We start from the raw sequence: 72,089 nt of genomic DNA on the forward strand, positions 1-72,089 counted from the left end.
GTTCATTGGTGGGTTGGAACCTACCTTCTCTAATTTTTATAGCTTCTAGGTGGGGATCCTTAATTGGTATGGACTAACACTGCAGGCCTCTGGTAATGGGATCCTAGCGGTAGAAGGAGTTGGAAAGGTAATGTCAACATGTCCATTCAAAAAATCATTCATTAAGTGACTTAGGTGCTGGAATCTACAATATTTATGCTCCTCCTTGAGCTCAAACTATAATTCTAAAGGCATCTTGGGGTAAGAATCATGATTTTTGGGTCTATTGGCCTCTAAAACTTGATGAAAATCATGCTATACATCATTGAAAGGCTCTTGAAGAAGAGAATCTTTATGTATAATCTCTAAAAGATTCTAATTTTATTTGCAAGAATTTTACTACATGCCCATTTTTAATGTTAGCACTACTAAAAGCATTACTAAAAATCTAAAAAAGCATAGCACATTAACATGTTTCCACTCACATGCACTCCTATGAAACTAATCCTTTGATAAGAGAAAAACATTCATCGTATATCTCTTTCATAACCAACATACATAATCTACATGTCCATATCAAATATCACAAGTAAAACATTCATTATCTCTCTTTTTATAAAATACATAATCCATATATATGTCCATATAAAATATCATAAGCAACATATTAGTCACATCATCATAAATTTCCTTGCACCATGACCATGATACTTAGACTAGTATGATATGCACCAATGATCCTAAACACTCTTGGACCACCATCATGATTGGAGGAGACTTGCATGTCTCACATTTACCTCAACACTAGAGGGCCCTTATGCCATGAGGAAGGCACAGGGAACAACCAAATATTTTGAAGCTTTGCTTAATTGCAATAATCGGGAGCACAAACAGCTCTACCGAGATGCCAATTTACCATGGCCTAACGCACAAAATGCATAGGGGTATGTCACTCACCTCGTTGAATGCTGGTTGCTGGGATTCTCGTGGTTGCAGGAGCATATGAGAGCTTCACTCCACTACGCTATTTCACTACAATGGAAGCTCAACCCTCCTCTCACTCGATCTCTCTCACATATACACTCACACATACACAATGAACATATAATAGCTCTAATTTGATTAGGTAAGAGATTAGGCAAGAAGTAAGAGAATGGAGAAGAAGAGCACTCTATTAGTTGCATAAGAGAATGAATGGGGAGAATTACAAATTGACTCTTATTTTGGCTCCAAACATTCACACCGTGTGGCCGGCCATACTTAAAATATAGGTCCTTGGCTATCCAAGGCCACTTAGGCTTGTGTGAACACCTGATCTAAGCATGTAATCTCAACAATTAATCCGTGGCACGCATTTCATAGAAAAGTAGTGATCATATACGTAAAATATACAATATTAGCATTTCTAATGGTAATGGCCAAATGAAGTGACGGTTGCCAATGGATAGCATCCATGCTAGAGAGGTGTCCAATATTGAGGGTTAACATGTTCCCCTTCTTGATATACAGATATCGTCTCCTCCAAGCACATGCCATCACCACTTAAGGGGCATATGATTAGACAGAGCATTAGACAGAGCAGTGCTAGAATCAATGGTCATTTTAAAAGTATGAGGTACCCATGTAGCTTGTTAGTTGAAGAAAACCCTGTGTATCCTAGAAGAGGAACCAAATTATTTCAAGCTAAAGTAAGTATGTCCCAAGTCTGAGTTCCAATCTCCCATCTCCCAGCCATCCCTTAGACCAACCTTACCTCTCAATGATTCCCACTTCATCTTTTCATGTCCCATTAGCACAGTGCTCCCCCCACATCTATCCATTTATTTCTCTACCATATTGAAGTTCTCCATGAGAATACAGTGCCCATGACAATTTAAGTTATCAATCCATTCCCATATCCCACTCCTTACCTTATGGTTGTGAGCTCCATAAAGGTTAATTACCAAAATCTTCTCTCCTTCCAAAACAATCTCAACTACCAAAATCCTCCCATTGTGATGGCTAGCTATAATATTAGGGCATAAGCTACTCTTAATAACAATAGTCATGACACCACTAAACCCACCATTCATCCCCCCATACAAAATAGTCCAATCCTTGTCTTTTCTCAAAACTTTGGACCCAAAAAGATTATGTTCCTAAATGGCTATAATAGACAAATCCCAATTCTTAATTAGACTCTAAAAAATAGCACTCTTCTTTTTATCTTTAATTCCCTTAATATTCCATGAGCACCCACTGATTTTAATGGTATAACTCATGAGGGGGAAGTCTCGAGAACCATCTCTACCTCTTCCCCACTACCCCCTTGATCCCCTTCTTTTTTGAATCCCCTTCCAAGCTTCCTCAACCTACCAATTAAATTTTTGAACAAATGAAGTCCCACTATCATCTTCCCCTAGTGGAGTAAAAGGATTAGAGTAAATTAGAGGGCTTAAGATGCCAGATTGTTTACTCCCTGTTATTCCCAACACCACCCCCACTTGACTTTTCTATGGCTTCATCTTTAGCCTATCTTATACTCATTTTCCCCTTTACTGTTTTCTAGCCTCCTAGGCTCCAATAGAGTCCCCCATGTTCTCTTTAATATTTTTACCTTTATCCTCTAGCCCGTTACCCTTATCAGCTTCCTTTTCCCCACTTTTCATCTCTCCCCCTAGCTTATCCTTGCTTTCAGCCTCTTCTCTCTCACCAGACTTCCTTTAACACAGTTTCTAGTAGTGATATGCCTGAACCCCATGCATTTGAAGCATGCACTGGGAAAGGGATAAAATTTCAACATCAATCCAACCTGCCTAAGTCACCTAAGTCCACCTCTATAGATTTAGGAGTTTCTATTGATCTATTCCATGCAATACAAACATTGTTACCTTGTCAATTGCTTGCTTTGTCCTTATTAGGAAAATATAGCACTGGGCCAATCACATAGGCAATCTCCCTTAAAGTAGGACAAAGACAAGGGGGTATCCCTATGACTTTAACCCACATAGGGCAGGACTCAGCCAGACTTCTATTAACATCAAAGAAGGGATCAAAAGGAATCACATGCATCAACTTATGATCCATGAAAAGGGGGGCTCTGGCAACAATTCTAGGACAGCTTGTGCTTTAGTAAACAAAATGTTAAAGAAGCCTTTGCCTAAATAAAAGACGTGAGAAATCACACTACCATGAAAAATGTCATCCTACAGCCATCTCCCTGCATCGGCTTTTGATGGGATCCTACCTACGAAAAAGACAATCACACTGCACAGAGAAAAAAAATCAATCTGGTTCCTCACCAGATCAGGGGACACTTGTAAACATACCTTCTCTCCTTTGGTAAGCGATTTTTGAGCATGCGTAATGAGCCTCTCGGCTACTCTCTCAGGCAAGGACTTCTTGGCGGTCGCTTCCCTCATCCTTCGTCACCCACAACCTCTTAATCTCATCAGACCCTTCATTCCCCTAGTCCCCCGAGCCACAATCTCCTTCAACCGGGCGTGCTCCCAAAGGCAATCCATGCATGCGACCCATCACCCTTCATTAGGTACAGTGGCATGCACAAGCATGTGTGAAAGTGCCCCCCACTCCCCCATGATCGCCGCCACCTAGTACCAGATTTAAAATTTACCTACTCGATCTCCCATTATAGACCTACAAAATTTTCAAGAGTAACTCAAGTCTTTTTAGTTCTATGAATGCATGTAATGATGTGCAAGAATAGTTTCAAAGTTGAGAGTTAATTAGGCTACATCTGAGCAAGGGTAAACATCCAATCCATATTGAGGTTACATGTCCACTACAAGTTGTAAATCTAGATGTGGTATGCATGAGTAAGAGCATTTCATGAAGTGGTGGGGTGAGCGCAAGGTAATGCTCTCGCCTAGATTGCTCCATTGCCTCCTCTTCGGTTGTTCTTACTTGGTTAGGTCCACTGATCGCTTAATTACCACTAAGGTCATCATGCCTTTATGGTGTTCCTCCTACCACGAAATGGAGTAATGCGGTCCCCATAATGTCAAAAAAATGTTCTACATTGCCAAAAAAGGTGGGACGTGGCAAGAAGCAGACGCCCTTTACATGTATGGCATGGATCCAAGGGATGGAATTGTAGTAAAAATAAATTGATAAAATTACCTCCATAACAAGTCACTCTTAAGGGTGCATATTTGGAAAGGTGGTATGCTAGAAACTCCCTGATATAATACCATTCTTGAGAATCTGGATCCAAAATTGGTGCATTGGTGTTGCGCGGCCAAGTGAAATCCATTGCATGAGGCATGTACATTAGCCAAAGGAGTCATGAAAACCTTTTGCTTTTAAGCATTCTCTTTGTATTATTGTGTGCTCAACTTTGTCGTTTTTAGGTAACTTTTTTTTGTGTGAAATATGTGGTATGTGTTGTATGTTTTAGTATGGTTTTAGTATTTACTATACTTATGGGAGTTATGTTTTCCCAATAGAAGCATTTATCCATAATCATGTTTCTAACTTTAGAAAATATCTATGCAAATCATTTTTTCTTTTAGCATGTTCTATCTATATATATGACCCCCTCAATATATCTATATATTTTTTCTTTTAGCATGTTCTATCTATATATTTGACCCCCTCAATCGTCTAATCCTCACTCCCATATCTAAGTGCCTCTCTCTCTCTCTCTCTCTCTCTCTCTCTCTCTCTCACTATCATTCTCTCTCTTATGATCATTATCTCCCTCCCTATTTCTCCTTCTTCTCTTCTCTCTCTGTCACCATCATTCTCTACCTCACCTACCATCATCCTCACCCTCTCCCCCATTCTCTATCTTTCTTAGACTCATCATGTCTTCATCCAATTCTCCAAACTCTACTCTCAAGGATACCCTTGAAGTTGTTTGCAAGGATTTATGCAAGAAGTCGAGTAGAGATGTGCAAGAACATCTCAAAATTTCAATAGAGGCCTGTAATCTCTGGGGCAAGCTTTTGGTGGATGAGCCCATTGACTTAGAAGATCTATATATGTGGAACATGAAGATTGGAACCACCTTAATCACTTAGTGGAGTTACTACATCGATATGAAAGGCATTGACCCTTAGTTCTATCAGCATCGCATCAATCTGAAGGAGTATTCAATTCCTATCCATCAACACAGAGGTATTGCGAATGAATTCAAATTATGCCAAGCATGTCAAGGAAGAGATTGAAAAATTATTTCAAGTTGGGTTTATTTACCCTTTGGGACAAAGCTCGTTGGTGGATGTTACCAATTGTAATTGTAACCACAGATCTCTACAAGACTCATTCGATTAGCATTCGCAATAATGCTGATAATGGTATTTGTGGATTTGTTTGCAAAGTCAAGAATACGGGTTACAAAAACAATGTTTGTCTGTGAAAGCATGTAAAACATGGATATGCGTAAAATCCTTGACAAATGATGGGATACAAAAGAAGAGAGAAATCTAATTTGCTCTGTGGTAATGAAGACAATGTGTTGCAAGTATGTCGTTCATAGTCAGAACTTCATGTCTTTCTACTATAGACGTATACACAGGGTACATAACAAATTAGTGCCAATGGATCAAGACATGGATGGGAATTCTCTTATTGAAATTTCAATTAAGCTCAATGATAGAGTGATTTCAACGATAACTATTGGTGAAAACTGCAGTCTACAATAATTACGACAAGATATCATGGACGAGAGCCAAACAGAACTACATTCCGACTTCCATTTCAGAGTAGGCAACAAGCAGGTAAAAAATCCAATACTCTCAAAATCCATAATGTGAGGACTCCTAAAATAATTTTCTTTACTGTATAGGTGTCATTGAGATGTGAGCAATGCATATATTGTAAAGGCCTATAGGACAAACAAGTGACATTAACATGTAAGTGACCTTGGTTATTATTATTTTGTAGTGTTTTGACTTTGAGTGCATTTCAAAACAATTACTAAAAGGCCGAGGAGGGCAACGAGGCAAAATTGCAAGATACACTTTAAACAAAGAAGAAAACAACAATGCCATATTGGTCGTTAGGAGTTGGGTTCTATGTCATATCGCGTTGTTGTGGTCATTTGTTGAATTACATTCAAACAAATTGGAACATACATTTCAAGAGCTAAATGACCACACCGTGATACTAGGTTATTCTACCGGCAAGCATGCCTGTATCGCATTGTTGTGGTCATTTTAGGGGTCAAGGAAAATGCACTTTATAGCGCCTTGTCACACCATTAAAACTATGTTTGCCCTATCTCAAGTTTGAATGCAAAATCTTATGTTTTGGTAAACGACCACGACAACGCGATATGGGACATTCTACATGGACTTTTGACCCACATCACGTTGTTTTGTGTCTATTTTGTGTCCATAATTGTTTTATCATTTGAACTATATTCAACGGAGATTTTGTCAGAAATTAACCATACTTTTTTTATGTAGGAAGAGATATGGACTAAGGTGCCATGTTTGAGCTACCTGGAGATAGTGATGGAAAATAAGTTTTAGAACCTCCTCGTCCATCTGGGAAGTTACTAGCATACGCTTTTTTTGGAAAATTATCTTAGAGGTCGTTCACGTGTGTATACCGCATAAGATAATTAGGGCGAACAGATACCCGTTTAAGCCAACGAAGATAACACCAAGCCTCTTGATGCTATAACAGGCTGTGAGAGAATATATAAAGCAAAAAAAAAATGGTGTGCTCATTAAGGAGAATTTACGCACTCCGACATGGCAACGATAGCGGGAGGATCACACAAGGACTGAACCCAATGTGGCTGAAATCTTCGAGCCATTGAGATCTATGCTGCGAATGCACCTCCCAATATCTTTGGCAATGCCTATAACAAGCATGTCATCGGGTTTTACACCTCTTGTCACTTCGATCCCACCGAGATTTGGTCCCTTACCTAACATTCCCACAAATCCTATAGGTACCAACCCTTTCCTGGATGCCCACACCTTGGACATACTGACTAGTCTAGGAAGCGGGGTAGCCCAAGAACTTTGTGAGTCTCTCCCAACAAGAGCACTCACATACGGCCTCAGTGACTCATACAGAAATACGATCGTATAGATTTTCAAAATGATGAGCAAATACGACGGAACAACAGATCATCCTGTTCAATTCATTCAAAAGAGAGATGTGAAGCCTTTGGAAATCCCAACTGTCCCACCATGTACATGCTTTGAACCTATGCTTAGAGGGAAAGGCTAGTCGATGGTTCATCACATTGATGCCGATGATCAAGACCAACTTCAGAACCTTGAAAATATCCTTTATCCACGAATTTTCAAGACAAGGTGATCGATGGAGTGTAGCAAAAGAACTCTATTCAATTGAGTGTTAACCAAATGAATCCATTAGAGGTTTTATCCTTCAGATAAAACTCTTGGACTCACGATGTGAGTCATGGGAAAAATTAAACGATATTCAATTGAAGAGATGTTTCATGATGGGCTTAAAGAATAACAGCTTACACAACCTGATCATTGTATCAAATCCAAAAACATTCGATCAATGTTGTAAAGAAGCAATATGTTTAGATGACAACATGCTGGAAGATGATCATGCTACGAGGTGTTCCTCATCTAAACCAAGTGAAGCAATGGTAAAAGAAAGATCAATCTTGGAATTGACATTCCTCAAATTCTATGTAGCCTTGCTTAAAACCTTTCAATCGATATCTCTAAGAGAGGATGAGATCCTTCAAAACCAAACATCCTTAATGCCTCTACAAGTGATCAATGAAATGCCTTGTATATTGAGTGCAATCACTACGACCATCCCAATTCCCATTGTGCATACAAGGCACCTGTTTTTCTATACTGCATATATTGTAAAACCTTCAACCATGATACTAAAAAGTGTCCCAATTAATCCACAATTTGACTTAAAACCTCCATCTCCCATGCACCAAACAGAAACAATCCAAAGGGCAGAAACTGTTTCGGAAGCAATTAATCGAACACTTCAGTGTTTCTATCGTCGTGGATCTCACAAGGTGGTAGAGTGCACAGTTTGGAATACTTTCATGCCCATAATCATTGACACCTTGCAACCCATGTGTGAACGATGTGGCATTGATCACATGTTCCAAGATTGCCCAAGACGAGTTGCTGCAATGCAAATTGTCTCATAAAATACAACTCTTAACATCTTAAGTGTGCAAAACGGGCAATTGTCCATGGTACCCTTGAATGTGCTTACACGTTTACAAGCTAAGGCATGAGAAAGAATAAAAAAGAACACAAAAGACAATACCTCAACATGGGTAGAAGAACATGCTTTAAAGCAGAACCCAAAATAGAAAACAAAACCTTCTAAACCCAAGAAAGAAAAGGGACTATAAACTATCAAAACCAAGGTTGAGTTAAAAGACAAGGAAAAGAAGCTTGTAGAGGGACATAAACCCAAAAGAGCTAAAAGCTATACATGATGCAGAAGCATCCACCTCAAAGACCACCACACAAACCTCAAAACCCATATGTGCAACACATGGTACAAAATTCCAAAAGAAAATTCGATCTCGTTGCATGGGCAAACATAATGAAAAACTGACAATCCAAAGAAAGTCAGAAAATGAAACAAGTTCTAGTACATCACTATACTGGAGGATGAAACAAGTTCCAACTCTTCGTTCAGTGCACCACATAGACCAATCAAGAAACTAGAACCCACCCAACCACCCGAAATGGATAATAATGATCACATGACATATGCGAAACGCAAAAAGCAAGCTCAGGGGACAACATGCTTAGCTTGGTTGAGTGTCTTACAGAATCACCGATTGTGATTGAGCCTAATAATGCCAATCCTAAAACAACAACCAAAATACAAAGCCCAGAGGAGTACCGCTTCTCCTTTCAAGAGGACGACATACTCTCTATAGAAGAGTCATTCAATTAATTCCCTTACAAGATTAAAACAGTCTCTCAAAACCTCATTTGGAAGAATGCTCTTATCTCATGGTGGTGAAGCCAACATAACATCAGCACTTGCATCTTTAAGGGCTCAACATGAGTTATACCAAGACATAAAGAACTCCATAGAACAGGACTATGAGGATTCACAAGTTTCCAAATAGACCTCATTAAGAATTGTCAGAGGGTCAAGTGTGCCGTGTACACACATTCGGTACTCTTGAAAAAGCTAAGAGCCAAAACGAGGATGAAAGTGAATGGGAATATGAAACAAAAATGGGATATGAAGTTGAAACAAAAACTAAAACATCCATGGTTCCTTTGGAAGATTCTATCATGGTATGGTTCGATTACCCTATAGGCAATGATGTTAACCGCAAACACGCATTTATTAGCCCTCGAGCTAGTCATAACATTATGGACCAACATTGAACATTGAGCTGAAAGAAGGATGGAGACAACTTCTCTCCCGGCTTTGTATTTATTTGTGTTTCAGGAATTCGGTGCTTGTTCTTTCAGTGTAAACTAGTCTGTAGCATCCATCTAGGAAGCTTGATCGGGGTAGTGCGCATCGCCGGTACGTCGTATCCGCTTCGCTTGTCTTGTCTAGGGCATCGGATTCATAAACCCCATGGCATTGATTCCGTCGAGCCATATAACCCAAAACCTCTTCCGGAGTTATTGAATCAACCGTCCGTTGGAATGACAATAGAAACTTGGATGTCATTGGGATAGCCTAAACTCATCCCTACAGACAATAGTCTTGCAAGAGGAGACAATGGACAAAACATTGAAGTTCTAGGTTCGTTAGCTACACTACTCAAACAATTGGTGGAGATATGGAATTTACATTCCATGTTACCCTAGATTCTGATGTCATCCTCGGTGGAACTTGGATAGGTGAATCATTGTATTCAATAAATGAATCCATGCAAACAGTCACCTTGAACACTCCTGCAGACATTGTACAATTGCTTTTATGGGGGAGAGAGAGACCTTGGAGGAGCTGGAACTTCCAACATATCTTACTGATTGAAAAGATCCATAGGATTCTGGTTGGATTGGAAATTTCAAATAAAATCACCACAGCTCAAGCACAACTTTATCCAACACAGGAACATAATATTATGACCCTCGAGTTATGGGATTTGTGAGGTCAACCAACACTCACGACATATCCTGAAAGAATTCCCTCTACAGCAGACTTGAACATGCCATGTGTGGGGTACTTTGAACATACAATGTATATTGAAACTAACCCCCTTTCTTGCAAGTTTTTTGTGGTTGAGTATGTGTTAGAAGCAGATTTGATCTTGGGACATAAATGGACTATTGCTACCCAAGCACCACTGTGCTTTGCTAGCGATAGAGTCATCACATGATGGTCAACAACAAAAAGTTGACAAGACCATACTGCAAGGAAGAGGATCCAACTTTAATGGATTTCTGTGATGCTGAACACAAAAAGTTACAAGCCTCTTCCATAGAATCTCCTCTACATAATGACTACCATCTACGTCAACAACCGACTCCGTTTAGAGCATCTACTCCTTCAACGCCATCCTCACCTACAAAGTTTGATGCCAAAACCTCACAATCAACAGCTATTCTTGAAGAAGTTCCCATAGCTCAACCATTTATCTCCAACAAGGAACTCAAAGGAAAAGCCCCGGAGCCTATGCATCTTCATCGAGGACAAACCTCACTAAAGGAGACAACCACATGCTCGAAGGCCTCGTCATTGACAACCACTCCACAAGAGACTCTAGCCTCATCATCGTCAATAATGCCCATGAGTCTCAAACCTGTAGCCTCCAACCAAAGTCAAGAAGGGCCCCAAACCTTCCACATCAACCCAAAAGAAAACTCCACCAAGACAACCACAAGCAAGGTATCTTAATACTATCAAAACATCCAGCCATTTAAAAGTACAACTAAACTATCAAAAATACAACCCATTTTTGAAAATGCTAAAATATCTCAAAAAACACTATTTTTTAAACTAAAAAGAGCACGAGCTCCTAAAAAGCTCAAAAAACTGTTAAAAAGTGCAAGTTTTACACTTCAATACTTTGAAAGATGATAGAGTTGCTCATAAAATCACACATTTTTTGAGAAAAAAAATACTCAATTTGCAATAAAATAATAATGTCCACAAAATTGGTTACAATGAGAGGTCTTATGCCTCTCGTGTTAAATCTTTGACTTTCTCCCCAACAGCAGCAGAAGAATTTTTTTGGTTTGTTCTCGTAGATGACTCGACTTTTTCAAGGTAAGACCATAAACAAGAACTTCCACATCCTCCATGCTTAGGCTATCCACGTGACGTTGACTACGATTTGCCTTCTTTCCCTTTTTATTTACTTGAATCATCTCTAGATAATATTTTCCTGATAATGCATCATCTCCATTGACCTTGTACCAGTGGACCTCAATTGAGCTTACTTTTTCATTTTCCTCAAGGACTTTAAGTACCTTTGCTAACTAAAAAGGACATCCGCTTTCATCATCTGTTGCTAACACTGCAATCATTGCACCTACAGTGAGCTTCTCAATATTTCCTTCCCACCTTGTACCAGTGGACCTCAATTGAGCTTACTTTTCCATTTTCCTCAAGGACTTTAAGTACCTCTGTCATCATCTGTTGCTAACACTGCAATCATTGCACCTAAAGTGAGCTCCTCAATATTTCCTTCCCACATTTCCTTCTCTTTCAGCCGTCGTTGACTAGTCCTTCTAGCACCAACATACGCTTCGTGAGTCTCCCCATGCACCGATGTTTGCAATTCTTCAGGCAATTCTGTTTGTTGATTTGGCATTTGAATATTATCATCACGGTCTTCAAGTTCTTGTACCCTCCAAAGAAAGGGCTCCAGATTCATCAGTGATCTTGAATTGCTTTGAACTTCCTCAATCAAGATTTCTTGCTCATGAAAAAATGTATTCCACCATCCAAGTGAGCAAGCTGGAAAATACACATGTGCTGATTGTATGGTCTCTTTAATTTCTATCAAACATTGCTGGTAATTGGTGGCTCGCTTTTCTTTTTAAGCTTTTGCTGCTTCAATGCTTGATGCCAAAAGCATTTTTGCTGCCTGAAGAATTTGTTGTTCTGGGACACTGAGTAAAAACTTCAAACCGTCCTGAGGATGCCATGCCTCTGAGTTAGAGTACTTCTTACACCACAAACGTGTTTCAGCTTCTTTTTCTTTTATTTTGATTTGATGTTGGAAACTATGGTCATTAAGCTGAGCGAATGGACGGCTTGCAAAATCTCCACTTGTTGCAAACTCTCTAAATTCATAGGTGCCTTTCAAAACACATGAATTTCTGGCGCAGGGGATCATAAGCTTCTTTAAGAATTGTGCACACCTCTGGAAGGTCAAATGCACTTTTCTTAGCAAGTTTGACTGAAAACCTGCCTAACATCTGATCAATTTGATCATGAGTGTGACCCACCAACAAAAATCCAAGTTTGACCTTTTTGTTGCACCAACATACTCAAATAAGCAAGCACTATTTGATTTTTGTTTTCCCTTGCCGTATTATCTAGCTACACATAAAGTGTGCCAGGTAATTCTCCTTGCCATTCACTTACTATTTTTTCTGAATTATGGTGATGGTCAACAAGTTAGGGTCGTTGTGTAAATTTGGAAAGTTTATAAAAACTTTCGACGTCATGATGCCGTTAAAGATGAGGGCTTGCAAAATCTCCACCTGTTGGCAAACTCTCTAAAATCATAGGTGCCTTTCAAAACATGAATTTCTGGCACAGGATCATAAGCTTCTTTAAGAATTGTGCACACCTCTGGAAGGTCTTTCTTAGCAAGTTTGACTGAAAACCTGCTAAACATCTGATCAATTTGATCATGAGTGTGACCCACCAACAAAAATCCAAGTTTGACCTTTTTGAAAACTTTCTACTGCACCAACATACTCAAATAAGCAAGCACTATTTGATTTTTGTTTTCCCTTGCCGTATTATCTAGTTGCACATAAAGTGTGCCAGGTAATTCTCCTTGCCATTCACTTACTATTTTCTGAATTATGGTGATGGTCAACAAGTTAGGGTCGTTGTGTAAATTTGGAAAGTTTATAAAAACTTTTGACGTCATGATGCCATTAAAGATAAGGGCTCCAACAACGTGTAGTTGTATGAAATTCTCTTCCTTCAAATTCTTTGGAGCATGCATAAATGGGGTATCAACGTCTTCTTTTGATCCATTCCATCTATGATTAATCCCAAATACATTTCTTTCTGCTCAAGGCACTTCTTTCGATGCTTTGCTAGCTTTTGATGCTCTGTAATTTGTTCTTCTTGATGAGCTTTGAGTGCTTGTAGAATAGGACCTGAAAACTCAAAACAATGTAAAGCTAGTTTAAATTATACCACTTGGAATTCTCATTCATAAATTAGAACGTACAAAAAACACAAATCAAACATACCTTTTTCTTCAAATGTCTTTGCAACATCTCTTTTGGCTTTGAGCTCTGCACAAATTTGACAAACCCCCATTCTAGTTTTCTTGGGAATTTTCACATTAGTAAAATATTGTCTCCAAACTCTAAGAAATGAAGTTAATGAAAGAAATGACATGTTCCTTCCTTTCAACGTTTCCACGTAGAGGTTGTAAACTTCTCCCTTTGTAAAAGCAGAAGATAGATTTTGGGGGTAAATTTTTCTCAAATTGTGGTCAAGAAAGAGGTTCTGTAAGTACTTTGGTGATAAAAAGGGTCCTAATTGTTTTGGGTTTGATCTATTCATCTCTTAGTACTTTCTCCTCTCTTTTATATCTTTGTATTGTGTTTTGAAGCTTCTTGTGAGTTGTATTCTGGAATACACAGCTCTACAAAACACATCTTTGGAGGAAAACAACCTGTTGTATTCTAGAATACATCTCTCCCTCTTTATAGAATACATCTCTCTCTCCCTCTTTATAGAATACAACCTGTTGTATTTTGTTGTATTCTAGAATACATCTCTCTCTCCCTCTTTATATCTAGTGTGCTAAGGAGCTCTCTCTCTTACATTCCTATCTCATGTTTGTTTACACATCTAGGTCCGTTCCTGCATGGAGGTTAACACACACACTCTCTCTCTCTTTCTCTCTATGTCTATTTGTTCTCTTTCACTTTTTGTCTTTCTCATTTGTTTGCCCTACATACACGTTTGCTAATCTTAAATGTTGTTTCACTTAACAAACCATATTTTTTCATGAGAAATATGATTTTGTCTTTGTTTGTTTATCTTAGCACAATGAGATAATGATTTTTTATTGTCTTGTTTAGGATTAAGATAGTCTCACCCAATACGTGATGCTCGAACTTCTAAGAAGCAAAAGAAAAGTAATCAAGCAACTGCATCTGTCCCTGTGGGTGGCTCAGGACGTGTGGCTTAGGACGTTCAAGAGTCTTGACACCTTCCGGATCTCAACTTGCTCCAATTAGTCCTCACTTTCAGGCACCTCGAGTGACTGTGACTCTTCCAAACCCTGATAGGCATCAAAGTGAGCCAAGAAGATAACTTTTAGCAGCTCACCAGTTTCCAGAGTTATAAGATCAACCACCATCAAGCAAATGGTTTTAGCTACTCATGGACTTTCTCCATCATCTCAAGGAAGCACACCTTTAACTCAACATCAGCAGAAAAAGTCTTCAAGCATCGAAGCTACAATCTTTGGAGTAGTGCAAGAGGTAAAGCACGAGAAGGATTTTCTTGGACAATTCACTTTGGCATGGTAGGTAAGCACAAGACAATCGTTGAGTCAAACACACCTTTCCTTTCTATTGCTAAAGAAAAAGGAGACTACTCTGAAAATACAAAGTATTTAACTTATGGTCGCATTGAAGTCAAAGAAAGTATATCTTGTGGGATCATTCATCATCTGGTAGACAACAACAAAGGGAAGTTTCTTGCAGTTAGAGTTTTCTCTGCAGATTTTCGGCTTGAAGAGATGAATCATGTTTCTACCTAGCAAGAGTTTAAAGATGCAATGATTACTCACAAATGGGTATGGATGTCTTTCTCTTGAACTTTTTTTCATTATTGTTAAAAAAATTTCTTATCTTTGTGTATTCTGGAATATGTAGAGAACTGTTATTCTTTTTCAAGTTTGTTTGAGTCATGTCTTTCCAGCTCATATATTGGAATACATAGAGGTTTAGTCAACTCTAGTTTGCATGTATTCTAATATACATGAAGTTTGTCTAGTCTGGTTTGTATGTATTCTAGTGTACGCGTAGTTCATAAAACTTCTTATCTTTGTGTATTCTAGAATACGTTGAGAACTATTCTTTGTTTTTTAGTCTATTTAATTCTTTTCTTTCTAGCTCATATCTTGAAACACTTAGAGGTCTAGTCAAGTCTAGTTTGCATGTATTCTAGTATAAAAGAAGTTTTTCTGCTCTAGCATATGCTAGAATGCATTCTAGTATACAAGAAGTTTGTCTTGTTTACTTTGAATGAATTTTAGCAAGAAGGAAGTTTGGCTTACTTTTTATGTCTGGTTCAATGAGTTTACCATGTATTCTAGTATACAGAGAGATGGTTATAGTGTTCTTACTTTTGCATAAGTTACGCTTTGGTTCTTACTTTTAAGTTCACTCTATTAATAAGTCTTCAAATCCTCTTCTACTTAGAATGATTTTTTCTTTTTTTTTAAATGTGGTCTTTTTCTGAAGCATTTCAAGAGCATCATGACAATTTGTACAATACCAAAACCACTCCACTGATGATTCTGATTATGAAGAGAATGAAGGTATAGACATAGATGACTCAGAGGAATATGTTGAAGTTCTTGAAGAGACTTCTAGGTCAAAGTCTCAAGATGTGGGTGATACTTTGCTTTCTGGACCTGGAGCTCCAAAGTCTGATCCTTCAGAATCTTCTGGTCTGAATACCATAAGAAATAAAGCCAAAAGGTTTCATATGGTTGATGAGAGACCCTTAATTTTACTAGTGTGTCTAACATCGAACGTCCTCCATTGGATCTTGTTTCAAATAAGATACCACTAGAAGTTCGAACCATTGTCCCTGGACATGTGAGTAATCTTAAAGTAATGATGAAGGAGAAACCAACAACAAATGTTTTACCCCTTCTTGTTCTTGTGGATAAGTCTTCTTGTGTTAACAAAGAGAGTTTTGAGAGATCAAAAATCAATCAATACAAATACTTTGTCTTGGGGGGAACTCACTCTCTTATTGCTAAAAAAGAGTTATGTGCTGAGCATCCTCATGTAGAGAGCTATAAGACAGTCCTAGCATGAGTCTATGCTAGGTTAAGTGATGATGATGCAAAGCTACTTGCCCTTGATCACAACATTGATTTCGAGATGCAACTATCCATGTCTTTCTTACAAAAGATAAGATTTTTTCACAACGAGTGGATCAATCATATTCAGCAAGGTCATAAAGTTGATGAAGCTTTCAAAATCAAGCTTTGTGAGCAAGTTGGCCTTGTTTGTCACTCACAAAGAAGTCAAGCAAAGCTGGACGCTCTGGAAAAACAAATGTTCGAAGTCATGATAATTTCTTTCAGTTGGCCTTTCATGATGGAGGGATATGGGATCTACAAGAAGACATTTTCAAGCTTTGGGAGGAAGGTAAAATCAAAGGGCAAAAAGTAAAGCTCCCACCTGGAAGTCAAAAGGGCAAAAAAACAGGGAATGAGGACACTTTGAAGCTAATTCCTGAAGAAATGTGTATCACAAATTGGCGAGCAATGCAAGGAATACGCGAGAAAAATATTATCATACCTATCTTGGCACGAGTGAAAGGAAATTCTTTGACACTCGATGAAATGGCAAAGGAATTAGAACAGTACGTTGGTAATTCTTCTTTTTAAATCTTCTTATTTTATTTCATCTAAAGTTGTCTTTTCATTTTGTGTTTTTTTGAAATAGGCAAAAGACTTTCTTGTACATGCAAAGAATCATGATTGAAAAACTTAATTGCAAGGATTGGAACGAGGTTCAAATGTTTCATCCCATCACTAGTCAGCCAAGCTCCTTAGAGCATTCCATTTATCTTTTCAAAAATGCAGTAAGTAAACTACATATTTGAATAGATTTTTTTTATTTGAGTGTTTTTGAAGGTTTTGTAAAAATTTAGATCAAATATTTCAAAAAATTGATTTTGATTTTTGTAATCCAGTCAATGTTTATTCTAGAATAAATGTAATGTTTACTTATTTTCATTTTAACAAGTCTCAAGTACCTTGTGCTCCCATAAAGAGCATTCCTCAAGAGTTTGAGTAACATTTGAGTCGCGCAAGGGCACAGCGGAAGAGATTAGAAGAGGCACAAACTTTGGAGACCATTCAAGAGGCAAATATTTTCATTTATGAGATGATGTGTCTGTAGAACTAGTTCAATATTTTGTTCATGAAGGCAAAGTAGAGAACATGGAATCGTTTGTGACTGCACAACATTTTACTTTAGCCATTGTTGCTGATGCTCTGTATGGATTTAAGGCACCACACTCATTACAAGACGACGTAAAGTACGGTGTAAGTGCACATCTTTACAAACAATGTATGGTGGGAAATGCATTTCACCCAAAATCAAATGTCAAAACTTGTGGTGATGAATAACCTCTTGTTCAAAAATGGAAAACCATTGCTACATGAATATTTGTTGGATGAAAACCAAGTATTAAGCTCTAGAATCATCCATACATCAAGGAAATTAGGATCATCCAAATACATGTCTTGCATAGAGAACCCCCTCCCAACTAGATGACCCTAGAAAAGATTTGGATCTCCATCCAAATCTTTCACCTACAAAGCTTACCAAATAGATGGCCCTAATAAGCTTTTGATGTGCATCCAAATCTTCCATCTTGAGACCATGGAAGGCTTCGATCCAAGGACCCTCTATCCAAGGCTTTCACGTACATAACTTACCAACTCGATGGCCCTAATAGTTTTTGGATTTTCATCCAAATCTTCCACCTTGCATGCTAATGAAAAAAGAAAATTTACACACATATATAAACATTAACAAGTATCTAAATGTGTGTATGTGTGTGTGTGTGTGTGTGAGAGAGAGAGAGAGAGAGAGAGAGAGAGAGAGAGAGAGAGAGAGAGATGGATAGCAAATATGTGAGTGTGTGCTTTTTATTTAATTTTTTTACAATTTTCAAAGTGTGTTGCTCCTTATATGTTGTCAAATTTAATTCATTGATTTCAATGTGTGTGATTCATGATGCCTCCTGTTGGCAGAGTTGTCTTTATTAATGGTGTGCCACTATTTTTGGTTTAAACAAACTTACAAGTGAATAATCCATTTGAAAGACTATATTCACATTATTAAAGCAAGCTTAACTACTACAAAAAAATTTACAAGTCCTTAATTTGGTTGGGAGCGTGGGTTGTTTAAGTGTGTGTGTGTGTGTGTGTGTGTGAGAGAGAGAGAGAGAGAGAGAGAGAGAGAGAGAGAGAGAGAGAGAGAGAGAGAGAGAGAGATGGTTTCTTGTTGTAGATTATTGTCTCTTACAAGCCACTATTTTGGTTTGAGACCTTTTTTAGTGTTTAGCTATTTGTAAGGGCAGCCAAGTTCTTTCGATCTCCATAATGTGTGATGAATGAGAGTTTTGGCTATGCCCAGGAATGTAAAATTTTGTATTGTGAGGCCTATGAATAAGCACCCAAAACATTTTTTGAATGCTTATTAATTACATAAACTTTTGAATCCTTAGAATAATTATTTTAAGCTTGTAAATTTTAAGATTCAGAAATAGTATGTTCAAAAATTTAAATAATATGTTTTAATTATAGTATATTTCTAGAAAAAAATAACACAATTAAAAAGATACTAAATTAAAAACATACTATAATTGGGTAGCTCTTGGTTCTTATAAATTCAAGGGGAGAGGGGCGATCTTCCATGGTAGGTAGGTGGGCGACTTGACAGGGGTGTCGGTGTTTGCAGGTGAGTGTGGGGACTGCATGGAGGGTCTCAAGGGAGGTGGACGAGATCAAGAGGAGTAGGAGGGTGAGGAGTAAGTTTCATACGCGTATTAGCATGCATTAATTAATACACCATTGAAAAAAGCCTTAATATAACATTGACTATGAGAGAGAGAGAAAAATAAATTGTATGTGTGTGCGTCCGTGCTCGGGGGTTTCTCATAACCGGTTTGAAGAGACTTGAAAACGTTGTATCACGCTTTGTACGTGCAAACCGCCGTTTCTACAATCTCCAGGGAGCCGTAGCCATGGTGGCCGCTCAGTAAATAGCAAACTTAATGTTCTGATTCCTTTTATATTTTGAAAACAGAACGGTTTGCAAGGGGCTTTCAATGAGTGTTGCTCTGATTTGCGATTAGCCTAGATCTGCTCATTATGTATACTAGTGGCTTGACCCGTCCCTCACACGACCAAGAGTGTTCTTATTTGTCACAAATCAGTGCAGTAGAGAGAGGTGTTGCTCTAGAGTTCCAAGATCACGGGTTCAAGCCCTCATTTTGCGAAAGCGATGGCACGCACAAGTGTGTTTTTTTTCTTACTTTCTAATTCCAAACAATTGAAAAAAAAAAGAAACACTCATCTTCGAAGGGTAAGTAGGAATAAGCCTTATATTTGAAGCCCATGATGGGCCCCCTGGTCCCTAACTTGCCAACCTATATATAAATACACCATGCTTGCCATATATATACTCCTAAAGCACTTTATCTCATTAAATAAAGCACCAAACTTGGCGTAAATGAACAACTAGCATTTCAACCCAAAATAATGTTGACAATCTCAACACACTTGAACAAAGCTTTAAAACAATCTTGGGACAACTTGATTATCTCTCCTTGGTGGAAGCCTATACTCCTCGCCTCCATCTGGCAAAAAAACATTAAAGAAAAAAATATTAGCTAGTGCAAGATAAACTTTTCGTGAAAAAAGAAGAAGGAAAACAACAAAACCTTACAGAACTTATTTGGTGGATGAATACTTGAGGCGAATGGTGTTTGAACAGGCTTGTGGATAGCAAACCAAAAAATTATGTATTGTCCAGAGCCTATGACTCAAAAATCTAACCTATCAAGAAAAAGTTTTTAAATACTCTATCTCAAACACGCACACACGCCCACACACACTTTTCTTATTCAAACAACTATATTATTTCTCTCTCTTACACACACACATACAAATACACTTGCTAGTCAAATTTAAAAAACATTTTCTAAAAACTTTCAACATATTTCAAATTATTCGAAAAAAATTATAAGCTCCCATATTTTGATAAAGTTCCATAATATGGCATTAAAAAAAACATTTTAATAAACTTTAAGAAACTTCTCTCTCTCTCTCTCTCTCTCTCTCTCACACACACACACACACACACACACACACACACACACACATCATACTCTCTCTCTCTCTCTCTCTCTCTCACACACACACACACACACACACACACACACACACACATGATACTTTCACTCTCTCTCTCTCTCTCTCTCTCTTTCTCTCTCACACCCACCCACCCACACACACATGATACTTTCTCTCTCTCTCTCTCTCTCTCTCTCTCTCTCTCTCTCACACACACACACACACACACACACACACACACATGCACACACATGCTATAACTCTGTCTCTCTCTCTCTCTCTCTCTCTCTCTCACACACACACACACACACAATACTCTCTCTCTCTCTCTCTCTCTCTCTCTCTCTCTCTCTCTTTCTCTCTCTCTCTCTCACACACACACACACACACACACACACACACACACACACACACAAATCCCAATCACAAACACACATACTTTGATAAACTTCCATAATATGGCATTTAAAAAAAATAATTTAATAAATTTCTCTCTCTCTCTCTCTCTCTCACACACACACACACACACACACACACACACACACACACCCCCCCAATCACAAACACACATACTTTGATAAGCTCCCATAATATGACATTAAAGAAAACATTTTAATAAACTTTGATAAGATGAATTGAGAGTCACTTGGCCGTGATACACACACACACACACACACACACACACACACACACACACATGACACACACACAATAACAGCTTCATCGCCATTCAAGGCTCAGTAAGTGCATCATTTTTATTTTTATTTAAGTAGAAAAAAGCGCACGCAGCAAGCACAGTCTCTAAAGTGGTCACAATAGTGTGGAGATGCACACAAACGGCAAGAACACCAGTCTCTAGAGTCGTCACAACAGTGTGGAGATGCACACAAATGGCAACAATGCCATGTAGTGGAGATAGAAATATATATATATATATATATATATATGTATATATATATGTATGTATATATATATGTATATATATATATGTCTAACAGAAAAGAAAAAAAAGATAGAGCACAACAGAACATGGGCTGCTTACTCGTACTCGATGAAAGAATGCGTAAGTAGCACTTCTTTGCACAACAAAACATGACCTGCAAGACCACAAAAAAGGGAGTCAGGCGCTAACCTTACAAAGAGAGAGAGATAGAGAGAGAGAGAGAGAGAGAGAGAGAGAGAGAGAGAGAGAGAGAGACGCTAGGAAACAAATCAGACATAAGAACCTTGTCAAAAAAAGCAAGAGAGAGAGAGAAATCAGTCACTCTGCAACGCAATACAGAGGGAGGGCGGTGGCAATGAAAAAGGCACGTCCAAAACGTTTGCAACGTAGCCAATGAGGGACGATAGTGCCAAATGAGGGAGGGCGGCAGCGGACAGAGCTCTGCATGGCGGGAGGGTAAAGAACACGTTGTCGTGGGGAGGGCTCACTGAACGTTCGCAACATTTGCAACGTCTATAACATAGCCTGGAGGGAGGTGGCGCCAATGAAAAGGCATGTCCAAAACGTCTGCAACATAGCTTGGAGGGAGGGCAGCGCGCGAATGAGGGAGGGCGGTGGCGGTGCAGAGCCCGCATGGGGGGTCTGTGGGTAGGCAGGTCCACGAGGAAGGTGGAGGCCCAGTGCATAAGGCGAAACTCGTCTGACAGGGCCTAGAACACCTAGAAAAGCTTGAGAGAGCTAAAAACGTTACCACGTGGCAGCTCCAAAGCCAAGCCCGTTTATATATAGATAGATGGCCTTAACAAAAGAGTATGTGGGTATGTGAGCAAGAGCGGAAGCTCTCTCTCCCTCTCTTTCTCTTGGTTCAGTAGGAGCTCTCTTCGATTCAAGAGGGGTAGGGGTTTCCAGATACTCACACGTGGCATTTTATTTTATTGCCAAGTAGATGATAATAGGTTGATTTTTGACGGATTGTTTTTTATAGTTAAGCACTTCAAAGTACCCCTCATATGACGTTCTACAAATAGATTTTGCCTTCATTTTTTTTTCATCTACCCATTTATTGTAATCAACTACTAGTGTATTATATATGTAGATTTAGCCTTCAAAATTTTCTCCCATCTACCCGTTTATTCTAATCAACTCTACCAGTTCATTATAATTAACTTCAAAATCTCTTTTTTTTAAAAGAGTGGCCACAACCATTAGAGACACACCCAAATACCGCAAAGGGGTATCACCCTTTCCAAACATTGGCCAATTTTGTAGGCACTAGATCCATTTGGGCAAGAGCCGTGCATATCTATGCAGCTATGATACTTGGATAAGAACCTAGCCTTGCGCGGGGTTAGGTAGAGTTACTTCAGGGGAGTACTCCTAGGGAAAGGGAAAAATCCACAACCATTGCAAACACCCCAAGGAACATAGGTGTCCCTCTCAAAGAAGCTAGAGGGAACCCACAACCTTTCAATTGTGAGCCCAAGACTTTACCACTAGACCAACTTGAAGGCGACCAACTTTAGAAGTTCTTATTTCAGCTTGGCTTGAAGATTTCATTAAAGTATAACAAAAGTAGTGTTAAAACGCTAGCCTCTAAAAGGTTCAAAGAGTGCACCTTAATCAAGAAAATATCATTGATGGGATGACCTTCATGTTTGACATAAACATCAGCTAATTTTCCGTGGAGTTTCATTGACAAATGAAGAATAAATGTGGCAAGAATCAAAATATAAAAAAAACTCTCCATAATTTCATTAAAAAACATGAAATTGTTGATCTTCTTACTCTTTGCAAAATGCACAACATGTGCCATTTAGAATGGTGGAAAGTAAAGGTAGTGCTAGAGAAGACGTTTATGTCTATGCTAACTTGTTAAGATATTAATTAACTATTTACATATTCAAGCTATTGACATTAATTAATTAACACCTTAGTCTATTGTAAGGTATCATATCTGAATCGTCTCAAAGCATGTTTCTCTCTCTCTCTCTCTCTCTCTCTCTCTCTCTCTCTCTCTCTCTCTCTCTGTGTGTGTGTGTGGACGCATTTTCCTTTTTTCTCATCGCAACTCTCTCTGGCATAGTAAAACGTCTCTTTCTCCCCCTCTGAGGGCATCCATGTCCATCTCTTTCTCTTGTACACAGGTATCGTCATCTCTCTCTCTCTCTCTCTCTCTCTCTCACGACAACGTGCTTACATGTTTTTTTTAAAATACTAAAAGCATCCTAAAAGCATCCTAAAAGCATCTAAAGCATTCAAGAAGCAATTTGATAGACCTCTCTCTATGTGTTGTGATAGTATGCTTACAAGTTTTGAAAAAAAAAAACTAAAAGCGTCTAAAGCATTGAAGCAACAATTTGACAGACATGAGAGAGAGAGAGAGAGAGAGAGAGAGAGAGAGAGAGCGAGCGAGAGCCAAAATGGGCTTCAAATTTAAGGCCTACTCTATGGTATCCATTCCTCTCCTGTCTGCAATGCGAGACTAGTATTCTAAAAGTATAAACAAGAATTAGTAATTTTAAAAGGGTTTCTTTCAAACCAGAAGATGCTTTCATCAATTTAAGCAAGCTCGCTGCTCAACAGCTATGTCATATGTCAAACCTACATTTTCAAATCATGTCTAGTGTGCCAAATAAAAGTGTGTTAAGATCCTAAAAGGTAAGGTTTGTTTCTCTATTTTTGTGATCAAAGACCCTATGAAAAAGAATAATGTATGCAAGTTGTAAGGTATTTTTAAGACTTTACAACTTGCATAAGATTCTAAAAGGTAAGATTTGTTTCTCTATTTTTGTGATCAAAGACCCTATGAAAAAGAATAATGTATGCAAGTTGTAAAGTATTTTTATCTTCTTTAAGACTCAATGGAAGGGCTCACCAATTGTTAATTACCACAACCATAGTTTTGAGGACCTGGCTTGCCCTAGGTGCAGTCACGCGCCTAAGCCAAGCACACTCACACACCTACACACCCACATAGCATGCATGATAAGTACCCAACAAGAATCGAACGCTCACCCTCCACCTAAGAGGCTTTGACCATCTGGGCTATTGTTCACTGGTAAAGTAGCTTTATCTTCATGATGCCATTGTTTTATCAGCCTAAGACATGGTTCCTTCCCCCACAACCATACATGCACATCCAAGGAGCCAAACTTTGAAATCAAGCATAAACATTTATGAAGGATGGTTGCGAACTAAGATAAACCACCCATTGATGCCATATTCTAGGGTGTGATGTTGATATTGATTGAACCAATTACAACACTACTAACACTACTTCACCCAGAGTGCTTAAGTAATTTAGTTGGTATGGTAAATTTTCCCGAATGAAACAATGATTTTTTTTAAAACGTTGGCCATTAACTAAAGAGAAGAGCAGAGCCCTCGCAGAAGTCCCCATATCCCACAAAGCCAACTCGAGAATAGGTATGGAGACCACGATCTCGGAGTTACAAGCATAGTTGCTTTTTGATGGCCATCATGACTGTTTTTGGGCATCTTTTAATCCTAAACCCCAAAGACTTACATTAAGAAGCTTAAATACCCCGGAGCAGTTCAGTGAGTTGAAGGCTATGGCCCGCGATTCGGTCTGGGAGGCTAGATATAATGTCATCTTAGCAGAGCTAGCAAGACAGCTTGATATACCTATCTCAATCTCAGAAATTAAGATGGCCATTGAGAGCTTGAAACCAAACAAAACTCCGGGCTTGGATGGAATGCCGGGTGAGTTTTTCCTTGCCTTTAAAGATTGGATTGCCCCTTTCATCCAGAGGGTTTGGGAAGAATCTGTGAAGTACTTTGCTTTGCCCACCAATATCAATGCGGGAGTGATAAAACTGATCCACAAACGAGGGCCTAAGGATCTCCTAGAGAACTGGAGGCCTCTGACTATGCTGAATTCTGTATACAAATTCTGTATACAAAGTACTAGCCAAAGTAATAGCCTTCAGGATCACACCCAGCTTAATGAGGCACATCTCAGCAGAGCAGAAAGGTTTCATCCATGGAAGAAGACTCATTGAAGCTGTTATTTCAATTTGGGAAGGAGTAGAGCATGCTCAGGAAAAAGGGATAGACTTTATCTTTGCCAAAGTTGATTTTGACAAAGCCTTTGACAGGCTGGAGTGGAGCTTTGTATTGCTCAGTTTGGAGAAGATGGGGTATGGCCCGAGCTTGATACAGTTTGTTAAAACCCTCTTCGGCAACGCTTCAGCTAGAGTGGCGCTAAATAACTCAATGTCAGAATCTTTCCCCCTGGCCAGGTCGGTCAGACAGGGTTGTCCTCTTGTGCCACTATTGTTTGTGTTATCTGTGGATAGTTTGAATTGTATGGTGCAAAGATCCCAGAGTTTGGGGCTAATTAAAGGTATTCACTTGCCTAGCTCAAATGGTGTTCAAATTCTTTCTCAGTTTGCGGATGACACCAACGCGTTGCTCATCAATGACCAGAATTCTCTCTTGACCTTCTGGAAGGTGTTGGACACCTTTTGTTTAGCATTTGGCTGTAGGGTTAATCACACAAAAACTGGAATATTCTCTGCTGAAGGAAATCTCCCCATCTGGCTGGTACAGCAGGGATGCCAGAGTATTCGGGCTGGTGAAATATTTCGACTGCTTGGCATTCCGATGGGTTTCGGTGCCACCCTGAAACAAAGGTGGGACTAGGTAGTTGAGAAGTTCAGGGGCAAGCTGAATAGATGGATGGGTATGCAGCTTTCGCTAGCGGGCAGAGTGCTGGTAATCAATCACTTTCTGGTTGCTTACGTCCTCTTCTTCCTCACTTGTTGGAGACCCCCAGACACTCATCTAAAGGAAATTGAAAAATTATGTAGGAACTTCCTATGGTCAGGAGACCCTTTCAGGAGAGGAGCTGCCAAAGTTAGATGGGAATTCTGCTGCCTTCCCAGGGACAAAGGGGGACTGGGGGTAGTAGATATTCTCGCTTGGGCTGACCGTCTTGCTGTTAAAACCATTATTAGAGCTGTCTCTCACCCTGAGGAATGCTCTTCCCTTCTGCTATTCAGAAACTTTGACAAATTCTCCCTTGAGAACTTTTCAGGTTGGAAGGATCTGCCCTGGATTACTATTTTGATAGGTCATGAAGCTGTCAAGCCTAAAGGGTCTGAGCTTCTTCGCTCTCTATGGAAAGCTTGGAACAAATTTTGCAACATGGTAGGGGTTGTGTGGGAAAGTAGACATAGCTACTCTATCAGAGCTTCTGACTCTCTCTGGTTTCCTCTTAATCCAGTTCCTCCGGTGTCCAGCAACTCAAATGCGTACTGCTCTACATATTCACAAGAAGGGCATCAGATTATGGGCGGATGTGTGGCAATCTCCCTCCCATAGGTGGATGACCAATGATGAACTGATGATAAGATTCTCACTTCTTCCTTGGGAAGTGAAGTTGGTGCGGGATCGTATCAACATCTTTCCTGAGAGTGAGGCATGGCAGATATCAGTCTCTGAGCCCTTTTCCCTCAAAGCTCTATGCTGGAGAGGAGGTACAGCTTTCGATCACCCCCCTCGTGTGCACTCAGTTTCGTCGTCCCCTGTGCATGTGGTTCTCAACAAGAGATGGTTAGTCCTATATGACAGACGCCAATGGAACTTTAAATTCCTCTCAATTTGGTCTAAAGAGATTCAGCCTAAGAAATCTGTTTTACTGTGGTTGATTATGCATAAAGCCATATGGACAGGTGACAAGTGCAGGAAATGTGGGCTATCAGATGGGGTATGCGTTAGATGCAATCATAGCATTGAAGATATTGGGCATTTGTTCAGAAACTGTCAGCGATCTGTTGACATCTTGTCACCAGTTTGGTTTGCGCTGGGTTGCCTGCCCTCTGCAAAACAACTACTTCTAGGGGATACTGTTGGGGTGCTCTCACGGTGTTGGGCCAGAGTCAGAGCTGAATTCCTGTGGTTGATTTGGAAAAATAGATGTGCGGCTGCATTTGAGGTTGCTTACCAGATTCCAAATCTGAGAAGTCTTTTTGCTGATTTTCATGTGCAGATTTATGACTACCACTTGGTGCAGACGAGACTGTATACCACGCAAGCTGCAGTACCTTGAGAACCTCCAATTCAAACAAGCAATCCGGCCCAGAATCAGCAGTATGCGCTCCAAAGGATGGCGGAGGAGGCCAACCGTTTTGTGAAATTACTACAATCCAGAATTGAAGCTATACGATAAGGAAGTCTGTGAATTGTAATTGCTATGATTGTGGTCCCTGGTCCCAGTGCTGTATCCCAGCCAGTTTTTGTAATGTTTGCCTCTCTTAATTAATTCTTGCGCTTGTTGGTAAATTAAAAAAAAAAAGCTTAAATACCAGCGAGCTTGGGTGTCATTTTGGTTAAAAGTAGCTCGAAAATTTTTAGAGTTTTCCGTACCCTGCGTAACATTATTAAAGTGTCACCACTACGAGAACTTTCCTCAGACGTCAATAGTTGGGCTGATAACTTAAGCCTTACTGTAAGGCTGTTTGAGAGGGAGGGAGGGGGAGAGAGAGAGAGAGACCTCGTGCCTTCTCGAAAACTAGCCGCTGGTTGAGTAATTACATGTGAGAGAGAGAAAGAGAGAGAGAGAGCCTTCAGCTTGAAAAATAACAGCTGTTTGAGTGGCTACACGTGTGTGTGTGTGTATGGGTGTGAGAGAGGAAGAGAGAGAGAGAGAGAGAGAGAGAGAGAGTTGGGGGCTGCTGTAAGGCTGTTTGAGAGAGAGAAACTTCTTGGACTTCTTGTTGCAGATTATGGACTTTTACGTGCTGTTGCTCTGGTTTCAGACTCTGTATAGCGTTTGGCAGTTTGTAAGGGTAGCCAAGTTCTTTCGATTACCATACTGTCTGTTGAACAATTTGGTGAATGCGACCTTTGGCTATGCCCAACGGCCGTTTCTAGTGTGCAAATTTTGTATTGTGAGGCCTGTAACACCAGCTGATATTTATAGCGAGATGGGGGGCGCCCCTTCCTTCTTACGCCCCCCCTTGGGGATCTCCCGAGGCTCTAGACCAAATGAGTTTTCATTGGACCACCCTCTCCTTGGCAAGAGACGCTTCATTAGCAACAACCTCTACACCAAGTATAACTCTATAAGGTCTTACCTTTCTTTTAAGCCTACTTATGTTTGCACTAACGTGGACCTTATCATCCCTGGCTTCTATATACTCGACACCCTTAGACACAAGAAGGCTATGGATGTAGTCATGAGTGGGGAATTTAAATTAGAACACTTCACTGCGAGATGTGTGGCAACTTTGGACAGAGATCTGGAACTCAATCAGAACTTCTTGCGCCTGTTGTCCATATTTCCTCTGGCATTACAAGCCAAAGACTACCAAAATGCCTCATTGTTCATCAGTTTGGCAATAATAGTGCTAGATCAATGTTCAATAATTGCAAATTTGGCATGGATGCAGACCTTGAAGACCCTGTACTGGTGCTATAGGTGGGCTTTACTAAACAGAGTGCCAAGACCAATATGGCGATACTATGTATCAGTGTGGTTGGGTAGTGTGAGCGCGAATTTCCTCTGTTGTGATGAATCAAGCTACAGTTTCAAGTTCATCAAGCCCGGGGATGTTTATCCGGCCATGCTAAATCGAGAGGTGAACGCAGATTTCTTGGTTTATGGTGAGCCTGTAGTATATAATTACCAAACTGATGACATCGCCCACTACAAGTTTGATGATGCCAAAGAGGTGCATTATGGGGGTGAGGTACATCGTGGGGAGTTTGAGATCTATCACATGGTTTGCCGAGGCAATGAGATAAGATTATACATTGACGAAGGAGGTACTTTCTATTGTAAAAACAGCTTCAAAGACTACTGTCATGGAGTTGGCTATGATAAATTCACTCTAGTCAACAAGCTGCGCCTTATCGAGGAATGTGAGATGCTACCCATTTCTTTCATCAGAGGCAATGTGGCACAGGTCATATCTATGGAGCAATGGTTGACCTCAAAGCTTGCGTTTATCAAATTTTTTAAGGCCAATATCACATTCTATGTTGGCGCCTCTACGACAATGTATTAGAGGGTTGAAATGTTTTTCAATGAGCTTCAACCCTCTCCTTCCATTTGCAAATCAGTATTGTTGCTGTTGGGGACAACATATGTTCTCTATCATTGTACTGGTTTCATAGTCGACGTGTGTAACTACATGTGAATACTTCTTTCTAGTGTACTTATGTATAAGTATACTTATACGTGTAAACCCATCTTAGATGAATAAAATATTATGTGTGTATAAAATAAGAAGTGATGATGTCAATGGCGATGCCATGTGTGTATTTGATTGAGTCCAAAGATAAGGTTTACAACCTTTAAAAAAACATGTACTTGGGCTCTCAGACCTTCAATCAATATCATTGAGTTCGTGCAATATTGTCTTTATCTCCTCCTTCTCCCTCTCTTTCTCTCATGATGGAGGTTCATCCTCCAAAGCCTGACTAATGTATTTGATTGAGTCAAAAGATAAGGTTTACAACCTACAAAACACATGTACTTGGGCTCTCAGAACTTCAATCAATATCATTGAGTTCGTGCAATATTGTCTTTCCCTCCTCGTTCTCCCCCTCTCTCTCTCTCTCTCATGATGGAATTTCATCCTCCACAGCCTACACCTGTGTTAACCATACTAACCAAGATTTGGTATCAGAGCAATCCATTCCTTCGTCTTTCCTCTTTTGTTATGCACGCTCGCCAGCTGTTAGGCTTGCCAATCATCACAGCCTTTCGCTTCTCCTGGCTGGCGCTGTCTGCTGATCGCCGACATCATTTACTATTCCAAGCAAGGGCTAACGACTCCCCAGCCCCACCTATCTAGTCCAGCAGAGCCACTGTCGCCTCCTACGAGTCTCCTGTTGTTCGCTGCCTGTGAACGCTGGCCCATCCGCAAGCGCCCGGGCACGTGCTCTGCCAACTTCAACAACTATGGCCCATCTCTAGAAGAAGCTGACCATTGGCGCCGCTTCATTCATCTACTGCTGCTTAACACCAGCGAGCGCCCTCCTGTAGTAGTCACAACACTACCCCTGGTACGGCTCCTCCAGGCGCTTCTCATGGTGATCACGCTGGGACCCAAACCCACAATCTCCTGCTGCCTCCTGCACAGTGTGGAGGCCTTGCATCTCCTGTGACCTGTGCATCGCTGCGCCGCAGCTTCCACGCGACCTTGCCTTCCACGTTGAAGAGGATAAGGTGTTAAAAAAAAGCTTTCAAAAGCTTTAAACCTTATAAGAGCATGTTCGCATGGCTGGAGTGTTTCACATGTATACACCAATCTCATAGGCATCATCAGTACATGGACTTCCGCAGCCAAATCTCCATCGACCTTTGAAGATGCACTGACATGGGCTCCATCGAGTATCTTATCATTGTGCAGATCCTAAGCAATGATTGCTTGGAAACGATATCGGAAGAGAAGTAGCACACCAAGAGCTTCACTGACCGTCGGGAGTTTCTACTCCTAAAAATAATCATACTGTGTTTTTTTATGTGTGTGTGTGTGTGTGGGTGGGAGGAAGGAAGCGGGGGATATCTACTTGGGTTAAATCCAAAATGAAATTTAATAACTTTGTGTGTGTCAATCTTTTTTTATGTGTGCTTTGAATACCTTCATCCAGGCATGGGGGGTTCTTGTGTTAAGAACCATCATGGTTTTTAGGCTACCACCAAGGCAAACCTTGCGTGATAGTAAAATTGATGCATCTATGTCTAGTCATACTTGTTCAGGTTTTCAGCATGCCTCTTATGCATCAGATTGTTATGCTTTGGCTGTGTCTAGTATGTGTGAAGAGGAAGAACCTCTTTCATTTGATGAGGCACAAAAATCAGAAAATTGGTTGGCTGCAATGCAAAGTGAATATGATGCTATAATGAAGAATGGTACATGGACTTTGTGTGATTTGCCTATTGGTAAAAAGGTCATTGGATGTAAGTGAGTTTTTAAGTTGAAACGAAAGTCAGATGGCAGTGCTGATCGTTATAAGACTAGACTTGTTGCAAAAGGTTATGCTCAAAAGAAAAAGGCATTGATTTTGATGAGACCTTTGCTCCCACTCGTCGTATGACTACCATTCGTAGCATTTGTACATTGGCAGCTCATAATGGTTGGAATGTACATCAACTAGACATAAAGACTGCGTTCTTGAATGGAGATTTGCATGAAGAGGTGTATGTATCGCAGCCTCGTGGTTTTGTTCAAAGAGGGCAGGAAAACAAAGTGTGCAGGTTGAAAAAGGCTTTATATGGTTTAAAGCAAGCTCCACAAGCTTGGTATGAAAAGATACATGCATATTTGACTGCACATGGTTTTCAATCCAATAGAAAGCGCTTTGTATGTTAAACGTGTGGATGATGTACATCTAATCATTCCTCTCTATGTCGATGACATGCTACTCACAGGACCAAATGAGAGTCATATTGCTGATTTTAAGGCTGATTTGAATGTCTCTTTTGAAATGTCAGATTTGGGACATTTGCATCATTATTTGGAGATACAATTTAAGCAGTGTGATGGAGGTATTGCTTTGTGTCAGACAAAGTATATTGAGACATTGTTGCAGAGATTTGGCCTTGAAGACTGCAAGCCTATTGCTACTCCAATGGAGACAGGTTTGAAGTTGAGTCTTCATGATGCTCGAGATCACTTTGATGTCACACTCTATCAGATAGCTGTTGGTTGCCTCATTTATGTATGCATTATGAGGCCGGACATTCAGTTCATAGTCTCACAAGTGAGCAGGTTTATGCATAGCCCAGGGTCTCAGCATTGGAAGGCAGTTAAACGCATCTTTCGTTACTTGAGTGGCACCATACATCTTGGGTTGTTTTATCCCAAGGGGGGATCGTTGCCGCCAGATTTACATGCTTTTTCGGACTCAGATTGGGCTGGTTGCTATGACACAAGAGTGTCCACAAGTGGTTTTTGTTTCATGCTCGGTAGCTCATGCATATATTGGTTGAGCAAGAAGCAACCTACGATGGCCACTTCTAGTTGTGAAGCTAAGTACAGGGCAGTTTTCACAGCTACGGTTGAGTGTGTGTGGCTTAGACGGCTTATGGCTGACTTGGGTGTTGGACAGGAGTCTGCCACCTCTATCTACATTGACAGTTAGAGCGCATTGGCAGTTGCAAGAAACCCAGTTTTCCATGCTCGCACAAAGCACATTGAGGTGCATTATCACTATGTCAGGGAGAGATCTCAGCAGGAGAGATCAGCTTGGCCTATGTGCCAACACAGGACAACCTCGCCGATCTTTTCACAAAGGCACTTCCTCGTGAGAAGTTTGAAGCTTTCCGCAAAGCTTTGGGCTTGCTCCCCTTTGTGGACTGATATACTTCGGGCCTGGCACTTCCCTATACATGAGTGCCAGCTCTCGTTCACACCATCACTCCCAGGGGGGATTTGTTGCCATATATATAGGCAGTGATGTGTGTGAACACACTTAGGACTACCAGGGCACTTTTTCTCTCTTTAGGAGGTTTTTTCTCCCATCTTGTATATACGTCCATCTTTCTAGGGCTATCTTATCTTTTGCACATTGACACAATCTAACACACTTTGTGTTGTGTGTATTCTTGCTTCTTCTTCTCCAAGCTTTGTGTGCTTTCCTACAAACCTAATTACAACATATGGGTGAAAGTACAAATCTTCCTATAAATACTAGAAGGAAGGGCAAAGACAAAAACTCAACACCTCCAAAGAAGATTGGGAGAAAGAGAAAGCCTCCAATTCATGTAGACACTGACAAGATGCTTTCATCAATTTAAGCAAGCTCAACAGCTATGTCATATGTCAACCTACATTTTCAAATCATGTCTAGTGTGGCAAATAAAAGTGTGTTAAGATCCTAAAAGGTAAGGTTTGTTTCTCTATTTCTGTGATCAAAGACCCTATGAAAAAGAATAATGTATGCAAGTTGACTTTACAACTTGCATAAGATTCTAAAAGGTAAGGTTTGTTTCTCTATTTTTGTAATCAAAGACCCTATGAAAAAGAATAATGTATGCAAGTTGTAAAGTATTTTTATCTTCTTTAAGACTCAATGGAAGGGCTCACCAATTGTTCATTACCACAACCATAGTTTTGAGGACCTGGCTCCCCCTAGGTGCAGTCACGCATGATAAGTACCCAACAAGAATCGAACTCTCACCCTCCACCTACGAGGCTTTGACCATCTGGGCTATTGTTCACTGGTAAAGTAGCTTTATCTTCATGATGCCATTGTTTTATCCGCCTAAGACATGGTTCCTTCCCATGGAGACCAAGATCTCGGAGTTACAAGCATAGTTGCTTTTTGATGGCCATCATGACTGTTTTTGGGCATCTTTAAATCTTAAACCCCAAAGAATTATATTAAGAAGCTTAAATACCGGCGAGCTTGGGTGTCATTTTGGTTAGAAGTAGCTCGAAAATTTTTACAGTTTTCCGTGCCCTGCGTAACATTATTAAAGTGTCACCACTACGAGAACTTTCCTCAGACGTCAATAGTTGGGCTGATAACTTAAGCCTTACTGTAAGGCTGTTTGAGAGGGAGGGAGGGGGAGAGAGAGAGAGAGACCTCGTGCCTTCTCGAAAACTAGCCGCTGGTTGAGTAATTACATGTGAGAGAGAGAAAGAGAGAGAGAGAGCCTTCAGCTTGAAAAATAACAGCTGTTTGAGTGGCTACACGTGTGTGTGTGTGTATGGGTGTGAGAGAGGAAGAGAGAGAGAGAGAGAGAGAGAGAGAGAGTTGGGGGCTGCTGTAAGGCTGTTTGAGAGAGAGAAACTTCTTGGACTTCTTGTTGCAGATTATGGACTTTTACGTGCTGTTGCTCTGGTTTCAGACTCTGTATAGCGTTTGGCAGTTTGTAAGGGTAGCCAAGTTCTTTCGATTACCATACTGTCTGTTGAACAATTTGGTGAATGCGACCTTTGGCTATGCCCAACGGCCGTTTCTAGTGTGCAAATTTTGTATTGTGAGGCCTGTAACACCAGCTGATATTTATAGCGAGATGGGGGGCGCCCCTTCCTTCTTACGCCCCCCCTTGGGGATCTCCCGAGGCTCTAGACCAAATGAGTTTTCATTGGACCACCCTCTCCTTGGCAAGAGACGCTTCATTAGCAACAACCTCTACACCAAGTATAACTCTATAAGGTCTTACCTTTCTTTTAAGCCTACTTATGTTTGCACTAACGTGGACCTTATCATCCCTGGCTTCTATATACTCGACACCCTTAGACACAAGAAGGCTATGGATGTAGTCATGAGTGGGGAATTTAAATTAGAACACTTCACTGCGAGATGTGTGGCAACTTTGGACAGAGATCTGGAACTCAATCAGAACTTCTTGCGCCTGTTGTCCATATTTCCTCTGGCATTACAAGCCAAAGACTACCAAAATGCCTCATTGTTCATCAGTTTGGCAATAATAGTGCTAGATCAATGTTCAATAATTACAAATTTGGCATGGATGCAGACCTTGAAGACCCTGTACTGGTGCTATAGGTGGGCTTTACTAAACAGAGTGCCAAGACCAATATGGCGATACTATGTATCAGTGTGGTTGGGTAGTGTGAGCGCGAATTTCCTCTGTTGTGATGAATCAAGCTACAGTTTCAAGTTCATCAAGCCCGGGGATGTTTATCCGGCCATGCTAAATCGAGAGGTGAACGCAGATTTCTTGGTTTATGGTGAGCCTGTAGTATATAATTACCAAACTGATGACATCGCCCACTACAAGTTTGATGATGCCAAAGAGGTGCATTATGGGGGTGAGGTACATCGTGGGGAGTTTGAGATCTATCACATGGTTTGCCGAGGCAATGAGATAAGATTATACATTGACGAAGGAGGTACTTTCTATTGTAAAAACAGCTTCAAAGACTACTGTCATGGAGTTGGCTATGATAAATTCACTCTAGTCAACAAGCTGCGCCTTATCGAGGAATGTGAGATGCTACCCATTTCTTTCATCAGAGGCAATGTGGCACAGGTCATATCTATGGAGCAATGGTTGACCTCAAAGCTTGCGTTTATCAGATTTTTTAAGGCCAATATCACATTCTATGTTGGCGCCTCTACGACAATGTATTAGAGGGTTGAAATGTTTTTCAATGAGCTTCAACCCTCTCCTTCCATTTGCAAATCAGTATTGTTGCTGTTGGGGACAACATATGTTCTCTATCATTGTACTGGTTTCATAGTCGACGTGTGTAACTACATGTGAATACTTCTTTCTAGTGTACTTATGTATAAGTATACTTATACGTGTAAACCCATCTTAGATGAATAAAATATTATGTGTGTATAAAATAAGAAGTGATGATGTCAATGGCGATGCCATGTGTGTATTTGATTGAGTCCAAAGATAAGGTTTACAACCTTTAAAAAAACATGTACTTGGGCTCTCAGACCTTCAATCAATATCATTGAGTTCGTGCAATATTGTCTTTATCTCCTCCTTCTCCCTCTCTTTCTCTCATGATGGAGGTTCATCCTCCAAAGCCTGACTAATGTATTTGATTGAGTCAAAAGATAAGGTTTACAACCTACAAAACACATGTACTTGGGCTCTCAGAACTTCAATCAATATCATTGAGTTCGTGCAATATTGTCTTTCCCTCCTCGTTCTCCCCCTCTCTCTCTCTCTCTCATGATGGAATTTCATCCTCCACAGCCTACACCTGTGTTAACCATACTAACCAAGATTTGGTATCAGAGCAATCCATTCCTTCGTCTTTCCTCTTTTGTTATGCACGCTCGCCAGCTGTTAGGCTTGCCAATCATCACAGCCTTTCGCTTCTCCTGGCTGGCGCTGTCTGCTGATCGCCGACATCATTTACTATTCCAAGCAAGGGCTAACGACTCCCCAGCCCCACCTATCTAGTCCAGCAGAGCCACTGTCGCCTCCTACGAGTCTCCTGTTGTTCGCTGCCTGTGAACGCTGGCCCATCCGCAAGCGCCCGGGCACGTGCTCTGCCAACTTCAACAACTATGGCCCATCTCTAGAAGAAGCTGACCATTGGCGCCGCTTCATTCATCTACTGCTGCTTAACACCAGCGAGCGCCCTCCTGTAGTAGTCACAACACTACCCCTGGTACGGCTCCTCCAGGCGCTTCTCATGGTGATCACGCTGGGACCCAAACCCACAATCTCCTGCTGCCTCCTGCACAGTGTGGAGGCCTTGCATCTCCTGTGACCTGTGCATCGCTGCGCCGCAGCTTCCACGCGACCTTGCCTTCCACGTTGAAGAGGATAAGGTGTTAAAAAAAAGCTTTCAAAAGCTTTAAACCTTATAAGAGCATGTTCGCATGGCTGGAGTGTTTCACATGTATACACCAATCTCATAGGCATCATCAGTACATGGACTTCCGCAGCCAAATCTCCATCGACCTTTGAAGATGCACTGACATGGGCTCCATCGAGTATCTTATCATTGTGCAGATCCTAAGCAATGATTGCTTGGAAACGATATCGGAAGAGAAGTAGCACACCAAGAGCTTCACTGACCGTCGGGAGTTTCTACTCCTAAAAATAATCATACTGTGTTTTTTTATGTGTGTGTGTGTGTGTGGGTGGGAGGAAGGAAGCGGGGGATATCTACTTGGGTTAAATCCAAAATGAAATTTAATAACTTTGTGTGTGTCAATCTTTTTTTATGTGTGCTTTGAATACCTTCATCCAGGCATGGGGGGTTCTTGTGTTAAGAACCATCATGGTTTTTAGGCTACCACCAAGGCAAACCTTGCGTGATAGTAAAATTGATGCATCTATGTCTAGTCATACTTGTTCAGGTTTTCAGCATGCCTCTTATGCATCAGATTGTTATGCTTTGGCTGTGTCTAGTATGTGTGAAGAGGAAGAACCTCTTTCATTTGATGAGGCACAAAAATCAAAAAATTGGTTGGCTGCAATGCAAAGTGAATATGATGCTATAATGAAGAATGGTACATGGACTTTGTGTGATTTGCCTATTGGTAAAAAGGTCATTGGATGTAAGTGGGTTTTTAAGTTGAAACGAAAGTCAGATGGCAGTGCTGATCGTTATAAGACTAGACTTGTTGCAAAAGGTTATGCTCAAAAGAAAAAGGCATTGATTTTGATGAGACCTTTGCTCCCACTCGTCGTATGACTACCATTCGTAGCATTTGTACATTGGCAGCTCATAATGGTTGGAATGTACATCAACTAGACATAAAGACTGCGTTCTTGAATGGAGATTTGCATGAAGAGGTGTATGTATCGCAGCCTCGTGGTTTTGTTCAAAGAGGGCAGGAAAACAAAGTGTGCAGGTTGAAAAAGGCTTTATATGGTTTAAAGCAAGCTCCACAAGCTTGGTATGAAAAGATACATGCATATTTGACTGCACATGGTTTTCAATCCAATAGAAAGCGCTTTGTATGTTAAACGTGTGGATGATGTACATCTAATCATTCCTCTCTATGTCGATGACATGCTACTCACAGGACCAAATGAGAGTCATATTGCTGATTTTAAGGCTGATTTGAATGTCTCTTTTGAAATGTCAGATTTGGAACATTTGCATCATTATTTGGAGATACAATTTAAGCAGTGTGATGGAGGTATTGCTTTGTGTCAGACAAAGTATATTGAGACATTGTTGCAGAGATTTGGCCTTGAAGACTGCAAGCCTATTGCTACTCCAATGGAGACAGGTTTGAAGTTGAGTCTTCATGATGCTCGAGATCACTTTGATGTCACACTCTATCAGATAGCTGTTGGTTGCCTCATTTATGTATGCATTATGAGGCCGGACATTCAGTTCATAGTCTCACAAGTGAGCAGGTTTATGCATAGCCCAGGGTCTCAGCATTGGAAGGCAGTTAAACGCATCTTTCGTTACTTGAGTGGCACCATACATCTTGGGTTGTTTTATCCCAAGGGGGGATCGTTGCCGCCAGATTTACATGCTTTTTCGGACTCAGATTGGGCTGGTTGCTATGACACAAGAGTGTCCACAAGTGGTTTTTGTTTCATGCTCGGTAGCTCATGCATATATTGGTTGAGCAAGAAGCAACCTACGATGGCCACTTCTAGTTGTGAAGCTAAGTACAGGGCAGTTTTCACAGCTACGGTTGAGTGTGTGTGGCTTAGACGGCTTATGGCTGACTTGGGTGTTGGACAGGAGTCTGCCACCTCTATCTACATTGACAGTTAGAGCGCATTGGCAGTTGCAAGAAACCCAGTTTTCCATGCTCGCACAAAGCACATTGAGGTGCATTATCACTATGTCAGGGAGAGATCTCAGCAGGAGAGATCAGCTTGGCCTATGTGCCAACACAGGACAACCTCGCCGATCTTTTCACAAAGGCACTTCCTCGTGAGAAGTTTGAAGCTTTCCGCAAAGCTTTGGGCTTGCTCCCCTTTGTGGACTGATATACTTCGGGCCTGGCACTTCCCTATACATGAGTGCCAGCTCTCGTTCACACCATCACTCCCAGGGGGGATTTGTTGCCATATATATAGGCAGTGATGTGTGTGAACACACTTAGGACTACCAGGGCACTTTTTCTCTCTTTAGGAGGTTTTTTCTCCCATCTTGTATATACGTCCATCTTTCTAGGGCTATCTTATCTTTTGCACATTGACACAATCTAACACACTTTGTGTTGTGTGTATTCTTGCTTCTTCTTCTCCAAGCTTTGTGTGCTTTCCTACAAACCTAATTACAACATATGGGTGAAAGTACAAATCTTCCTATAAATACTAGAAGGAAGGGCAAAGACAAAAACTCAACACCTCCAAAGAAGATTGGGAGAAAGAGAAAGCCTCCAATTCATGTAGACACTGACAAGATGCTTTCATCAATTTAAGCAAGCTCAACAGCTATGTCATATGTCAACCTACATTTTCAAATCATGTCTAGTGTGGCAAATAAAAGTGTGTTAAGATCCTAAAAGGTAAGGTTTGTTTCTCTATTTCTGTGATCAAAGACCCTATGAAAAAGAATAATGTATGCAAGTTGACTTTACAACTTGCATAAGATTCTAAAAGGTAAGGTTTGTTTCTCTATTTTTGTAATCAAAGACCCTATGAAAAAGAATAATGTATGCAAGTTGTAAAGTATTTTTATCTTCTTTAAGACTCAATGGAAGGGCTCACCAATTGTTCATTACCACAACCATAGTTTTGAGGACCTGGCTCCCCCTAGGTGCAGTCACGCATGATAAGTACCCAACAAGAATCGAACTCTCACCCTCCACCTACGAGGCTTTGACCATCTGGGCTATTGTTCACTGGTAAAGTAGCTTTATCTTCATGATGCCATTGTTTTATCCGCCTAAGACATGGTTCCTTCCCATGGAGACCAAGATCTCGGAGTTACAAGCATAGTTGCTTTTTGATGGCCATCATGACGGTTTTTGGGCATCTTTAAATCTTAAACCCCAAAGAATTATATTAAGAAGCTTAAATACCGGCGAGCTTGGGTGTCATTTTGGTTAGAAGTAGCTCGAAAATTTTTACAGTTTTCCGTGCCCTGCGTAACATTATTAAAGTGTCACCACTACGAGAACTTTCCTCAGACGTCAATAGTTGGGCTGATAACTTAAGCCTTACTGTAAGGCTGTTTGAGAGGGAGGGAGGGGGAGAGAGAGAGAGAGACCTCGTGCCTTCTCGAAAACTAGCCGCTGGTTGAGTAATTACATGTGAGAGAGAGAAAGAGAGAGAGAGCCTTCAGCTTGAAAAATAACAGCTGTTTGAGTGGCTACACGTGTGTGTGTGTATGGGTGTGAGAGAGGAAGAGAGAGAGAGAGAGAGAGAGAGAGAGAGAGTTGGGGGCTGCTGTAAGGCTGTTTGAGAGAGAGAAACTTCTTGGACTTCTTGTTGCAGATTATGGACTTTTACGTGCTGTTGCTCTGGTTTCAGACTCTGTATAGCGTTTGGCAGTTTGTAAGGGTAGCCAAGTTCTTTCGATTACCATACTGTCTGTTGAACAATTTGGTGAATGCGACCTTTGGCTATGCCCAACGGCCGTTTCTAGTGTGCAAATTTTGTATTGTGAGGCCTGTAACACCAGCTGATATTTATAGCGAGATGGGGGGCGCCCCTTCCTTCTTACGCCCCCCCTTGGGGATCTCCCGAGGCTCTAGACCAAATGAGTTTTCATTGGACCACCCTCTCCTTGGCAAGAGACGCTTCATTAGCAACAACCTCTACACCAAGTATAACTCTATAAGGTCTTACCTTTCTTTTAAGCCTACTTATGTTTGCACTAACGTGGACCTTATCATCCCTGGCTTCTATATACTCGACACCCTTAGACACAAGAAGGCTATGGATGTAGTCATGAGTGGGGAATTTAAATTAGAACACTTCACTGCTCGATGTGTGGCAACTTTGGACAGAGATCTAGAACTCAATCAGAACTTCTTGCGCCTGTTGTCCATATTTCCTCTGGCATTACAAGCCAAAGGCTACCAAAATGCCTCGTTGTTCATCAGTTTGGCAATAATAGTGCTAGATCAATGTTCAATAATTGCAAATTTGGCATGGATGCAGACTTTGAAGACCCTGTACTGGTACTATAGGTGGGCTTTACTAAACAGAGTGCCAAGACCAATATGGCGATACTATGTATCAGTGTGGTTGGGTAGTGTGAGCGTGAATTTCCTCTGTTGTGATGAATCAAGCTACAGTTTCAAGTTCATCAAGCCCGGGGATGTTTATCCGGCCATGCTAAATCAAGAGGTGAATGCAGATTTCTTGGTTTATGGTGAGCCTGTAGTATATAATTACCAAACTGATGACATCGCCCACTACAAGTTTGATGATGCCAAAGAGGTGCATTATGGGGGTGAGGTACATCGTGGGGAGTTTGAGATCTATCACATGGTTTGCCGAGGCAATGAGATAAGATTATACATTGACGAAGGAGGTACTTTCTATTGTAAAAACAGCTTCAAAGACTACTGTCATGGAGTTGGCTATGATAAATTCACTCTAGTCAACAAGCTGCGCCTTATCGAGGAATGTGAGATGCTACCCGTTTGTTTCATCAGAGGCAATGTGGCACAGGTCATATCTATGGAGCAATGGTTGACCTCAAAGCTTGCGTTTATCAAATTTTTTAAGGCCAATATCACATTCTATGTTGGCGCCTCTACGACAATGTATTAGAGGGTTGAAATGTTTTTCAATGAGCTTCAACCCTCTCCTTCCATTTGCAAATCAGTATTGTTGTTGTTGGGGACAACACATGTTCTCTATCATTGTACTGGTTTCATAGTCGAAGTCGTGTGAATACTTCTTACGAGTGTACTTATGTATAAGTATACTTATATGTGTAAACCCATCTTAGATGAATAAAATATTATGTGTGTATAAAATAAGAAGTGATGATGTCAATGGCCATGCCATGTGTGTAACACCTAATGTATTTGATTGATTGAGTCAAAAGATAAGGTTTACAACTAGAAAAAACATGTACTTGGGCTCTCAGAACTCAATGATATTTTGAGTTACCTGTGTTAACCATACTAACCAAGATTTGGTATCAGAGCAATCCATTCCTTTTTCTTTCCTCTTTTGTTATGCACGCTCGCCAGCTGTTAGGCTTGCCAATCATCACAGCCTTTCGCTTCTCCTGCTGGCTGGCGCTGTCGGCTGACCGCCGACATCATTTGCTATTCCAAGGGCTAACGACTCCCCAGCCCCACCTATCTAGTCAGCAGAGCCACTGTCGCCTCCTACGAGTCTCCTGCAGTGTTCGAAAAAAACTATTTTCCCAAAAAGTAAAAAACCTTCATCTAAAAATTGTGAAATTATTTATAAAGAAAAATTTCAAATTTTGAAGGTTTTTGTTCTACAACCCCTCAAAATATGCAGGTTTTTGTACCTTTAAGTTTCAAATTTGAAGGTAATTTTAAAAATCTGCAAGTGCAAAGTACACTATACCCGGGTTTTTTTCGAACACTGGTCTCCTGTTGTTCGATGCCTGTGAACGCTGGCCCATCCGCAGCCACGTGCTCTGCCAACTTCAAAAACTATGGCCCATCTCTAGACGAAGCTGACCATTGGCGCCGATTCATTCATCTACTGCTGCTTAACACCAGCTGGCAGCGAGCGCCCTCCTGTAGGCTGTACCCCTGGTACGGCTCCTCCAGGCGCTTCTCATCGCAAACCCACAATCTCCTGCTGCCTCCTGCACAGTGTGAGGCCTTGCATCTCCTGTGACCTGTCATCAGCCCCACTGCAGCGCTGCGCCGCAGCTTCCACGCGACCTTGCCTGCCACGTTGAAGAGGATAAGGTGTTAAAAAAAAAACTTTCAAAAGCTTTAAACCTTATAAGAGCCTGCTCGCATGGCTGGAGTGTTTCACATGTATACACCAATCTCATAGGCATCATCAACATGGACTTCCGCAGCCAAATCTCCATCGATCTTTGAAGATGCACTGACATGGGCTCCATCGAATATCTTATCATTGTGCAGATCCTAAGCAATGATTGCTTAAGAGAAGTAGCACACCAAGAGCTTCACTGACCCGGAGTTTCTACTCCTAAAAATAATCATACTGTGTTTTTCTATGTGTGTGTGTGTGTGTGGGGGTTAAAATCCAAAATGAGATTTAATAATTTTGTGTGTCAATCTTTTTTTATGTGTGCTTTGAATACCTTCATCTAGGCATGGGGGGTTCTTGTGTTAAGAACCATCATGGTTTTTTGGCTACTACCAAGGACGTGTTGGCTTAACATTTGACACGCAATCTCCAACCAGGATTTGTATCAATCCTATGGGTATTAGATCTCTAACGTGTTCAGATATGTATCACTTGTTAGAACATCTATGTATCTAACATTGTATCAATCCCTAGGCATTAGAACATCTTTTGTAGGGGGGTTTGTTGGAGATAACACATGTTATCTAGCCATTTATCATTGTACGGGTTCCAAAGTCAAAGGGTAGCTTGTAGCTAAAGTGTGTAACTACGTGTGAACACTCCTTATGAGTCTGCTTACGTGTAAGTGTGCTTATATGTGTGAACCCACCGTTAAGTGGATAAGATATTATGTGTGTATGAAGTAAGTAGTGATGCCAATGGCCATACCATGTGTCACTCACCTAGTTTGTTTGATTGAGTCAAAAGATAAGGTTTGCAACCTACAAAAAGCATGTTGTTGGTGTAAGCTCCATAACCTCAATCAATATCATTGAGTTCATGGAAATATTGCCTTTCTCAACTCGTTCTCACTCACTCACTCTCTCTCTCTCTCTCTCTCTCTCATGATGATGGAGTTTCATCCTCCATAGCCTGCACCTGTGCTAACCATACTAACCACGATTGTTGCTTCATGCATTAGGGAGAACACGATGGCTCGGTGGCTCTCTGTAGAGTGATCTACTTTATTCATCAAGGAGAAGGAGGTTTGGTGTCTCAAAAGAGGATGCAAACTTTCAAGCTCATTTAACCTTACACTCTAGGGTCTCGGTTGGCTCTATTATTAGCTCAATGTAAGTGTTAACAAGTTTTGCTTCTTGAAATTATGAATTGACATTACTTACTGGTGAAATCATCCAGTAGAAGGCGGTTTGGTGCCTCAAAAGAGGATGTGCAAGCTTTCAAGCTCATTTAACCTTACACTCTACAGTCTCGGTTGGCTCTATTATTAGCTCAATGTAAGTGTTAACAAGGTTTGTTTCTTAAAATTATGAATTGACATTACTTACTCATGAAATCATCGCCATCATTGTAGCCTTGCAACTGAGAACATTCATAACCTTATTTCCTTATTGAGGTTGTATTTGAAGTGGCAATCCAATTTGTGTTGTAGCTCCATTTGTTTTCTTTTTGTCTCATATCTATATTTGGTTACATAAAGAGCCATGAAATCATGGCCATCATTGTAGCCTTGCAATTGAGAACATTCACAACCTTATTTCCTTATTGAGGTTGTATTTGAAGTGACAATCCAATTTGTGTTGTGGCTCCATTCATTGTCTTTGTCTCATATCTATATCTGGTTACATAAAGAGCCATTGAAAGCTCTTATAAACTGGTTACCCTTTCAAACTTTCTTATACAAAATAATGCCATGATTTCACATTTTTGACACATGGATTATTTGTAAAAGCTCTAATTCATGGGTATCCTTAATTCCATAGCTTCCTCTATTTCATAGGCCATCAAAGATATAAAAAATACAATATTCTTAAAATTGATCTACTTAATAGGGGATATATGCGGTCATTTTTAGGTCATGTGAAAATTTTAGAGAGAGAGAGAGAGAGAGAGTATGAAAATAAAAAATATAGTCATTAAGAAAGGTAAACTACTATATTCAAAAAATCCAAGTGTGTATTTTTCCTTTTAAAATTTCAAAAAATTGCACAAATTACTGACCCACTTTTTTTTTTATAGAGGATATCATAGCACACTAGAAAAATGTGGTAGAATGACTATATTCTTAAGCACTTTGATTTTTTAAAATATTTCTCAATCAAAAGTTAGCGATTTAGAAGAATTTTCTAAGAATATACGAAGCCATCTTTAAGAATGTTAGGGAGCCCGAAAGACAAGAAGAATTCAAAATTTTATGTGAAAAAAAAAGGTCCAAATCAAAAACTTCTTCAAATCTAGGCGTTTTAGTTTTTGTAGTCATAAAGTGCATATACAACCATTTTTGTGCCTGGAAACCCCTCTCCACATGTTTTGGAGACATAAAGTTGTTGAAATATACAAGTGAATAGGGTGTGTGCGGGAACAAGCCCTTAGCAAGAGGCTGTAAAAGAGAATCTGTAAATGTGAGAGAAGTTGTGAAAAGGTGAGAAGTATCTACTGAGAGCGAATAAAGGGTAGCATGAGGAGATTTAGGAGGTGTGGAGGTATTCTGGGAAGAGGTGGAGAGATTCAAGCAAAAGAGGTGGAGTGAATCAAGGAGAAATCAGTGGGATTAGATGCTTGGATGTAAACTCTATAAATTGAGGCATTGGCCTAATGAGAATTTGTTGGTTTTTGATTATCCATGCCTACATTAAGCTATCAATTAATTGCTCACTAATCATGTCTTAATTATCGTCTAATCTCTTTTCTAATGATGTTGATTCTAGCATTTGATCCACCATAGCTTATCACATTGCTGTAAATTTAACATGGTATCAGAGCCTAGCAAAGAATCCATCAAGTTTATGAACCCATTATCTTGCTAATCACTTAGCTAATTAGAATTAACAGATAATTAAGTTTTTTAAACCTCTTTTTCAGTTAGCCTCTGTACCCCCAACTGGTGGAGGAGCTATCTCTCCCTTCATACATAAAATTGGCCCAAACCACTTTAGCCACACATAGCCACAAGCCTTGTGCTTGAGCCCATCAAGACAAACCAGCAAATCGTTCATCAAATCTGCAGGTGACTTTGGTAAAACAGAGATTAAGCATTCAATGCTTGGTCAAATCTTGTGTTTCTTGGCTTAATCCTCTACTAGACTAATTGCTATTGATGGCCTTAAAAGGATTTGAGCTCATTTGAACTACAAGATCCCAGATCTGGACTCCCTGCATACTCTATTTTTTGCACACAAAACAGAGGATTAATTTGCTAATCAGTGATTAATCAATACTAATCACTATTTTTTGGTACAATTGAGGGTTCAAATTAACCATTGGGTATCTAATACAGATCCCTGTAACTTCAGATTACAATTCGGAGATGGTTTGATACTGCAACCATTCCGTACAGATTTGTTACCCTTGGTTTTATGTAATTTTGGTGAATTTATGCTGATAAATTTGTTGTTGTAATCATCACCTAAACACTAGATTGAGTTGTAAAAGGGTAGACACTGCCCTTGAATTTTGAAATTGGATCAAGAGGTAAGACTCCCTTCATATCATCATCATGAGTACGGCACAAGAGAGACAAATTTAATGGGGAGCAGTTTTACACATGGCATACAAAAACCATGTATTTGCTCATGAGGAAAAATCTATGGGGGCTACTTGAGGGAAGAGATGAATGCCCACAGGTGAGAGGGAAAAATGAGTGGAAGAGCAGGAATGAGAAAGCATTAGGACTTATTGCACTCACTTTAAATGATGAGATCATTGATCACATCACCGCGATACAATGGGCAAAAGATGCATGGGATGAACTCAATAAATTATTTGGCACTCAAGCAAAAAAATTAAAAGATAAATCTGTTAATGTAATTCTATAAACTGGATATGAAGGAAAGTGAACCTTTAATCACACACTTGAACAAATATAAAAGCATTAAGCAACAACTCTCAGCTATTGGCAAAAAGGTAGAAGATGATGAGGCACTAGCAGTGCTTCTGAAGAGTGTGGACAAAGGTGAATATGAAAACATTGTAGCAACATTAAAGAATGTACCTGAATTGAAGCTGCACGAGATAGAAGGAGCTCTACTAGACCAAGAGACCAGAGTCAAAGAAGAGAAATGGCTGGACTCAACAGCAAGAGAAGAAAAAGCATTCTTCACCCGAGGAGGATTCTCTCAAGGACGAGGACGAGGAAGAGGCAGAGTAGGAGGAAAGACCTTCACTTGCCACAACTATGGAAAGCCAGGACACATGGCAAAAGACTACTACAGCAAACCCACTCGAGAAGGAACGACATCGGCAAACTTCATGGAGGCTCCTAAGGAAGTGGAGTCAGATCATCTTTTCTGAGAGAGAGAGAGAGAGAGAGAGAGAGAGAGAGAGAGAGAGAGAGAGAGAGAGAGAGAGAGAAACCCACAACCCAATGTAACCTGCCCCAATAGAGTAAAACCACCTCTGAGCCACCGATTGGCCATGTGGTAAATGTATGTGTGAGCACTTTAGTCAAGGTCACGGGCACTTGTAGTAGCCTTGGACACATAGAGAGAGTGTGTGTCAAGGACTATGAGTTTAGGGACTTGAGGCACTGCTCGCGGACTATCAAGTAAGAGGGAAACTTGGTAAAGGGTCCAGGTGTGCTAGGAGTATTCACTTGAGGGGAGGTGTTGAAACATACAAGTGAATAGGGTGTGTGCGGGAACAAGCTCTTAGCAAGAGGTTGTAAAAGAGACGTGGGAGAAATCAGTGGGATTAGATGCTTGGATGTAAACTCTTTAAATTGAGGCATTGGCCTGATGAGAATTTGCAGGTTTTTTATTATCCATGCTTGCATTAAGCTATCAGTTAATTGCTCACTAATCATGTCTTAATTATCATCTAATCTCTTTTCTAATGATGTTGATTCTAGCATTTGATCCACCATAGCTCATCACAACATTATTTATAATCTATAAACTTTTGAGCATGAATAAAATATTTCAAACTTGAACTTTCAAAGGAAAAAGGAAGGGAAACTTTACTTTACTATCTTTATTTGAACTTTGTTTCCCCAAACAGTTCTATAGAAGCTTTCTTGAGCTAAAGAACCCTAGTATGCGCATTTTTAAGACATAAAGTAGTTCAAGCTATATAGATTTTACAATACTATTTATTCTAAGATAGTCTTCTTCTTTTATTTTCTCATCAATGAATATACATAAACCTATTGAACGTCCTTTCTATCATTTGCATCTTGATCTTGAGAAGGATTATAAGCCAATACATAAGACTAATAAAATACAAGAAATGATATATCTATCATTTTCTTCTTGTATTCTATAACAAAAATGCTATCCAGCTTGAAGATAATCTAATGATCAAAGGAACCAAAGTACCTTCAAAGGAAAAATCTAATCCTTACGTAGGATCTGGACCTAGACCAGTGACCATTAAGTGCATTATAAGGATCAAACGATAGCAAAGATGTCTATGCCCAACTTCTCTAAGGCCATTCAAGACGTGCTTAAAGAAAATTGTGCTCCTCAGAATGCCCATATGTACCCACAAAGAGACCAGCAATGGTGCTTGATATGCTATGGAGGCAATAGTAGCAATGAATGTCCCACCTTTAGAGCTAAATTAAATGGGGATTGAAATTTCTATGGCAAATATGGTCATGAAGCTCGAAATTGTCTTACACGTAGAGAATCCAAAAGCTAATAGAGCTCCACTTACTTTGCCAGCTCCACCACAAGATCAAGCCATCATATCCTACCGTGAAGCAACCAACACAATAGCTGGTGCTCTCAGAGGCAACTCAAGACCATCCTTTTCCCCCGCTAGTCTTGGGACCATAGCCTCCACCTCCTAGAATCACTCCCATGCACCAATAGGTCATGAAGAACCTATTGAGTATTTTGATTCTTACAAGGTTGTGGTAGAGCGAGCAACTCAATATATGATTGAGACCTCCACCTTAGAATCACTCCCATGCACCAATAGGTTATGAAGAACCTATTGAGTATTTTGATTCTTACAAGGTTGTGGTAGAGCCAGCAACTCAATATATGATTGAGACCTACTCTAAGTACTACATTAGAGATTCTAGGGGAGGAGTCAAACTAGGATATCAGTTTAGTGTTGTTTGTAGGAAGAGCACCTCATATATAAACTCAACACCCAAAAGAATTCTTCTTAAATGCTATCATTATCAGGGACCACACAAAGTCACTGAGTGCCCTGCCAGATATCCTAATGCTATTACACCTACACAAATCGTTCATGCCACATCATCTAGTGCACTCATATTTTATTGTAATTGTTGTGTCATAGACCATTTTATTAAAGAATAATCTCACAAGCTGGCCACCCCATCGAGCGCACCTATTATCACACCATTAAACATGATTTGGTTGAAACAAATAGAGATGACCACACTTAAAAGTATAGCCACTACTTGTGTTCATACTATCACACGACTAATGGCTAGTAAAGACCTTGTGGTAGAAAAAAGGGATGCTACTTTGGTAGCCGGGTCTAAAAAGAAAATAAGCATAAAGATATCATTGAATGGTGGAAAGATGAACAAAAGCAGTAACAGAATAGCCTGTATATATGAATGAATCAAGGAGGACTCTAATTCTGTAGACCCCAGAATCCAATAAAACTATCATAGAGAGACCTAAAGAGTCTCCAAAGAAGAAACTAAAAGAGCTCGGGAGAAGGGGGGGTCACTATATAAAAATAGTATACATCACGTGCGTTCAAGGCCTATATATAAATCCCTTATCTATGAATTTTCCATGATTAGAATGCACCCTTTTCCTACACAAACTGTAACTTTTGTGATTAATGTGCACCCTTTTGTAAATATATTTGTATAAAAAACATGAATTAAAAAAGTCCTATTGAACTTAGGTGATAGTTCACATATTTTCCAACTAAACCCCCCCATAGCCTCCTTCTTGATATGCATAATGTTCCTTTCAATTGTAAATACCATTTAGAGGGATTTCTATCAATAATTTCATCGACACATTCATTCTTGGGGAAAGTTAACTTTTCTTGAGATTCCACCATGCATACTCTTGATAAGTCTTGATACTTGCATTGGTTTGTCAAGATTAAGAATCAATTTCATGGATCCTTTTTCTTCTACAAGCCTCTACACTTTTTCCTCTACAAGCCTCTACACATGCTTCTCTAATAACATGCAAATTTGTGCAAATTGGAAGAGGATTGAAGTCACTCTTGAATCAATTGATTGGAGAGCTAATAACCATTTGAAGCCATGGAATCAACATTCCCTTATCTCTTCATCAATATGAAATTCTTGAGTTGAAATACCTCTTCATCAAAATTAGATTCTTGTGCTAAGCTTGGATAAGCATTGTACTTTTGCATGAATCATGCCTAGTGGTGAGGTACTCTGTCTTCCTCTTGCCATTCAATCTTTGATTCCTAAGCCAACTAGAATCTAGTTGAATGTGTAAGAGGTACCTTGATACTTTGTGGAGGAGAGGCCAAGGGGAGAGTTTTCTTGAACTTTCCTTGCCATGAGTGCCATGGTAAATGTTGAGATATCGAGCTCATCTAGTGAGGCGGTGGACACTGATGACCCGCCTGGGGGATAGGCCCCACACTTACACCACTGGCATGGTTGGTGAGATCTTGGGTGATATGCGGCCAGTGGGATGCCAGGCTGTGTGACAGCCATTCTAGAGACTGGCATAGTTATAGCGCCAGCTCATTTAGTCGGGTTCACACTATAGAGAACCCGTGTATGTATTGGTTGAGTACCTTTCATATTATGTGTACTCTTATCTTGTATATGGTGTGTTGAGTGTTGAGTAGAGAAGAAGAAGATTTTCAGCCTCTCACCTTGTGTGTTCTCTATTAGGGTTTTGTGAGTGTGTGTGTGTGCTTGCAAGAGCTCAAGCTCTCTTCCCCCCTGCATCTTTTCATGGTATCAGAGCCTGGTTCGTGCTAAGGGCTGAGCTGCAAGCAAGAGAACCACAGGAAGCGGTACGAGGGTAAGAGCTTCAACTACTCTTCCCTATTGTGTTGGTGACTATACCCTTGTCGGGAGCTCTACGGGAGGCACCGGCAAACGGTCTCTGATTGAGGAGCTTTCTTCGTGGGAGTAAAGCTATAGGGCAACTATGTAGTCCTATCGGACTACAATTTTTGGGCCTAAAACGCATTTCGGGCGCGTCTGGACCTCCGTTTTTCAGAAAGCAGGCGATTTCGAGCACTGCGGGTAAGTCATCAATTCTCTGCAGAACTCTGTTTTAAGAACTGCAGGAAGACAGATTGACTGTGCAGACACTGTGGGTGCTGCAAAGAGGTCTACAGTTGCCATTGGGTGTATGTATGCACATTGAAGTCACTGGTTGACATTTGAGAGTACTACAATACCGCTGTGCAAAAAATACAGCAGTTTGTGCAGAAAAACCAGAGTGCAGTTTCTGGTAAAATTGTGTGTTTGGCAAGATGTCTAATGATGGCATAACACAGATTGTGGCTGAGAAGCTGGATAAGAATAACTTCCATGCTTGGAGGTTCAGGTTGAAGAATTTCCTGATGGAAAAAGGCTATTGGGACTACATAGAAGGTGAGCATGAAGAGGCACCGGAGATACCGGATATAAATCCGACTGCTACAGATGTGAAAGAGTTTAAAGACTGGAACCAAGGAGCCAGGAAGGTTATGTATTGGCTCTGCATTAGTATACAGGACACCATGATTGGGCACATTCAGGATGCCAAGTCCCCCAAGGAGGCGTGGGACACCTTGGTAAAGCTTTATGAAACAAATACCAAGGCACGCAAGATACAGTTGAAGAATGAACTTCATACTGTGGAGAAAAAGAGCATGTCTGTGAATGACTATGCGCTGAAGATAAAGGGTATTGTGGAATCCCTTGCATCTATTGGTGTGTCAGTAGATAGATGATGATGACAAGGTGGAAGTCTGTCTACGTGGTCTCGGGCCACAATACAAGGCGTTTAAGACGTCCATTCAGACTCGGGAAAACATTCCCAACTTTACAGATTTGGTGTCTATGCTGATTATCGAAGAGAAGAGCTTGGGTGAAGACCAACAGTCTTCACAAAGTAAAAACAGTTCAGAGCAACAGGCCTTCTACACGAGTTCAGGAAGAGGACGAGGTAGAGGAGGCCGTGGACTCGGTCAAGGAGGTGGCCGAACAGGTAATCAGAATTATGGCCAGCAGCAGCAGCAGCAACAACAGTCCCAGAATCAACAACAACAACAACAACACGCAGGTGGAAGAGGCAAATTCAGAGGCAGGGGGAGTCAAAGAGGCCGTGGAAATTGGCAAAGGCAATATAATGATGCACGTGAATGCTATTATTGTGGTAAGCCTGGACATGTGCAGGCAGAATGTTATAAGAAGCAGGCTCACATGCAAAATGGGAAAGTGCAGCAAAACAACTATGCATCCTCAAGCAGAAATAATGAGGATAATGAAAGGTTGTTTGTTATGCAGCATGTTGTGAATGCCATGTCTGAAAATGTTGATGCAGCACAAAAGGATAATTTATGGTATGTGGATTCAGGTGCTTCGAACCACATGACGAGTCATGGAGAGTGGTTCAAGGGGATGAAAAACCCGGAAAGACCAGGTTTTGTGGAAACAGGGGATGACACTGCTCATCCAATTGCCCACGTTGGAGATGTGCCATTATCTATGTAGGATGGCAAAGTGAAGTACCTTGCAGATGTACTTCATGTACCGAACATAACAAAGAATCTGGTTTCAATTGGCCAGATGATTGAGTAGGGTTTGCAGGTTCAGTTTAACCCTGATGGGTGTTATGTTGAAGATTTCAAAGACAAGTGCAGGTTGGTTGCAAAAGGCAACAGAGTGGGCAGAATGTTTACGTTGAATGTAGACATGCCTGAAATGAGTGCTGCGATGTTTGCAAATGGTTCAGGAGTTATTGCAGACACAGACATATGGCATAAAAGGATTAGACATGTAAATGTGCAGAGATTGAAGTCTATGCAGACAAAAGGAATTGTGACAGGGCTGCCAAAATTTAAAGTGGAAGGTATGCAGAAAATATGTGAAGCATGCCAATTTGGGAAGCAAACAAAGCATGTGTTTCCACGTAACAGATATGTGAGCAGAAATGCACTAGATGTTGTGCATTCAGATGTATGGGGTCCTACGAAGACCATATCTATGGGAGGCTGCAGGTATTATGTGACTTTCATTGATGACCACACAAGGAAAGTATGGGTATATTTCATGAAGGAGAAGAGTGAGGTGTTCACTCACTTTCAGAATTTTAGAGTCTTGGTTGAAAAGCAAACAGGGAAATATGTAAAGTGCCTAAGGTCAGATGGAGGGGGAGAGTACTTCTCCAATGAGTTCTCTGAATTTTTGAAGAAGAATGGTATTCGGAGACAATTTACATGCAGATACACTCCGCAGCAAAATGGAGTTGCTGAGCGGAAAAACAGGCACATTGCAGAGATTGCGCGAGCATTGATGGAAGAGAAGAATATGCCGCATTGCTATTGGGCTGAGGCTATTTCTACAGCAGTATACATCATGAACAGGACTCCAACTGCAGCCATACATGATGTAACTCCAAAGGAGAAGTTTACTGGCAGAAAACCAGATTTGTCTCATCTGAAAGTTTTTGGATGCATTGCATATGTGCATGTGCCAGATGAGCTGAGAACTAAGCTGGATCCGAAAGCTGAAAAATGTGTGTTTATTGGATATTCCCTTGAGCAAAAGGGATACAGGTGTTATAACCCTGCTACACGTGAGTTGAGGGTAAGCAGGGATGTTGTCTTTGATGAGATGAGCAGCTGGTATGCTGTTGAAAAAGAAGCTGTTGGGGGGCTGATGTGAGTGGAAGTGTGGTTGCACAGAATGCAGGTCAGCAATCACAGTCTTTGAGTGGACCAGGAGAGTCCTCATCTAGTGGGTCTGTTGATAGACCATGGAGTGGCAGGCTGCGTCATAATACCAACCCTGCAAATGTGATTAGTACATCACGTAAAGGAAAAGAGAAAGTGGTTGAGTCCCTTGGTATGCCTGACATTTCTACAGGGCATTCTCATGTTGATGGAGAGTCTAGTGGCTCAGATATGAGCCTTGATGAGGAGCTTGGGATCCCAGCTATGAGAACACCTGGTGTAAAGAAGGCTATGGAAGCCATGAATGAAAAGCTGCGAAGATCTGGGAGAGTGAAAAATCCTGTGCAGAGATTTACCTATGATGGTTATGTGGCACATCACTATGCATATATGGCAAAGGTTGTGCAGGTTGTTGAGCCCACATGCATTGATGAGGCTATTGGAAATGTGTGTTGGGTGAAAGCTATGGATGAGGAGATGGATGCACTATATGGAAATGAAACTTGGGATTTAGTGCAATTGCCTGAAGGCAAGAAAGCCATTGGATGCAAGTGGGTGTACAAAGTTAAACATAACAGTGATGGAAGCATAAACAGGTACAAGGCTAGATTGGTAGCCAAAGGATATGCGCAGACATATGGGATTGATTATGAGGAAACTTTCAGCCCAGTTGCCAAGATGGCAACGGTGAGAGTTGTGATAGCAGTGGCTGCGTCAAAGCAATGGTCTTTACATCAGATGGATGTAAAGAATGCATTCTTGCATGGGGATTTGCAAGAAGAGGTGTATATGTTGCAGCCACCTGGATATGAGGATGTGGGTCACCCCGAGCATGTTTGCAGGTTGAAGAAAGCCTTGTATGGCTTAAAGCAAGCACCAAGAGCATGGTCTGACAAGATTTCTGAATATCTTGTCACTATTGGCTTTCATGTAGCCAATGCAGATTTCTCATTGTATGTGAGACATGGTGATAGAGGGGTTGTGCTTGTTGTCATCTATGTAGATGACTTGATCATTATGGGGGACCATGATGCCGAGATCTTTGATGTAAAGATCTTGCTAAGACAGAAGTTTGAGATGAAGGATCTGGGGGAGCTCAGATATTTCTTGGGCATTGAGGTGATTAGGTCACCACATGGTATTGGATTACTGCAGAGACAGTATGGCTTGGACATGTTGTCCAAGTATGGTATGACAGGCTGTAAGCCTATTTCTGTGCCATTAGATCAGAATGGCAAGTTGAGTGCAGATTCAGGAGAGATCTTGGAGGATCCTACTATGTACAGGAGCATAGTAGGAAGTTTGATATACATGACGATCACCAGACCAGATTTGAGCTATGTTGTTGGGTTGGTGAGTCAGTTTATGCAGGTTCCACGGAAACCGCATTTGGATGCAGTGAGACGCATACTGAGGTATGTGAAGTCTACTTTGCATTGTGGACTATTCTATGAGACTGGGACAGAGATATGTGTACATGGGTACACAGATGCTGATTGGGCTGGTAGTATCTCAGATAGAAGATCTACCAGTGGATTCATGTTTTCTTTAGGGAGTGCTGCTATGACTTGGAGCAGCAAGAAGCAGCCTACGGTTGCTCTATCGAGTACAGAGGCAGAGTACAAGGAGCTGCTATGGCAGCATGTGAGGTAGCTTGGTTGAGAAAGCTACTTGCAGATTTGGGTCTATCAATGGATAGACAAGTTGTCATTTTTTGTGATAACATTAGCAGTATACAGTTGGCCAGGAACCCAGTCTTTCATGCTCGTACGAAGCACATAGAGGTCCACTACCACTTCGTCAGAGAGAAGGTCTTGGCAGGAGATCTTGACCTTGTTTATGTCAGCACAGAGGATCAGGTAGCTGACATCTTCACCAAAGCATTGGGTACAGAGAAGCTCCGCAGATTCAGGGCTTCGCTTGGTGTACATGAGATGGAGTTGAGCTCGAGGGGGAGTGTTGAGATATCGAGCTCATCTAGTGAGGCGGTGGACACTGATGACCCGCCTGGGGGATAGGCCCCACATTTACACCACTGGCATGGTTGGTGAGATCTTGGGTGATATGTGGCCAGTGGGATGCCAGGCTGTGTGACAGCCATTCTAGAGACTGGCATAGTTATAGCGCGAGCTCATTTAGTCGGGTTCACACTATAGAGAACCCGTGTATGTATTGGTTGAGTACCTTTCATATTATGTGTACTCTTATCTTGTATATGGTGTGTTGAGTGTTGAGTAGAGAAGAAGAAGATTTTCAGCCTCTCACCTTGTGTGTTCTCTATTAGGGTTTTGTGAGTGTGTGTGTGTGCTTGCAAGAGCTCAAGCTCTCTTCCCCCCTGCATCTTTTCAGTAAAGTGGTAAGGAAGGGTATTAAGTACATGATGGTGAAGACATGGCCTCAAACCTTGCCATTAGAAATTAAACTTTGGTAAGGGGGTGGAAAGGTTTGGCCGGGAGATCGGCAAGCACAAGCTCTAATGACTTTCCTTAATCCAATCAAGTGGTAATGATTCCTACAATCTAAAGAGAATGTGGGGGAGAGAGAGAGCTTGAGCGCCCTTGTTGCAAGCAAAAGCACATACACACAAGAGAGATGGATGGATGAATTTTCTTCTCTCTTCTTCTCTTCTCTACAACCCAATAACTAAAAGATAAGAGTACATACATAAAGGGAAAGTACTCTCCTACAGCAACATACAAAGTCGTCGATCTATAGTGTGAACCCGACTATATGAGCTGGCGCTATAACTATGCCATAACTCTATTACTCTAAAGTGGCTATCACACAACCTATCGTCCACTGGCGGCATATGATCCATAATCACACCAACCCGTGGTAGTGACATAAGTGCGAAAGTTATCACTCAAGCGGGTCATCAATGTCCGCCATAGCACTAGTTGAGCTCAATATCTTGACACTCCCCCTCGAGCTCAACTCCACACACTGCACTCCAAGTAAGCTCCTAAACCTTTGGAGCTTCTCTGTGTCCAATGCCTTCGTGAAGATTTTAGCCACCTAATCCTCTCTGCTGACATATACCAAATCGACATCACTTTGCTGGAACCTTCTCCCTCACAAAGTGATAGTGCTACTCCCGAGCATGTTTGTAGGTTGAAGAAAGCCTTGTATGGCTTAAAGCAAGCACCAAGAGCATGGTCTGATAAGATTTTTGAATATCTTGTCACTATTGGCTTTCATGTAGCCAATGCAGATTTCTCGCTGTATGTGAGACATGGTGATAGAGGAGTTGTGCTTGTTGTCATCTATGTAGATGACTTGATTATTACGGGGGACCATGACACAGAGATCCTTGATGTAAAGATCTTGCTTAGACAGAAGTTCAAGATGAAGGATCTGGGGGAGCTCAGATATTTCTTGGGCATTGAGGTGATTAGGTCACCACATGGTATTGGATTACTACAGAGACAGTATGGCTTGGACATGTTGTCCAAGTATAGTATGACAGGCTATAAACCTATTTCTGTGCCATTGGATCAGAATGGCAAGTTGAGTGCAGATTCAGGAGAGATCTTACTATGTACATGAGCATAGTAGGAAGCTTGATCTATATGACGATCACCAGACCAGATTTGAGCTATGCTGTTGGGTTGGTGAGTCAGTTTATGCAGGTTCCACGGAAACCGCATTTGGATGCAGTGAGACGCATACTGAGGTATGTGAGGTCTACTTTGCATTGTGGATTATTCTATGAGACTGGGACAGAGATATGTGTACATGGGTACACAGATGCTGATTGGGCTGGTAGTATCTCAGATAGGAGATCTACCAGTGGATTCATGTTTTCTTTGGAGAGTGTTGCTGTGACTTGGAGCAACAAGAAGCAGCCTACGGTTGCTCTATCCAGTACCAGAGACCGAGTACAGAGGAGCTGCTATGGCAGCATGTGAGGTAGCTTGGTTGACAAAGCTACTTGCAGATTTGGGTCTATCATAGACAAGTTGTCATTTTCTGTGACAACATTAGTAGTATACAGTTGGCCAGGAACCCAGTCTTTCATGCGCGTACGAAGCACATAGAGGTCCACTACCACTTCGTCAGAGAGAAGGTCTTGGCAGGAGATCTTGACCTTGTTTATGTCAGCACAGAGGATCAGGTAGCTGACATCTTCACCAAAGCATTGGGTACAGAGAAGCTCCGCAGATTTAGGGCTTCGCTTGGTGTACATGAGATGGAGTTGAGCTCGAGGGGGAGTGTTGAGATATCGAGCTCGTCTAGTGAGGCGGTGGACACTGATGACCCGCCTGGGGGATAGGCCCCACACTTATACCACTGGCATGGTTGGTGAGATCATGGGAGATATGCGGCCAGTGGGATGACAGGCTATGTGACAGCCATTCTAGAGACTGGCATAGTTATAGCGCCAGCTCATTTAGTCGGGTTCACACTATAGAGAACTCGTGTATGTATTGGTTGAGTACCTTTCATATTAGGTGTACTCTTATTCTTATATATGGTGTGTTGAGTGTTGAGTAGAGAAGAAGAAGAAGAAGATTTTCAGCCTCTCACCTTGTGTGTTCTCTATTAGGGTTTTGTGAGTGTGTGTGTGTGCTTGAGCTCAAGCTCTCTTCCCCCCTGCATCTTTTCATAATAGAGGGATGAGAATTGTTCAAGAGTTGTTTTCAAAAATTACTTTTAATTTTTATTTATTTTTTCCTCCTCAATTGATGCGCTGGGCGCAAGCTTAAAGTTATATATATATATATATATATATATATATATATATTTCCAATTGATTTTTTAAATCTCTCTCTCCCTCCTTCATACCCGGGCGACAGCGCGCAGAGTCTTTATCCGGCCGACGGCGAGCGCTGTGAATTCAAGGAGGGGAGGAATTTTCAGATTTGTGCGAAATCCAGGAGGCACTAATTTCTTTTTAAAAAGAAATCTCCCTTTTTACTCTTATGCGCTGCGCTGTCGGAATAGCCGTGGGAGAAAAAGAAATTGTAAAGCTTATAAAAGCTTTAATAAGCTTAATTCAACATAAAAGCTTTATATATATATAAAGCTTATTAACCAACATAAAAGCTTTATATATATATAAGCTTATGACTAAGCTTTAAAAGCTTTCAAATAAGCTTAAATGAGATCAATAAAATGTTTTACAAAAGAAAAATATTTTTTGACTATTCCCATCATATTTTATCGAAAAGAATCTCATGTACATATAGTTAGTTTGGATTTCTTCTACAGATTTTTAGAACTTACCTCAAGAGAAATTTTGAGAGTTGTCAAATTCTTGTGAATAATGTTGTTTTCTAAATCCTCATGAAGTACAAATAATACAAACAGCTTGTTAGTGAAGATATCATTAAAATGTTGCTTTAACCTACGACTAGTTTTCTAATTTTAAAAGTACATGGATTATTTCTTGAAAAATTATGCATTTGTGTATTGAGCTAACTTGGCAGGACTCACATCTAACTCGACATTCCATATGAGATAAGAAACCCTATCTTTTCTCTTGTTTTAAATTTTTCCTATTCCTTTTAATTGTCAGGAAATGGGTGAATATCCGCAACACCGTCGTACTATTCAGGAACAGCTTGATTCTCTCCATATTCTTTTGAATCAAGAATGACAGCATCGGGACAAATTTCAAAGAAATATTGAACGACATCTGTCTAGAATGAACAAATATATTAAGAAGAAAGTTAAAATTGTGGAAGCATCTGACATGCATAGCCCGACCAATGACATCATATCCAAGCTGTCTATTGTCAAGTGTTTCAGGTGTAAGATGATGGGACATTATGCTAAATCTTGCCTAACTAAAAAGAAGAACCAATTGCACCAAAGGACGAGCTCGACACCAAAGAGGTTAACGCACTCGACACATTAACCAAAGGTGGAGACTAATTTTGAGAAAAGTTATGTCAGAATGAAAGTTTCAGAGGGAATTAGCTACTCCGTCTCAAACTTCTGTTCTTAAGGTAGTGTCATGTGGAATTAATCTCTGGTATGGGACATTAGATTGGTTTTACATGGCTACACTAGATGTATCTATGTCTTCTATCTTTCACCAATGAGTGTTTGTATGTGGAAGGTACCTAAGTGGAATGGGACACTTAGATACATTTCACATGCTTTCACTTGTTTGGTTTTATTTTCAGAAATTCTTTGATGTGATGATCTTGTCCTCCACTTGTGCCATGAAGCCATCCACTCATTGATTGCCCAACTGAGGACAGTTGATTTCCAACAGAGGGGGGACTGTTATGATCCATGTTAATCAAATATCTTTTGACATTCAAAAAACCATCCTCAAGAAGATGCAAAATGGATGCCCGAGAAATTTTTCCGAGCTTATCCTGAGATCCTTCATTCTTTTCAAACCCAGCAAACCTGCAATTGAGGGCAATTGCAAACTCAAGCAAGAGGGATGTCATGAGAATGTATTTTAAGTCCTCTTTAAAAATATTATTTTCCCCTCTTGAGTAATTTGGGGATGCCTAGGTTACTCTTGCGTCATGTCGGCTAGGTTAATATCGTGGGTGACACCACTATAAATATTAATACGTGCGGTATATGACATATGCTTGGGGCCGTCTATGATTATTTCAGTTAGGTTTATATTGGTAGGGTGATCCCTGGAGTACTTATGCCTGGTAGTCATGAGCTGGTTATGGTTTGTGCCTGTTTAATATTTGTGGGATTAATTTAATTATTAATTGGGCTTATATTTTCAGGTGAAGAAGATTATGAGGATTGATTTTACAAGGAATTGAAGTAGAGGCTTATTTGTTATTCAGGCTGAGGAGGAATCTTACAAGTCAGGCATGGTTTGAATTGATCACCAATGGCATCATCATCAATGGACACAATTGAGGATGCCATGGGTGCGGGAATCGATGGTTGGGCCTAAAAAACATGGATACAAAATTGAAAAAACAAAGTATAATGAAGCTTCCTCAACCTACCAATTAAATTTTTGAATAGTGCCACTATCATCTTCCCCTAGTGGAGTAAAAGAATTAGAGTAAATTAGAGGGCTTAAGATGCAAGATTGTTTACTCCCTTTTATTCCCAACACCACCCCCACTTGACTTTTTTTTGGCTTCATCTTTAGCCTATCTTATACTCATTTTCCCCTTTACTGTTTTCCATGCACTCAAATTAACCCAATATAACTTAAGTTAATACAAATTAATGTAATTAATCAAAATTAATTAAAAATATGATGAAATGATTAAAAATGATCTTTCCATATTTAGAGTGATCCAATTTTTTTTTCATAGATACACCATTACAATTACACTAGTCCCTGTAGGTTCTAGTTGATTTACCTCAAAAATGTAATTTTACTAATTATATTATTAATGTTTGTAGGCCTTTTGATCGCCTGGAATAATTTTGAAAAAGAGATCATTAAAAATCCAACCACTGGATTTGAAATTTTGACTAAGAGTCCCCCATGTTCTCTTTAATATTTTTACCTTTATTCTCTAGCCCTTTACCCTTATTAGCTTCCTTTTCCCCACTTTTCATCTCTCCCCCTAGCTTATGCTTGCTTTCAGCCTTTTCTCTCACCAGACTTCCTTTAACACAGTTTCTAGTGATATGCTTGAACCCCATGCATTTGAAGCATGCACTGGGAAAGGGATAACTCTAGAGGTGGCCATATGCCTTAGCCTCATGTATGAGGCTAGTGCATAAAGCTTATGCATTAGTCTTATGCATAAGCCTCATACATAAGGGTAGTGCATAAACCTCATGCATAAGACTTATGCATTACCAAATGTATAAGCCTTATGCATGAGGCTTATACATAAGGTTTATGCATGAGACTTTTGTATAAAGCCTCATGCATAATTGTATGAAGTTACGAATTGAGTGATGCTGTATTCAATAAAATTGCATTGAAATTGTTATCTTTAAAGAGTGCAAGTTTTTCTTGGCTTCGACGCTAACTCCGTTTCGTGCTTGTGTAGCCGGGAGGCATCATAATTAGCAAAGCTCGGGAATGGCCCAAGGTATCCCTCATACCATTGGGAGAATAAGGTTCGTCGATTGAGGCGAGAGATTATGATGCTACCTAGTTCTGAGGGCCCAGGCTAGTGCAGTGAATAAGCCCACCCTATTGTGCAGACATCCCTCTGAGGGGCGGGAGGATCGAGCGATGGAGCCTGAGAGGGCGACAGGCCGGCTTGAGTCCTCGCCAGCAGGCGGCCAAGGTGTATGGTCCCGTAGGGTTTTGCCCAGCATGTAGAGGTTGGTTTATGTCAAACAATGTGGTAGGATTAATTAGAAAACAAATTGACGCGTGAGTAGGGTGGAAAGTGGGAGGATGGAATGCCTCGACGGCACCATCCTACGGACGGGTGGACCCGATTAGTCGGGTAGCTTTCCAACAGATTAAGTGAAAGCCCTATGCTAGATAAATAGGTTCTTGGGCAACTCTATTCTAGAAGACTAGGCCAGTGGCTGTGCCTTGCATGGATGAGGAAAAAAGCATTGCCTCTAGAAATCAAGTCTAGTAGTTGCCCAATTTTTGATCAGTTACCCTATGGGTGATCTATGAATTGTATCCTTGAATATCTACATGGTCAAGGTGTACAAGGGAGAACCTTGCACTTGGATCATAGAGACCAACGTTTTTTTCCTCATCAAGAGGCACAGCCGTTGATTCTTTTCCATAGAACAAAGACTATCCGGGATTTACTTCATCTATCAGAACATAACAGAATTGAGTCTCATTTTAGGGATCCATTACCCCATCCAATCCCATGGGTTAGCCAACCGCCCAACCACTGTAGTGATAGGATCCATTTAGATATTTGGTTATGTTTTGTCCCGGGTACCAGGGAAAAGAGTTCCTAGGCCCCCTAGCCAGCGCTTCAAGAGCAAACTTCAAGATAGTCACACCACTTACACACCTAATATGAAATTGCTTGTTTCATAGATTCACCAGAACGCTTCACAACCTATTCACTCAAGGGACTTTTTAGTAGTTCCTAGCTCATAGTACCCGGCAATATAATCATATAAGAAAATCCAGATGGACTCTCCGTTGAAGATCAGCAAGATCAACCAACAGATCCATATAAAAGAGCAATGGACTCATACGTTGAGGACCAGCAAGGCCAATCAACCAGATCCATGCCCGAGTTCAGAAAACAACTCTAACTCCTTGTTCCAGTTTCTTCCTCGACGCACGCGTGTGTATCTTCGACGACCCAGAGCCTCAGCACCGTATGGTCAGCACCCTCTAGGTTCCTTCGCAGGTCACCTAGCACTTCACTCATAGGCCGCTTCCTTGGTCCCTCATCCACTGTACCGGAAGCTCGCCATTTAATTTGAACCGAGGCTGGTCAAGACCTCAGCCGACCTTGCTACGTGAGATGTCCTTCGTTGACTCTCCATCAGCTGTTGCAACTTTATCACTTAGGTCTCCACCACGACCTCATTCACAAGATGGTCAAAATGCTTCCCTAGCATTCTTGACATAAAACAGTCATTTAAAAATAGGTCATAAATATAGTTTTTAACGAACTCTCATCTTTCCACATTGTTCCACATCATTTCTCGTTATTCCACATTCTTCTACATCAATTCACATTGCTTATTCCACATCCAGTCATATGTATTCCCATCGTCTCTCATCACATCTATCCACATCACATCACATCACATTCATCCACATCACATCTCATCACATCCAATTACATCTATTCAGATCCTCATCACATCACGTCACATCCATCCTCATCCATTCACATCTACCCATATCCACATCACATCCATTCACATCACATCTCATCCATTCACATCTACCCCGACCCACATCATATCCATTCACCTCACATCTCATCCATTCACATCTATCTAGATCCACATCACATCTCATCCATTCACATCTACCTAGATCCACATTCATCCACCTTATATCTCATCCATCCATTCACATTACATCACATCCATTCAGACATCATCATATCACATTCACATCCATTCACATCTCATCACATCCATTGACATCTCATCACACCCATTCACATCCATCACACCCATCACATCCATTCATATCCATCACATTCATTGGATCCTCATCACATCACATACATTCCATCAACATCTATCCTTATCACATCACATTCATTCCATCCATATCACACCCATCACACCCATTCATATCCATCACATTCATTGGATCCTCATCACATCATATACATTCCATCATCTATCCTTATCACATCACATTCATTCCATCCATATCACATCACATTCATTTCATCCATATTACATCACGTCCACATCTATCCATATCTCATCACATCCATTCACATCTCATCACATTCATCCACATCCATCCATTCATTCACATTCACATCTATCCACATCCATCCATTTATTCACATGCACATCTATCCACATCCATCCATCCATCCATTCATTCATATTTACATCTATCCACATCCATCCATTCATTCACATGCACATCTATCACTTCACATCTCATTCTCATCCATTTACATCACATCACCCCCATTCACATATCATCACATCTCATCTCATTCACATCCACATCCACATCCATTTACATCTCATCCACATCCACTCACATCTCATATCATCCATTCACATCACATCTCATCCACATCCACTCACATCTCCTCACATCATATTGACATCCACATCCACTCACATCTCATCTCATCCATTTACATCATATTGACATCCACATCCACTCACATCTCATCTCATCCATTTACATCACATCTCATCCACATCCACTCATATCTCCTCACATCATATTCACATCCACATCCATTTACATCACATCACATCTCATCCACATCTCATCACATCCACTCACATCTTATCACATTCACATCTACATCCATTTACATCACATCACATCTTATCCACATCCCATCACATCCACTCACATCTTATCACATCATGTTTACATATCCTCTTATCACATTCACATTCACATCTTATCACATCGCATTCACATCTTATCACATCATGTTGACATATCCTCTTATCACATTCACATCTCATCTAATCACATCGCATCCGTTTACATCCTGTCACATTCATTTACATTCATTCGGCTCTACATCACATCTTATCACATCCACTTTTAGTACTATTTTCTACTTTTGATACCGATGGGACTGTTCTAAGGGGTGAAAAGGCGGCGTTGACGTGTTGCATAGCATTAAAAACTCTCATTTATCTCCCCACCAACGGCCTTCATCTCCATCAACGACTATCTCCTCCAACCTCCCCACCAACGGCCTTCATCGTCCTGTATCAAACGACAAAGACAAACCTCCAACCTCCTTCATCTCCATCAAAGATAACGACAACCTCCTTCATCTCCATCTCTTACGACCAACGTCGATTCGTTCTCTTGGTATTTTTATCTCTTTTGTGCTTCCTTCTCCTTTTGTTATTTCGTTCTCTTGGTTTCATTCTTGTAGAACTCCTTGCTTTGTTTTTTCATGATAGAAACGTTATGGTGAATTGAAAACCTATGACTCCTCGCATTATAGTGAATTGACTCACCACAATGCGAGGAAGACTATTTTAATTCGTTTGGCACCTCCTCTCTCAGTATGGGTACATGAGAATTCTCTTTATTTGTAATTCACCATAACGTGAGAGGCGGCGCCAAAGGATGCAAAAGTCCTCATGTAGCGGTGAATCGATTCACCATAACGCGAGCAAAGGTCCCATAGGAAGCACAATATGCCTCCTCGCATTATGGTGAATCGATTCACCATAACACGAGAAGAGGTCCTTGACGAAGCTGCAATTTTATTTACGTTAGGAAAAATAGATTCACTACAATGCGAGGAGGAATACTTGGCTTCCTCTGGCATCTTCTCTCGCGTTATGTTGAATCCATTCACCACACAAAGATTTGGTGTTTAAGACCGACTGTCTCTTGCTTCATTGCTTGAACTAATAATTTCCATGTCTTGTATCTACACCCTTGAATTTAGCCATGGCGCAAGTTCAAGTCGAGTTTGATGTGGACAAAGAGATTAAAGAAACACCTGCAACTCTGTTGTATGACTTCCTCTACAAATGTGGACGTCATGATTTGCACCCTTCAATTTCATTGATGTTCAATTGCAATTTTTCTCTGGAGGATACACTTTCTAGCCATCTTGAATACCTTGAAGAGGCAAAGCAAGAGTTTGATGAGCTCACAAATGAAGATACAGTGATGATTGATGGAAAAAACTACATTCATTTTAATCTCAAGGTGTCGCCGGAGAAGAAGCAAAGGTTAAACAAGGATTGGCACAAGGTACCATGTGATAAGAAGAGAGATTTGCCATGCCCTTTTCACAAAAGAAAATGCCGCTTGATGGAATACTCTTATGCCTTCTTATGCTTCTTGCACATGAACGTGCAATTAACAGATGAAGAATGTACAGAGCCGCATGCGACAAATGAAAGTGAAGACACGGTTTCTCGTCAGGCTAGTCCCACCGTTGAGGATGTTGCTGAAGAGGAGGACACTCCTCATGTGATTGAGGAGTTCAATGTTGAAGAAGAGAGGAAGCTCAGTGCGGCGGTTGATATTGAGGCACTGAGAGAACAAAACAGCCTATGATTGAATCAGATGAGTTCTCCCCCATTCCAATGCCATTGCTCCCCTCCTACCAAGTAGGAGATTCAGAGTATATATTGCTGACAGACATACAACATGTATGTGAGATCCCTGTTCCCATCGAGCAACAGATTCGGGGTACTAGCAGCGGAAGTAGCACTTCTCGCGCGGGATAGGGGTCCCACACTCGGGGCCTCGCCCACGGATATCCGGACAAGAGACTAATCTGACGGTTGTTCCAACCCGGAAAAACTTCCTTTACCCGGAATTCACGGGCGATTCCACCAGGATAACTTTTTACTCTAACGTAGTTAAGACCATTACTGATCAAGTTGATCCGATTGTATCTATAAAGATACTCGGTCAGATCAAGGAAGAAACTTGCACTTGGATCATTGGGATCAACGCTTTTTTCCCCATTCAAGAGGCACAGCCCGTTGATTCCTATCCATAGAACAATTACTGTCCGGGATTTACTTTATCTATCGTAATAACAAAAATTGAGTCTCGATTGACGGATCCATCAGTCCAGCCTAACCCCATCCAATCCCATGGGTTAGCCAACCACCCAACCACTGTAGTGATGGGATCCAATTAGGAATTTGGTTAGGTTTTGTCCCGGGTACCAAGGAAAAGAGTTCCAAGGCCCCCTAGCCGGAAGTTCATGCAAACATAAAACTAGTCACACCACTTACACACCCAATATGAAATTACCTTTTTCTTAACATCAGCTAACTTTAAAACAATCCTTTAATGAAACCATAGTGCCACTGATCACAATCTTCCAATTTATCCGATTGATTCATAATCTCCCATCATTCCTTCATCAGAGTATCTATGGCATCATTGGTAACTAGAACGCACCACCTGTCCACTCAGGGGCCTTTTCAATAGTTCCTAGCCCATAATACTCGGCAATATAATCACTTATAAAAATCAAGATGGACTCTCGTTGAAGATCGGCAAGATCAACCAATAGATCCATAAAAAGAGCCATGGACTCATCCATTGAAGACCAGCAAGGTCAATCAACCAGATCCATACCCGGTTTCAAAAAACAACTCTTACTCCTTGTTCCAATATCTTTCTCGACGCACGCGTGGGTATCCTAGGTGACCCAGAGCCCGAGCACCGTATGGTCAGCACCCTCTAGGATCCTTCGCCAGGTGACCTAGCGCTTCACTCATAGGCCGCTTCCTTGGTCCCTCATCCACCGTACACCGGAAGCTCACCATTTTAATCGAACCGAGGCTGGTCAAGACCTCGGCCGACTTTGCTACGCGAGACGTCCTCCATTGACTCTCCGTCAGCAGTTGCAACTTTATCAGTTAGGTCTCCACGACCTTAATCACAAGACGGTCAAAATGCTTCCCCAGCATTCTTGACATAAAACAGCCATTTACAAACAATTTACAAATACAGTTTCTATATTAACTCTCATTTTTCCACATTATCCCTCATTAATCATCATTACTTATTCCACATTCCATTTATATGTGTACTCATCCAATCACCTCATTTTCCATCTCTTCACTTCAAATTCCTTCACATCACATATCATATATTCATATCCATACATCCACATCCACATCCACATTCACATCCATACATCCACATCTACATGCTTATCTCCATTTTCACATCCTCATTTATACATCCACATCCCATATCCACATTCATACATACACATCCACATGCATACATCCATTATCACGTCCTCATTCATACATCCACATCCACATACATACATCCACATCCACATACATACATACATCCACATCCACATTCTCATTCACATCTATACATCCATATCTACATCCACATACATACATACATCCACATCCACATTCCACATTCACATCTATACATCCACATCTACATCCACATTCACATACATCCACATCCACATCCACATTCCCATTCACATCTTTACATCCACATACATACATACATCCACATCCACATTCCACATTCACATCTATACATCCACATCTACATCCACATTCACATACATCCACATCCACATTCCCATTCACATCTATACATCCACATCTACATCCACATACATACATACATCCACATCCACATTCCACATTCACATCTATACATCCACATCTACATCCACATTCACATACCTCCACATCCACATTCTCATTCACATCTATACATCCACATCTACATCCACATTCACATCTATGCATATACATCTTCGTGCATACATCCATTTTCACATTTATACATCCACACTCCCATCTCCACATCCACACATCCACATACATACATCCGTTTCCACATTCCCATTCATATAACCCCATATGCCTTCACATCTAATCTTTTACATCACATCCATTTTCGCCCTATCACAACCCATATACATCTTATCCTATCACATACACTTCTTACCTCATCCCATACACATCTTATCACATCTTAATTCATCTTATCACCTCCTAACTTATTTCATAAGCATCTTATCACCTCTTATCACATCTTATACACGTCTTATCACATCCTATCACATCTCATATCTATTTATAGAATACAAGAGAATTCTTATATTTGATATAAGATTTCTTTGCACATTTATTTATGCATAAATTCTATTTAAGGAGATTAATACTTTCGAAGTAAAAATCAATCTTTTATGCATCTTCCTATGCATAAATTCATTTTAAATGAAAATGACACTTTTGAATTAAATTTCAATCTTTTATGCATTTTCCTATGCATAAATTCAATTTAGATGAGAATGACACTTTTGAATTAAAAATCAATCTTTTATGCATCTTCTTATGCATAAATTCAATTTGGTAGGAATTACACTTTTAGAATAAAAGAATTTCTCTTATGCATCTAAGTTATACATAAAATCCATTTATGATGAAAAATCACACTTTTAGTATAAAAAGAATATCTTTTATGCATGCCTCTATGCATGAAATCCAATATGATAAAAGTAACACTTTTACAATAAAATAATCAAATTTTATGCATACCTCTATGCATGAAATTTAAATATGATAAAAGTCACACTTTTATAATAAAATAATCAACTTTTATGCATACCTCTATGCATGAAATTTAATTGTGATAAAAGTCACACTTTTATAATAAGATAATCATCTTTTATGCATACCTCTATGCATGAAATTCAAATATGATAAAAGTAGCACTTTTATAATAAAATAATCATCTTTTATGCATACCTCTATGCATGAAATTCAAATATGATAAAAGTAACACTTTTATAATAAAATAATCATCTTTTATGCATACCTCTATGCATGAAATTCAAATATGATAAAAGTAACACTTTTATATTAAAATAATAATCTTTTATGCATACCTCTATGCATGAAATCTAATTATGATAAAAGTAACACTTTTATGTTAAAATAATAATCTTTTATGCATACCTGTATGCATGAAAATTAATTATGCATAATATAAAAATCAAATTCTCTAGGATTACAATGAATATCTTTCAATTAATCTAGGATGATAATTCCTAGAATATGGTAGGAAGTCCTCTTTTCATGATTTGAATGAAATTATTTTATGCGTAATTTTTATAAAAAATTTGCCATAGCTCCGCTGCTATGACTGATAAATCTCAATTTTTCTAAGGGATAAAGCTTATCCTTAAGAAAATAATTAGAATGATCCCTAATTGGATCATTAATCCATAATGGATTGAATCATCAATATTCATGAAATACCTAAACTAAAAGCATAGAAAAAAAGCCATTAATTTGGCCTCAAACATAGATTAATCTTGGATTAAGGAAAAGCTTTATGAAAAGCTTCATTTGGATTGAGAATGGGTCATGAGTATGACCATTTCTTGAGTGATAGAGAGAAATTACATAAAAACCATTTGAATTAAGCATAAATGAAAATTTATGTAATTCTTAACTATCATTAAATCAATTGACTTCAATAGCATTCATCAAATTATGTAACTCTTCACTACCATTCATCAATTAACTTCAATAGTATTCAAAAACCATTCCAATTAAGCTTCTCAAGCTTGAGAGGGGTTGAGAAGAGAGAAGCATTGAGAAATTATAGAAAAGATCAAAATTCACCATTTACCTTACAAATTGCTTGATTCTTTGTTCATGGTAGAGGCCCCCAACCAATCAATTGGTTAAGTATGTTGATGGAGCCACTAATGGGGATTGAAGAAAGAGGGAAGCTCCAATTTCTTCAATTTGTAGAGAATTTTAGAGAATAGTAGAAATTAGCATTATTTCAGCATAACTCTAGTATAGTAAAATTCTTCTATTTTTTTCAAAGGGCTCATGTTCTATTTATAGGAGAGGGAAGCTCTAACCAAAGCTTACTGAATTCTAGAATTTTCCAAATTCAGTTTGGTTGAATTTGGACTAGATTTGGACCTAGTTTGGTTACTTTTTGATTCGGTTTGGTTCCATTTTGATTTGGTTTGGTTCAAGAGAGAGGAGAGATAAAAATATCACATTATTTTTTAGTTTAAAACTCATTCAAGCATGTGAAATATGAACCTCCTTTAAAGAACTCCCCTTCCTTACATATGTGTCAAAATGGAATCATTATACCCAAAATATCTCATATTTTTAATATTGCTCATAGTTTTTTACTAATAAACCTTGTACATTTTCAACTCTTCATCTTATGTGAGCATTTACTCATTTTTTGGGTATCTTCTTTTACAAATTGGATTTATCTCCTCCCTACACATGGATTGATGCTATTGGCCCATAGGAACCTTAATTGGACCATAATCTAAATTTTTTTGAAAATCTAGACCCTTAGGCTAAGGTCCTTTATACCCATTTCCAATTAATTCCAATTGCACATTGGAAAGTTCTTTTTGAATTTTTGATTCAGGGGAACTTATTTTAATAAGATGACATAATTTTCTATCCAAAAATATTAAAAATCTGAATATTCTCTCTCTAGAATATTTTCTCTCTCTAGGTTAAAACAGTTAGAAACAAGTCTTTTATATTTCTGAAGAGGGATTGATTACAGGGGAAGATGCTGGACAATTTGAGAGGCTGGGGAGGAATCTTACAATGTATTTAACTTAAGGGAGGACCATTGCATAGCCTTCATAGCCCAAAATCTGGAGGTTGATGACAACTTTGTAGATGATGATGGGATAGATAAGTACTTACTAGTGGATAGCCATGTGAAAGACAGCGAGTTCCTATCTGCTGTGTAGCAACACTAAAGATGATCTATGCTGATGCTCTTAAATATGAAGGAAAAGATGCCACAGAGAAAGTGCTATAAGCAGCAAGGGAAAGACTGAATATTACCAACATGGGAGAGTTTAGGGATGTGTGCCAAGTAAGATAGTGGAAACCGTTCCTAGTTCGAGCACTAATTTATGGCAAGATGCCTTGCTTGAAGCAGATGATAACCAAGAGGTTATTTTCTTTTGTTGTGTTTTCGTACTTTTGTTGCGAATTTGGCTTGCGGATTTGGCTTTATCAACTTTGTCCTGGATTGTTTGGTGATGTTGTTTCTGGGCTAATGCTCCTTTATTTTTTTAGTTTTAGAAATATATGAGGACACATTCCTCAAACGTGCTTCAGGCAAGCGTATGGTGGGATTGGGCCACGATTCGACACTAGGAAGTGAAAAGATGTAGGGGGGAAGAGAGCTTGAGCTCTTGCAAGTACACACTCACTCACTCACAAAACCCTAATAGAGAACACACAAGGTGAGAGGCTGAAAATCTTCTTCTTCTTCACTCAATACTCAACACACCATATACTAAGAGTACACATAATATGAAAGATACTCAACAAAATACATACAAGGGTTCTCTATAGTGTGAACCCAACTAAAATGAGCTGGCGCTATAGCTATGCCAGTCTCTAGAATGGCTGTCACACAGCCTGTCATCCCACTGGCCGCATATCACCGAAGATCTCACCAACCATGCCAGTGGTGTAAGTGGAGGCCTATCCCCCAGGCGGGTCATCAGTGTCCACCGCCTCACTAGACGAGCTCAATATCTCAACACTTCCCCTCGAGCTCAACTCCATCTCATGTACACCAAGTGAAGCTCTGAATCTACGGAGCTTCTCTGTACCCAATGCTTTGGTGAAGATGTCAACTACCTGATCCTCTGTGCTGACATAAACAAGGTCAAGGTCTCCTGCCAAGACCTTCTCTCTGACAAAATGGTAGTGGACCT

This window comes from Cibotium barometz, chromosome 23 (assembly GCF_041138505.1).
Source record: "Cibotium barometz isolate CiBa-2024 chromosome 23, ASM4113850v1, whole genome shotgun sequence".
Taxonomy (NCBI): domain Eukaryota; kingdom Viridiplantae; phylum Streptophyta; class Polypodiopsida; order Cyatheales; family Cibotiaceae; genus Cibotium; species Cibotium barometz.